The sequence below is a fragment of the Cupressus sempervirens genome, chromosome 10 (genome assembly GCF_028749045.1).
Source record: "Cupressus sempervirens isolate cs-2001-9-10 chromosome 10, ASM2874904v1, whole genome shotgun sequence".
Taxonomy (NCBI): domain Eukaryota; kingdom Viridiplantae; phylum Streptophyta; class Pinopsida; order Cupressales; family Cupressaceae; genus Cupressus; species Cupressus sempervirens.
Genome location: NC_143127.1, coordinates 806,341,518 through 806,413,606, shown reverse-complemented (window position 1 = coordinate 806,413,606; position 72,089 = coordinate 806,341,518). Strand labels below are relative to the sequence as shown.

At 36.6% G+C, this 72,089-nt stretch overlaps 1 protein-coding gene and 1 pseudogene across 1 annotated transcript; one reads left to right on the top strand and one right to left on the bottom strand.

Moving 5' to 3' along the window:
- The first annotated feature begins 17,777 nt into the window (after positions 1-17,777).
- On the top strand, positions 17,778-44,342 carry LOC149536376 (large ribosomal subunit protein eL30z-like). The gene is made up of 5 exons (XM_089805490.1): positions 17,778-17,984; positions 18,092-18,197; positions 43,177-43,278; positions 43,797-43,865; positions 44,009-44,342. The coding sequence occupies exons 1-5, from the start codon at positions 17,964-17,966 to the stop codon at positions 44,047-44,049; spliced, it is 339 nt and encodes a 112-aa protein (XP_089661616.1). The 5' UTR covers positions 17,778-17,963; the 3' UTR covers positions 44,050-44,342.
- A 13,942-nt stretch (positions 44,343-58,284) lies between these two features.
- Positions 58,285-59,082, bottom strand: LOC149536375 (malate dehydrogenase, chloroplastic pseudogene; annotated as a pseudogene).
- Between the last annotated feature and the right edge of the window lie 13,007 nt (positions 59,083-72,089).

Here is a 72,089-nt window from a genome sequence, read left to right as displayed (position 1 = left end):
TACCAGAAGCCTCATGAAAGGACTGTGGATTTGAGGCAGTAGCAATGAAGATATGTAGAGCATCCTGGAATTGTGAACGAGTCTGCTTGGTGTCTGATGGATCCCCAACCCAATCACCTGCAAACTGCAAGGTCTGTCTAGCCCAAAGTGGACCAGAAGATGGAGAATCTAGAGGAGAATCATCAACCTGTGAATGATGACTAGGAGAGGAAGGAGGTGAGTCCTCTGAATCACTCTCTGCATCAAAAGTGGAGGTAGAAGACTGCTCAAGTGAATCTGACCCATTAGAAGATCTATCATGTATTCCAAGTGACTCCAATGTCAAAGTAGAAGGCAACCCTGTGACCATGCTCTGCTGGTTAAGCTGATGCAAGTAGTGGAAGTTAAGATGGCCAAACTGCTCATGCCATAATCTACTCACATCATTAGAGTGAGTGAGAAAAACAGTCAAAGGAGGATCAGGAACAAGGTGAGAAAACATATAGAGTCTTGACTGATGATCTGCTCTCCCAACTGCAATTGTAGAATCATTGTGCAACTCACGTATCTCCACTGAATCAGGAGTGAACTCAACCCGCTTGCCTAAACCTGTGTGAGTGATCTGGTGTACCGATAGGAGATTAGTTGACAATGAGGGTACATAAGGAACATCATGGAATGTGCCATCCCCCACATCAACAGACCCTCTCCCACACACCTCAATAGGAGTGTTGTCACCCATCAACATAGAAGGCATAGTACATTGCTCCAAGGATGCAATTTCTTCCTTAGATGAAGCCATGTGGTGTGAAGCACCCGAATCAAGAACCCAAGTGGATGGTGAGGAAGCAACTGCAAAAAGGGCCTTGCCCTTTCCTTTCCCCTTGGTGTTTTCTTTTTCTTTGTTAGACCCTTCATTAGAACTTTGTTTGATAGACTCAGGAACACTGATATTATTCTTCTCAAGAATGTATGTCAAGTGATCAAGTTGTTTCTGCAAACATTTATGTTCATCATGACCAGGTCTTTTACAATAAGCACATTTGACCTTTTCTTTCTTAGGCTTATCGCCCTTGGAAGATGGTGTATCAATAGTTGAAGAAACTGGCGTCTGATCCTTCTTCTCCTCGCTATTCTTTTGTTTCTTGTCCTTACTATTGTTGTTACTACTTTGTCCTTGTTGTTCTTTTGTGCCTTGGTTAGCAGCCAAGGCATGTGACTTAAAGGACTTAAGAATGCCCATCTGGATTAGCTTGTCCTGTTCTCGAGTGAGATTGACAGCAAAATCATCTAAAGATGGCATGGTGAATTGAATACCAAGTGCACCCTTAGTAGCATAGAAGGTAGAAACAAACACAGAATATTCTGAACTTAGCTTAGAGAGAATACTAAGAATCAGTTGTTCATCTTTCTTTTCAATTCCACATTGTTTTAACTGCAGCCTTAGTGATTTCAATTTGGTGAAGAAATCTTGGATTGTGTTGAAATTGCCTGGACTCAAATTAATTAATTCATTTTCCAACATATGACCCCTCATTGAATCTTGTGTGCCAAATAGTGTCTCTAGCTTTGTCCATACTTCATTTGGTGTATCCAAAGACTCAATGTGAAATAGCAAGTCAGGAGAAACAGACAAACACAATGTTCCATATGCCTCATCACATTTGTTAAACCACTTAGGCTTGTCTTCATCTTTAGTGGGTTCAGTTTCAAGTCCCATAGTTATCCTATTTAATCCAGCTTTCTTTAAGTGAATTGTCATGCGTGATTTCCACTCAAAGTAATTGTATGGAGTTAGGATGGGCATATTTGTTTGATCCATGATGAAGAAATGCAGAGAAGAAATGCTAAAAAGAAGAGAACCTAGCCACGACAATGCCCCCCCCTCTTTACTCAATCAAAGAACCCCCCCTCAAAGAAATATGATTTGGCACTTTATTTTAGTGCACTTACAACTACCACTAGAAAGAATTACTTAGTGGTCTTGATTTCAATGCATTACAAACCCTCATGAAGAGCATATGCTAGAAGTGAAACTTGGGCACAATAATCAAGGAAAAAAATAGCACCAATGTGATCTACTAAAAAAATCATGCACTTTCAAAAAAAGAATCACCTCGATACGAGGTCGTATGAGAAAGTTATGATCCTCCGAAGTTTCCAAAACGAGAACCGTGCACAGTCACGACTGAGAATCTGCAATTTCTGAAGAATTCATGCATGAAAATCAAAACACAACTCCACTAGTGGATAGAGCACAAAAAAATAGCCAAGTTCATAACAAGAATCATCAAAATCAGAGTCCGTATGAGCAAGAACGAGACATTTGAAAACTGCATTCAAATCTGCGACTGCCAACGGAGAAGGGTATGGCTGTAGCTTTGCACGCTCGATTTTGAAAAATATACAGCTTGCATGCAAAATCTAAAAGATACCCAGATGGTTTTTCGAGGCTGCGAACAAAACCCAGAAAGCGTTTTTCTTGCTGATGTACAGAAGATGTTGCCGTAGTGTAAATCAGACGCCTTTAACAGTAAAAAACGGCTCCAAAAATTAAAAAACGACCCCAGCAACCAAAATATGACATGCAAATGCTGGATCAACTTCTTAAGTCCATCAATGGCATGCTGGAACCTGCAAAACTGATTGAAAACTCCAAATATGCAAGTTGGTTGTCAGATTTCAGATTGAAACCCCAGAGAAAAACTATTTTTGTCAAAACTTTTCTGATTCTCAGGATCATCCAAAGATGCAAGAGAAGAGCATACTTCGTTTTTCAAAAAACTACAATAAAATTTATTTGCCCCCCCCAAATCTCTCAAATAAGGAAACTAAAATCTACTCTTGCACATAGAAAAACTCTGATACCATGTTAGAATATGAAAAGATTAATAACCCAGAAAACTAGTGCAAAGAGTAAATATCTAAACTATGAATGCAAATGATACAAAATCAAAATAGCATCATAGAGTTAGTCTCCAAGAGAGTAATGCAAATGCTGGAAGCAAAATAGCATTAAGAGGGTGCAAAAACAAGAGATGCAAATACAAGCCAGGTAGCATGCTTATATAGGCTAGGAAGAGGGAGGAGGTGGCAACACCAACCAATGAGGAGCAACCATCTATCAGACTAAAGATAGCAAAGTATCTTCCCAAGATAGCTAATGGATGCTCACATGTAGGAAGATGACACCTCACAACCATTCACCTAATAAGACATGCTTTATTAACCTAAGCGAGATTATTAAAAGTGTAGGAAAAACCTAGCAAAATAGGAAAAATAAAAAACTACACTAACAGAACAAAGCTAGCATCAAGGAGGCAACTTTCAGTCTCTGGTATTCATGTGTATAGTAGAACATGTCAAAGGAAGGTTAGGCATTCAACAAGTCCATCAGTAAGGGCTGAGTCATTTGAAACATCTGCTGATTCAACTGTAACTTTAGCAAGTACTGGTTTTATGCCAGCAAGTACAACAAATACAAACTTTCAACAAAGTGTTCCTCTACAACAACTTGTACAATAGCAAGTACAATAGTCTGTACAACAACATCCTCCAATGGCAAGTGCATATGCTTTTGTGCCATTTAATCAAGGGAGTCCCTTGAATTTTGCTCAACATCATGATATACCACTTGCTGCATTGAAGAGTTTACCAGATTTCACTGGAGAAAATTAGACTACAACATATGAGCATATAAGGGATGTTGCTACTTTATGTAATATTCATCATGTTATAGAGGAAGATGTTGCTACTAAACTACTTGCAACATCTTTAAAGGGGAAAGCACTTTAGTGGTTCAGAAGTTTAATTGTTGGTTCCATAGATTCATGGGATGCTTTAGGTGATGCTTCGACAAGACATTTTGAAGATAAGTCAGACTTCTTATCACTTGTAGAGCAGCTCACAACCATAAAGCGTGCACCACAAGAACAAATGATGGATTTCAACAACTGATTTCAAAGAACTTGGACCAGAATACCCATTATGGTAAGACCTTCAGCAGACCATGCTTTTCTTTATTATTTGAAAAGCTTAAATAGTGATATTTCTGTGATGATTCAGTCCATGGGAGGTGTTTGACTACCTCAAGCTTATGATATCGCTATTAGAGCTAAAAATAGTCTTATTTAGGTTGGTAAATAGCCCCTAGGCCTCCAATGCCCATTTTTCCATACATTCAGCCAAACATGCCACTAACAATTCCACCATTTAACCCATTACCTGTTGTTCCTAGCCAAGAAATTACCATAGTAGGCCCTTCAAGTACTGCATGTCCTTCACAAGAGCTGCGGGAAATTAAGAATAGTCAGCTCAAGATTGAAAATATGATGCAAACTTTCAGTAATGAGATGGTTAATCTTTAAAAATAGCAATTTTAGCCTAGGCCACCTTACCAATAGCAAAATCCAATTGTAAATCTGCCTTACCAGCAACAAAATCAAGGCCAACCTCAAGGAAATAGGCAACCATTTCAGGGTAATGCAATGGGTTACATGCAGAATATCAACCAAAAACCTTTCCGGTCTTATAACCCAACTCCTCTTAACTTTGCTAATCCAGTAAGAGACATTGTGCCCATGCAAAACAACCTTGCAACATATTTTGAGTGGTGTTATCCCTACAATGAACCACACAACTAGGCCACGTGCACAAATGGAGTCATTAATTAGGCATTAATGGTACAAAATACAATGGCAGGACAACAAAATGTCACAAATCATGCACCTGAACAGCAACATGATGCACATACTCCTGAAACCACTTTCCTCAACTGGCAGAGAGATGAGTTTTGTGCAGTCAATAATGACTCACCAATATATAACTGAGAAAAATCATTATGACGTGTGCAATAAAGTAGGAGAATAATTATAAGATAGATAACAGAGAAAAAATCTAGGTAACTTTGGTATGTTAACAACATACATGTAACTTCTTAAGAATTGACAAGCCAAAACTACTTGTGAGTTTTTCGATAAGAATCCCCAAATATATCACACAAACTCATCATTGGTTTGAACTCTCATTACATAAATATTAAGTATCATTCACAAAAAAATTCCCTTCAATTTATTTTAAAAATTTGATAAATACAATTAAAAATATATGTTATTTTTTATTTATATTATGATGATCAAAATCACTCTTGACCTAGAGAAAGAGTTTTATGATTTAGAAGCTTGAACCAAAGAGCTTGTCTAGTATCTACACCTAGAATGATCCAGTATAAAATTGCTTTAATAGAAAATGAACTCTATTTTTTATTCATTCTTAATAATATTGTTAAATATATCTAGCTTGCTTGATGTCTATTATGAAGGTGGGACAGCCATAGGTTTTTTTTAAAGAAATGCAAAACTCCTCCACTCTTTCTGGTTTTCCTTCTAGCTATTGTCACCTTTTTCTAAAAAATCACCTACACAGGATGAATTTGTATGAGAGTGAGGGTATGGTGGATTGTACAGGACATCAACCATGATCAATTATGTAATAAAAGATAAAATAGGAAGACAATTCATTACATTCCTTATCTTATTGAGATCTTCATCCTTCATTTTGTGCCACTCCAAGTTGAATCCTAATAGCCCGAGCCATGAATCTAATGAGTCTGTGAAGGATTTGGAAAGGGTTTTAATAAAGAATAAAATGCAATGGCAAATCCCAACAACTTGAGCCATGAATCATACTAGTCTGTGAAGGATCTAGAAAGGGTTTTTGAAAAAATCAAATGCAATGGTGATGGAAGGATTCACTGGGATATCTGGGCTATAAGGACATCAAAGGAGCATATTGTGATAACGATGGAGTCATTGACTTACAGGAATTTATTAAGGCGAATACCAGACATTCTGATTCTACCCACAGTTTCAAAGACTTAAAGGATGCCTTCCAGATGGGTTTCATAAGACGAGTGGCAGTGAGAACCAATGCAATGAAGCATAGTTAAGGAACAAGGAGAGGCAAATGGTTATCTATCATTTGCAACACAAATTTAGGGTTAGGGAAAAATGTGTTCGATGCTTTGATTTTTATGATTACTCAATATATATTTTAATATCGATGATATAACACCATTTGTCTAATAAAAACATACTTAGCAATGCAATATGCATACTTAGCAATTCAATATAGACAGATCTCAATTAAATATAACTCTTATATTGTGTAACTAATAAGTACTATGTTCATATAAATCACATACATTAAAATTTAACATTATACAATGTTCAACTATTGGGATGTGATAAACTAAAGATAGGGGGTGATAATTGACTATAATAGGTAGGACATTAGAAATATGATAATTTGAACACTTTTTACTAAGGTGCATAGAATTGATATTAATTTTGATGGTGATGAGTCCAAACCTTAGTTATAAATTGTTAACTAGATGAAGAAATGTCACAAAAAATTAGCAATTTTTATCATCGACATGATAGCTTTTGAGAGGTCAGAAATTAGGGTGCACAACTACTGGGTCTATCTTCCTTATATGACAAATGGTACTACTTTATTTCCTCAGTAAATTTTGAGAGTATTATATGCCAAATGGCACATGGCCTAAGTATACTTGTTTGAATAGAAATAAATGTGAGTATTTTGTTTAGTTAATCCAAGTATTGTATAGACTCAATGGTAGACTTATAAGTGTTCATTTTTTTAATGATAAAAATTAGTAGAAAATTAGTTTAACATATTTTAAATTTATTCACTTAAATTGAGTTTCATTTTAAGGATATTTTAAGTTTTAAATTAATGTTTCTAATTTTATTTTTAGTTTTAGTTTTTATATTGCCTGTATAATTTAATAAATAGAGTAATGGAAAAAATGTTCTACAATATTTTCATATTTATTTGAAAAAAAACTCATTTCTATATAGAAAAGTTATTAAATTATTATTTATATGAAAGGACTAATTTTATATTTTAAAACTATTTTCACTTATTTGTCAAATATAAAGTATAATAATCTTATAAATATTAAAAAATTAATTAAGGAAATAATTATAATATTTAATCTTATAAAGAAAATTGATATTTATTGAATTTATTTGACAATATGATGTATAATATTAATTTTTTCAAACTATTGTTGTATACAATTATAGTTTCAAAATAATATTAATCATTTTATGTTACTCAGTAATGTCATGGTCAGATTAGATTTATAGATGCACTTTCAATTTTTGGATTTGATTGTGTATAGTTTTTGATACACAATCAAATCCAAAAATTGAAAGTGCTAATTGTGAAAATCTAATAGATCTCATTTATAGATTCAATTATGATCTTGTTTTGGAAATTAGTTTTTAATATTTGACTTATCTATGGTTAGAACTAGAGTTGGGGTTAGGGTTGTCAATCAGATATAAGAATTACAATTAAAGAGTTAATCATAGTTAGTATTATGATTAAGGTTACAATTTTGATTAGGGTTAATATCAAAATAAGAATTGAAGTTACATTTTAAGGAACATGGTTAGTTTTATGGTTAATGTTAATAATTTTAGTATAGTTAAGATTATGATAATATATTAGAGTTAGGGTTATTTATAATTTAAATTATATTGTTATATTAAAAAATACACCTACCTTATTTTTAAAAAAACATGTACCTATTGCTCGACAAAGATGCCATTACTATTATTGTATTTGTCGTAGGCTAAAACACTATTGTAATCATTCAAGTTTAACTTGTGATTAATCTTTTCAATTTCTACCAATTAAATACAAGTGTTTTTATTTTATATTTAAAGTTCTAAATTTTGTAATGTTTATATGTGAGAATTATAATTTCTAAAATTGCTAAAATTAATTTTCTTTCACTTGATTGGTCCATATAATTTGAGCCTTATAGGAATGGATTTCAAGGAAGCACTACCCGATATATAAGGATCATAAGAAATTGAAATAATAATAAACATCTAATGATTTTTCAAACTTAAATACTTATTATCACTTTTCAAAACATTTTGAAAACATATGTGTTAAAAATTATTTTCATTTGACTTTATTCATTTTCTTAGACAATCTAGAACCCTATCCCTATAAGCTAAGCAAGAATTGGATGAAGTATTAAAATTATATATAAATGTATTCATACAACATACAATTTGTTAATATTTTTCGAATGTTGATATTATATTTATTTAGTAGTATATAAATTTGTTTATTAGGAATCAATTATTCGAGGAAATTTCATCATTTTAGTTAAAATTACCTAATTGTTAGTATAGCCTCTCTTTTATAAAGCTCACTACCCACTTGCATGAAGTTTTCTAAAAGTGTCATCAATATCAATATTTAAATATTAAAAATAAAAGTAAATTAAATAATATTTTAGAGTTCAATACAAATTAAAATTTGTAAATAAAATTTTATGTATTGAAAAATAGTGAAAAATATCATTATTATTTGTGATTTTTTACATTTTTACTAATGTAATGTGTCACTTTAACATAATCTATACATAATCTCTTCCTCAATAATGATGATGAAGTTAGAAAGTTTAAAGAATAAAAAATTCATAGTTTTAAATAACACACCTAACATAAAATCTAAATAGATTCAAAGTCTATGATTTGTAAATACATCATTATTTTATTTTAACCTAACATCTTCACAAGAAAACTTAATTTATATTTGCTAATGTAAAAAAAATTCATTATGTTATCTAACACAACTTATCAAGATAGTTCATATGAACAATTACTACTTCTTTCTTTGACATTAAAATTTTAGAAAATTAATATTATAAGCAATTTAGAATAGTAACATTACATTCATGCAAAAAATTAAAAATTAGTTTAAGTTGTAAAAATTTGTATTAAAAAATATTACTTTAAAACTAAAATTATATTAAATATTATTATTACATTTAATTTATATATTTTATTATAATATTAATTTTTAATATATTTTTTGATCGGTAAATGGCCATGGCCATGATTAATTTTTATTAAATTAAATTAAAAGTACAAGTTGTCCACTGTATTGACGGGCACTGGTAGGAAAGAACGGGGAAAGAAAACCTCCAGTCTTGCCCAGGACCGAAGTCCTATGTTATACATAAGTAAAAGAGGCATACCCCAATTTATTACATCATTTAAAAGTCAAAAGATAATATTTGTATCTTTCATGAAAGGCTCGAAGGTACAAGGAAGAATGGTAACCAAATCTTTGTAAACATGTCACCACAATCAACAAAGAGTTAAGGGTTAGTAGATAAAGAAATCCATCAAAACCTTAACACGAGACTAGGAGGGCCCATTCCATAAAGATATTTTAATGAATTAAATAATTAAAAAATTGATGAATTTAATTGTAATGAGAATTCAATTTTTAAAAATAAATTGTTATCTAAAAGATAGTGAAAAAATATGATTAATTAAAATATTAAATAATTAGGTTTAAGAATCGTTACTACTTACCATGATTAATGCATAATGTTTTTATTAAAATGAAGAGTGTCAAAAGTGAAGAACTATGCGGATTAAAATTGATTACAGGGGGAGCAAACCAAGACAGAACCTATGATAAAGGAAAACAAAACAAACGGAAAAATGTAGGAAAGATAAAATTGCCATGGCGGAAGGAGGACCAATCTGTATATGCGTTTCTTGTTCACTATTTTAAGTGAGTGCGCAAAAATTGAAACCTAAATTATGCAAAATTGGGAGAAATAATTAATTGGAATTAGCCCTAATTGAAATGTTTTCAGCTTAACAAGTAAAGTCGAATGATAACAAAATCCAGAGACTACAATCGAAACCAAAAGTTGAGGCTAAATTATAACTATAGAACATTTATCTTTATTATATGGATCAATATATACAGTATCAAAATGCCACTGATAATGTAGAAAGGGACATCATATTAAAGTATGTCCTACCTGCTACTATTTAACTGAAAATGTAGGCGATAAAGCTATCTACAATAGGAACCCATGCTTATAATAAAGCGCAAGAACCAAAATTTTGGGTTGAAGTATCATACAAAATGACCCAAATTACATATATTTATCATGTTCTCTTAAAAACCATAATAATTTCCCTAGCTTCATGTAGAGTGGAGGCCTTTGAGCCTAGGGGGAACTCGTATGTCGATCTTCCCCTACTAGTTTTGTCATAGTTAGGCAAACAAAATTCCACATCCTCTAGGTTGGAAAAGTCTACATCCGGATGAATGTAGGCATCATATACCCTCAGATAGTTGGTGAGCTAGTCCTTGCCTGGGTCTTCAACAAGTCCCCTCCACCTTAATAGGAAGTTGATGCTCGACTCCATTCTCGGCCATTCACTGAAGAACTTGACATTATCCCTAATTACCAAGCATGGACACCTCAGGCTCCTACCAATTTCTAGACTACTTACTTCAAACTCCATGTAAACCTCAAGGAGAGGGATTTGGAGCCTAGCATCTATGTTGGCGACTGCAATTCTAGCCCAACTAGCCAACAGGGATTGAAAATATTATGGGTTAGCCTGATAATATCCCATTTTTCCACTCCAGCCCTAGCTAAGAAACCTACCCAAAGCCCTACAATATCATTGTTAGTCCTCCATTAGTATTCATAACTAAATGTCCCCTCTCCTAATACTTGACTAACTGCAACTCGACTCATATCATCTATTGGCCGAAGGAGCCAATTCCATCTCTCTTGTTTTATCAGCCCACAGAAAGCCATAGTGCGATTTTTGAAGGCATGAAAAAGACTGATATTGGAATCCATAAAACCTAAACCATACCTCTACCTATTGCTCAAATAAACCAATCGTTGGCTGAGTTAAAATGAAAATGCGTCCCGAATTTCACTAATAAATAGGAAAGGGAGAAAGATCTAGATGCAAAATAATGATGATGATGTTCAAATGATTATTAAGGTTCCGCTCAAATTCATCATGGAAAGTTAAATCACTTAAAAGTTAGATTTCTTCAATATTGGGTACTCTACCCAATTCGTATGAAATCAATTCACATGCAGGAATATAAATTAATTATGATTGTTTCAAACAGAATAAAGGATCAAAGATATGATTAAATGATAAGGTGTTATAACCATCAATTTCCAAATTGGCTAATTTATCGGCCTCCTTATTGCCTTCTCTATAAATATGTGAGAATCTAACTTCTTCGAATGCAAAAGGTGATTTGATGATATCTTCTAACTTGGAGTTTAAAACCCAGTTTGGGGTTACTCCCTTCCTGAGACCATTAATAATAATTTGTGAGTCCCCTTCAATCATAAGTTTTTTAATTTTGAGTTTAATGCAAAGATTAATTCCTTCTTCAACTGCCTCAAGTTTTGCAATATTATTCGACACCATGTCTAGAGGTTTGGATCTTTCTGCTAACCAATTACCTAATTCATCCCTTATGATACATCCAATTCCAACTTTACCTAGATTCCCTCTTGATGCCCCATCAAAATTTAGCTTCTTGCATCCCGGCGGTGGGGGTTCCCATTTACAGGTTTGTCCGGTTAGATTATTCTTCTTCTTATAATAGAGGGGAGGGTTGATTAACAGTGGCCATCATTTTTTGATTTTTGCATCCCATTTAGAGAAGGATCCTTCTTCTCTTGGTCTCTTCCTGAGATCACTATTCATCACTTCCGAAATCGCGACTTCTATTTTTGCATAAAGAGCTTGCTTAGCTAGACTTTGGTTTTGAAAAATTTGGCGATTTCATTCTTTCCAAATTTTCCATAAAGAAATGGTTGGTGAGATATTCCAAATTTTACCATAGATTCTCTTAGAGGCATCTTTAGGCCAGCCTAATAAGTGATTTATCCAATTGCTAGCTAACGGGGAGGTCCGGTTCAATTTACTTTGAAGCCACCTCCAATAGTCTTGAGAAAATTTACATGCATATAAGAGGTGTTTTGCATTTTCTTATACTTCTTTGCATAAAATACATCTTGAGGGCCCTTCAAATCCCATTTTCCTAATTCTATCTGTTGTTAATATTCTTTTTTGCATGGTTGCCTAGAGGAACATTCCTACTTTTGGAAGACCTGCTAGATCCCAACATAAATTCATGGGGAGGGTGTTAGCTTCCCATTTTTGTGAATTTGTAATCATTCTATATCCTTCCTTAATTTTATAAATCCCATCTTTTGATGCTACCCAAATTAGCTTGTCCTTCCTATCTTTAATTGTAATAATTCGGTTCTTTAGAATGTTTTCTAGTTTCTCCTTATCTGACTGGTTAATTCCACATTCAGGTAACAATTTCCATTTCCATTTTTTCCCCATGTCTAAATCAGATTCCTCTATGTAATCTTTCACCTTTGTCCCTTGTAAGGTTTTAAGGAGAGAAATTGCTTCTAATGATAAGTCTGAACTAATCAGAGGGGGATATCCGTTCCATGAATCTTCCCAGAACAAAGCTTCATCTCCTTTCCTTATGTCCCATGTAAGGTACCTTGAGATCAAATCTCTACTATTAAAAAGGAAATTCCAACTTGCAGAACCTTTGGGGGGGGGGGGGGGGGGGGGGGGGGGTTTAATTCTGAATAATGAAGTTTTGTCTAAAGGGTTAAGATATTTATTGAATAGGATTTTAGCCCATTTCCTTTCTCTTTCTTGATATAATCTCCATACTTGTTTAGCCCTTAGGGCTTCGTTCTATCATTCTAGATTTTTGATTCCTAATCCACCAAATTCTTTTGGTTTGCAGATTTTACTCCAACTAATTAAGGTTGCTTTTTTCTTATCCTCCAGTCCATTCCAAAATAAATTGCAAAGTTTGTTTTCTAGTTTAGAGTTAATATTTTTGGGGAGATGGGAGAAGGAAAGTTGATAAATAGGGATGGCCGATAAGACAACTTTAATCTTAGTCGTTCTTCCCTCCTTTGTTAACCATCTTCATTTCCATGATTCTATTTGGTTGTCGATTTTCCTGAGAATATGTTCCCAACTTGGATTGGTGTGATTACTTTTGTCAAGATATATCCCTAGGTATTTGAATGGTAACTTGCTTTTTTTGAATCCCAGTTTATTACTAATTTGATCTTCAACTTCCTCGGCAGTATTTAGAAAGAAGATTTTTTATTTTTTGGCATTAATCATTTGCCCTGATGCTTTTGTGTATGTATCTAGGATATGTTGCATGTGATCTACCTCTTTAAGAGTACTGATTCCAACAAGAATAGTGTCATCACCAAATTGTTGGTGGGTGGTGTTTTCTACTCCATTCATAACTCTCACCCCTTTAATTTTACCCTCAACTTGTGCTTCTTAATTGCCCTACCAAATGCCTCTACCATTATGATGAACAGAAACGGGGAAATTGGGTCTCCTTGTCTGATACCCCTAGATATGTTAAAGAAACCTTCTGGGGTGCTATTGATGAGGATCAAAATTTTGGGAGTAGAGATACATTGAAAAATAATGTTGACCCATTGCTTAGAGAAGCCAAAGGTCTCTAAGGTTTTATAGAGAAATCTCCAATCTACCTTGTTGTATGCTTTTTGAATGTCTAGTTTAAGTAACATACAGGCTTCCTTATTTTTAATTGCCGAGTGAATAGTTTCTTGTATGATGGAGATGCCATCTAAAATAGATCTGCTAGGGACAAAGCCGATTTGTTCTTCCAAGATGAGTTTTGGGAGGAATCTTTTGAGATGATTAGCTAACATTTTTGAGAAAACCTTATAAATAGTATTACATAATGCAATCAACCTATAGTCCCCTGGCACTATACTTTCACTTTTTTTGGGGATAAGAGTTAGAAAAGTGTGATTGATTTTCGTTAATATAGAACCTCCATTACGTGTGGCTTCTAAGGCTTTCCACAACTCTTCTCCTAGAATATCCCAACATTGTTGGAAGAAGAAAGCTTGAAAGCCGTCTGAACCCAGAGATTTATCCGAGTTCATACTAAAGAGTGCTGTTTTAACCTCTTGAAGAGTAAAGGGTTGAGTAAGGAATTTATTATCATCTTTTGAAATCAGCTTTGGGATGTGTTTTAACATCTCTTCTTGGGCTATTCTATTGGATGAGTCATAATTATTAAGCGTATTGCTGAACTATTTGGTGAAAATATCAGCTATTTCTACTGGGTTTTCAGTTTGCTCCCCCTTTGAATTCTTAATTTTTGAAATGTTAATATAATTTCTATTATAAAGAGTACTATTATGAAGAAAATTGGTATTGCGGTCCCCTTCTAGGAGCCATTTTTCTCTGGATTTTTGTCTCCAGAATATTTCTTCTTTAGCTAGAATTCCTTCATGTTTTAGTAGGTATTCTTTTTCTAAATGAAAGGATTCATTATTCATTCCTTTTGTGATGATTTCTTTATTTAATTTACTTATTTTTTCTTCAATTTCTAGTTTTTTTTATTTTTAAAAATTTTAAAGTGTAGATTATTCCATTTTAAGATCTTTTCTTTAACACTTTTCAATTTTGAGACAAGGCAAAACATTTTAGAACCTTCGAACTGTTCCTCCTGCCACCATTTTCTGACATTATCCATAAATGTTTAATCCTAAAACCACATTTTCTTGCATTTGAAGGGATTCCTACTTGGTTTGATCTACTCTTTGATTTCTAGTCTTACTGGGAAGTGGTCAAATCCAGCCATAGGGAGAATTTCCGCATTAACCAACTTGTCCAAACTGAGTTCTCCGTTTAGGAGAAATCTGTCCAATCGCTCTGCTATATAAAAGAATCTTTCATTCTGTTATTCCAAGTATAGATATCGTTCTTTTTTTGATATCCATAAGAGAGTCTTTCTGAATCCATTTTTAAAAATCTTCCATAGTTTTGCATGCTTGATTACTCCCTCCCTATTTTTCTTCCTTACTTAAAACCGCATTAAAATCTCCTCCTATAATGATTGTTTCTTGGGGCATTGAATTGATGAATGCACTAATTTCTTCCTAGATTGCTAGCTTATCTGCTGGTGGTGAAGGCCCATAAACATTTACAATGACTATTTGGAGGTTTGATTTTGTGCTGATGATTCTTACTCCCATCCAATTTGTTTGGGAGGAGAGTAATTCTGTACTAATTTGCCGAGGGTTCCATATGATTCCCTGTCCTCCTGATGCTCCTTATGAATGCTGGAGTTCGAATTTCCATTTTCCCAATTTCTGACTCAACTTTATTCCTTCTTTATTAAGTTTAGTTTGTTGTAATAATGTAAGATCATAATCAAATAAGGTGAGGTTACGCTTTAGCAAGCATTTTTTGCTAGGGGCATTAAGACCCCTAGCATTCCAAGTTGTTATTTTCATTGCTCCTTGGGAAGGAACTTCCCCTTCCCATTGTGTAGTATATCAAGAATCTTAGTTTGATCCTTGATCTGTCTAGCGGCCTCTCTGTGTTCTTTTAGTGATTTCCTTCCCCTTTTCTACTTTGATTTTCCACATATTGGAGTCTTCATTCCTTCCTAATTCACTGCTATACCTATTCTTTCAAGATTTTTCTCTTTTATTGCCTTTTCTGCAATAGCCGAATCCTCACCTTCCTGGTTTTCTTCTAAGATGATTTCTTTGATCAATAATTTGTGGATCTGTTGATCCTTGTCATTAATGGTCTGGATAGGCCTTGAATCTTCGACCTCTTTGTTTCTATTTTCTTTGATAGGACTGCTCATTGTCATATCCCACCATATTTCATCTATATTAGAGGAGTAAGGTGGCTCTCTTAGAGCATAATCAATATTTTTTGAATCTAATGCAAACATATCCTGTCCATTACTAGGGGTTTGCCAAAATTTGTAGCTTTTCTTTTTCCCTTTTTTCCTGATTGTTATGTTGCTCCACTGAGCGGAGTCTGTTGATGGGATGATCACTTTTTGCTCTAGGTTTTCCTTTTGAGAGACTTCTTCTTGTAAGACTTATGTGCTTTGCTCATCTATCATTTCTGTTCTTTGATCCTCTTGCCTGATGAGATCCGTTTCTTTCTCATGCCTCTGATCCTCTATTTGAATATTGCAATTTCCTGAAGTCTCCCCTGTTTCTGTGATTTTAATTCTCTTCCCTTTATGTTCCCTATGTATTTCTTCCACTAATAGACTTTGATCTACTAGGTCATTTTGAATCAGGAGGGCTTCATGTAGAAGCTTATTTAATTTAATAATGTTCAAGTCCATTTCCTCAATGGCCTCCTTTTCCAACTGACAGTCCATACAATTTTTGAATTTATTTAATGAGTGTTGATAGCTGATGTTATCCTTCCAATCAGATTCCGTCGTTCTCTCTGTAACCTTCCCGATGTCCATTGATTCTTCCTTGCTTTCTAGTATACTTTTCTCAGTTATATTTGCTACTTTTTCTTTAATTGGGCTTTCTTTGGAGCTTTTTGTCTTTATGATTGCCTCTTCCTTACTATTTTTTTGCTTGTCCTCTTTTTTAAGATTATGTGATCTTTGATGTTATTTTTTATATATGATTTTGATAGGTTTGGATCTATAATTTTGTTAATGTCTCCTACGTATTCTTTGACAGTTAGATTATAAATAGATCTAATTGTAATGATCTTTCTGCTGACAGGATGGTTTTGATTTGTTTGAACCAAAACCCTAATTTTATTAGTTCTGCTTAGATTATCTTCAAAACCTATTATTGTTCCTAAAGAATTACCACTTTTTTTAATGGTCATTTTTTCCATTAGTTCTGATGGAATCTCTATGCTCTCCATCCATTTTATAGTTTCTATATTTTTAATATGATTTTTATTGAAGTTTGGTTGCTAAGCTAGAAATTTAAAATGATGGCCCTTGTAGAAAACATAATCTGATTTCAGAATTTCCTCTTTATCCTGTGCATTTCGGCATTTAATAAACCAAAATTTTTCAGCAAACGAGTTGAGGCTACTTACCTTGTCGCCCCATATCTTTGAGATAATGTGCATCGGCCTGGATCTCTTCCTTGACGGATCATTCCAATACATATAGATACCCTTATCTTCATAGTCCTTCCATTTCCCTTCACTATGAGGGTTGCTGATGATAATTTCTTCACCTTTTTTGTTTTTCTCAATGAAACTTGGCTTTGAATGTCTTTCCACTTTTTGCTTATTGGTAGTTTGATCGATCTTTCGATGTAGCGGGACGTAGACTGCTTTCTCGTTGAATGGGGTTCTAATCTGCGGGTTGTACTCGTAATTCTGCTTCAGAGGAGCCAAAGGGCTTTTGGGTTTATATATGTTTTCCTGAGCCCTCCCTAAAGGGATAGAATTGGCCTCGAAAATTATTTGTGGCTTTTAGGGCATCTTCATATGAGAAATTTCTTTCAATTTGGGGTTAGGGTTAAGCTTAGGTTCCGACACATATTTAGTTTTGCTGTAAAAGGCTTTTTGTTTTTGAATTTTTTCTTCCATTCCATTTTGACTATGCCAGAATTGTGATTGCTTTCTCCTTTTGCACACAGTTTGCCATCCATCTTCTTTTTTGTGGATCTGGTTGTCATGAAGTTCCTTGTTTCGTTTGATGTGTTGCCGGACAAAAGTTTCAAATTTGTTTTTGCCTGCATCCCAGACATCGCCTTGTTCATGACTTCGCTGTGAAAATGCATCGAATTTGTTATAGGTCGTTAGAGGAGGCTGCGAACTTGTCTTCTGCTAGAAAGCAATGAATCTCGATTTGGAGCGTTTGTCTTTCAATTGATTTTTCGTTGTTTTCGCCATATTCGTAGAGCAGAGCTTTTTCTTATTTTTTAAATTTTAATGTTTATGGAAAATTATTTAGAGGAGCAATATTAAATTTTAATATTTACTATTGTTAATTTATTTTAAATATAAATAAGATCCCATTACTACTTATTAATTTTCACTTGCTATAAATAAATTAAAGCAAAGCTACAATGCAAGTAAAGTAGCGTTTTGCACCATTTTTTAGGTTTCAAAGAGTAAATTAGGGTTTGTGTTTGTGTTCGAATAGACCTAACTTTGACAGTTCAAAAAATATTGCAATCCCAAGTCCTTACATCCTTAGAGCATCCCATTCATATATTTCTTGCTCTCCATAAACCGACCATGGCGATTTCCAAGAAGACTGTAAGTCACTAAACACACAAAGTACTCTGTGGATACTCATTTAGTTCTTTATCACGGCTGCAGGCGAGTAATTTATATTTCATATGTGAATGTATCTGTTGACGCAGAAGAAGACTCATGAGAACATCAACAGCAGGCTTGCCCTGGTGATGAAGAGTGGCAAGTACACTCTGGGCTACAAGTCTGTCCTGCATTCACTCAGGTCTTCAAAAGGTATGCTTTCATAAATCTTCATACATTGAGTTTCGAATCAGTGACCTCTCGCATGCTACCTATAGGTAGACAATGCTATTTTAGGACCTCCGAATCATTCAAATTGAGCTAATAATGGGTATGATTGTAGCAATGTGGGTGTAATGAAAATGAAATCCCGATTACAATTGTAATTATATTTCATAATTCAGATTGCTACGATACATATACGTGTTATCCATCCCGAATGCCATCTTGGTAATAGTATTTTCAAGTTAGTGTGGCGTATGCTATGCTATATGCTATTACTGTTATCACAAATATAGCCCTTAGTTTTGGGGTCTGCTCTACAATTTTAACTTCATCTCAATTGCCTTCAAAGCATTAACAATCCGGTATGGAAAGCTCTCTTGCCAGGAGCGCAGGGGTGAGACTATTGAAACCTCAGAATCTGTAGAGCGAGACTGATTTCTTTTGCAATCAGATGAAATCCGTGGGTCACAGGATTGATGGTGATCTTCACATATTGCTTATTGCAGCAGTCGAGCTTGATCTCAGGCTGCCTATAAACTATAATGTCTGTATGTGTCTGAAGCCTGTCTTGCCATTCTCAAAGTAAGTACTGAAGGTCAGATGTTTTCTTAGGTTTTCTTACCTTTCATTAAGTTTATTGACAATAGGGGCTGCTATTCCCCAGTTCATTATTGTTTGTCTTATTTTCCATCCTATGCTGATGATAGTACAAATTTGACTGAAAATAAGCTTAAAGTTACCATGTTCTGCTATAATAATTTGAGGTTTTCACAAGGAAACACAGTGTAAATAATAGTAAGACCTTTTCTTCAGGTTGTAACTTCAGAGCCCATGGTTGGAGGTGTGGGGAAAATTTCTTTATTGGGATTTTTCAGTGTGGTTACAGTTATCCCTCAACCAAAGCCCTTGGAATTTATATTGCTTTGAATTTTTTTGAATGTACAAGTCCTGAAACACATTAAAGAGATACAGTTAAATATCACAATTTTTCATTTCTTACCTTCGATGCAGTTTTTCTCTGAGAAATTTCTTATTGTTTAGAAAAAAGAGTTGAAAGAGACCTTGCCAGCTAAAATTGGTTTTTTAATGCAAATATTTTAAGTTTTTGGTAAAAAATTTAGGGTTTCTGGGTTTTCTCGTCTCCTGTATTTTTTCTGATTTGCCCCAATCCTAACCCAAATATTCCCAATTGTTTGTGATTTGCTCCTGATATAATCAAACATCTTTTGGTTTGACAAGTTATTCCTAAGTAAACTTATCAATTTCAGAATTGTCTATAGATGACCTTTGTAGGAGACTTGGATTGTTATTTTTTAATTCTAAATCCCTTACAAATTATGTACTGCCCCCAAACCTGTGATTTTTTCTAATTTGCCCCAACCCTAACCCAAATTTTCCCAATTGTTTGTGATTTGCTCCTGATATAATCAAACATCTTTTGGTTTGACAAGTTATTCCTAAGTAAACCTATCGATTTCAGAATTGTCTATAGATGACCTTTGTAGGACACTTGGATTGTTATTTTTTAATTCTAAATCCCTTACAAATTATGTACTGCCCCCAAATTTTGCCCCAGGTTAAAACTTTTGTAAAAAACAAGTAAGGTTTAGAGATACCTTTCACTTTGATTGAGACCTTGCAAGCAAGTTGGAAATCATTTATAATCATAATTTGTAAATAGAAATAAGCTTAAATTGGAAATGTAGATTAAATCATTAGACTGCTTAACTAAATTTGAAGACAACTCAACCATCGAAGAGATAAGACACTTGATTTCAAAGGGTGTTCTAGACACCCTGCAATGTCCCAAAATAAGTGGGCTGACCTATCTTGGGGAGGTGGCCAATTTATTAAACATTTAATTTAAATCTCAATTTTTTTTGGTAGCCAACCCCCTTGGGCCTATTTTCTTTGGCGGGTATTTATTTTGGTTGCATGTTTTGTTTGTCATGGACATCTTTGGAAATAAAGTGTATTTTTCTACTTTGAGGGTGTAGCTGCTCGGAGTAATATTAGGTGCATAGTGCCAAGTTCCGTACCTTTCAATGGTATCAGAGCCACAAAACTGCCAAATTGAAGGTCTCTTATGCAATTAATGGCATAGAGCAATTGCGGGGGCAAGGAAGAATGTAACTGTTGAGACTTTTGGAATAGAAAAGAAGCTAAACAAAGATGAACAATTTGAGATCTTCTTGAAGTAGATGACTTAGATGCAGAAATTGATGGTCAAATAGTACGAGCAAATAATTCAAATAATGCAGTTAATGATGCTTTCCATGTAGCACAAAAACAATAGTGACCGACCAAACAATGGTCCTGAGGGTTATCATTCGGGATCTGAGATATAAAATAACAAAGTTTGACATTGCACATGGTCCACTTTTTTACCTAAGCATAAAACAAACAATGGGGATGAAGAACCAAGACTAGCAGAAGGAGACATCAATGCAAGTATGGATGCTTATATGCAGACTAATCCTGAGATAAGGAACCAACTTCTGTTGATACAGTTTCACAACTTAAGAAACCGATCAAAAGGATGCCAGGCACATTACTTCCCAAATAAAGAGCTACAACATAAAGTGAGCAAGATGCAGTTTCCAACCTATGATGGCTTTGGAGAGGTTACTACACAAGCATGGACATATAAGCTGGATACTTATTATTCTCTCAGTTCCATGATCAAACAAGAGGCCATCAAATTTGCTATTTTACACTTGGAGAGGTTAGCCCATGAGTGGTGGCACCATGGCCTTGTAACCAAAGGATTTAGTTAGGTAGCAGCATATGCTAATTGCACACAAACTCAGGGAAAAGATTTGACAAAAGATTACGAGGCTTACTTCTAGTAATTGACTCGACTCAAACAAACAAGCACCATAACTTATTATGTTTTAGAATTACAAAGACTTGTAGTAATGGGGACATACGTTTCATATGAAAGGCCTATGTTCTTGTTTGTAGATGGCTTGTCAGAGTCTTTCTACAATTTGCTAACAACTTTGGAACCAAAAACACTGGAGGAAGCAATTTGAAATGCCTTTAAGTCTTGAAGACCACGTAGAAAGGATAAATTATCATCAAGGTTATAATGTCAAGGCAGCCACAAAGGTCTTCTATTAAAACAAATCCACCTGCAAGGGGTCCTTACCACATGCCGTGTCGAGGAATGAGTTACAAAGGTAGAATTTGTGTTTCACATGTAGGGAGCCGAGGCAACGAGGGCATTGATATATGGGAAAAGGAAACATCCACTACAGTGACGTTGTTGTTGATGAGGATCCTGAGCTAGACAGAGAGATGTAAGAGAAAGGGAATTATGCATCTTTTGAGGGAGAATCGACAACAAAGACACTTGTAGCCCTCATGATGGAAACTGGATTGCTACAAGCCCTTTCCTTCACTAAGGACTCACCTAGGCTTCTCTTCTAGCTTACTAGCATTCCCCTTTGTCACCCTAACCTCAAGAGAATAGCTATCTTATCCCCCACACTTCACTATCCAGCTACACCAATGTTTTTACAACTTGCATTCATCATGGAGACATCCCAACTTGTTCTCCAAACTCACAATTTCACTAAGAATGGTCATTCTGCCTACAATTTCACTAAGAATGGTCATTTTGCCTTCAACTTGGAGTGAGGGATTCAACTTGAGGGATTTTGGACTTTCCCTATCCTCCTACTCTCAAAATCCATAGGTTTCACTATCGATTCCTTCAAATTTGGCAAAATTGCCCTAATTAGGCCTAGTTGAATTAGGCCTCCAAACTTGGTTTTTGGACTATAAGTCTAAATTTCCCTTAACAAGGTGGAAAACTAATCACCAATAAGAATACCCTTTTGGAAGTACTTCAAGGTTTTGTGGGTCTCAGGTTCTCAACTTGTCCGTACACCCCTTTGCTACTTTCATGCCTAAAAAAAGGGTTTCAAGCATTTTATATCAATGCTTACTAGGGTCTAATGAAATGCATAGCAAATCTTGTCTTGGGAACTTCTCTTTTCACACATAGTTTCCTCATACATCCCTCCTTCTGCAACTCTTAGATTGAACTATCTAGCACATTCAATTCATCAAAAACAACTTTAAAGGCCTATGATCGCCTAGCCATGCATCAAAAGCTTGCCTAGGGCATCACTTGAAAAATGGAAAACAAGCTTGTCCAGGCTTCCCCTTTGCTATGTACACTATACAAGGACTCCACTTCCACCTCCCTCAAGGCCATGATGATTCCACAGTGAGGGTTCATGGGGAGCCATTTTTTCACAAAACTGTCAAATTAGGAACAATAAATTGTCTATTTACAAAAGATTTTCTAACTAGAAACAAGTGAACTCCTATCTACTTGCAATCTAAACAAACATGTATTGTAAGAACATGAACTACAAGGATCCAACACGAATAGGAATCTTTCAATCCATTAAAGCATTTGTGCAATCCAAAAATTGTCAATTCTATAACAATATTTTTGTGGCTTTCAGTTTCAAAATTCACTCACTACAACATCCAACCCTTGGAATGGGTCTCCTTCGTGGTTTTATAGGTTTTCTCAGAGGTTTCAGATAGTTATCCTAACTATCAACTCCATCCTCACGACATGCAACTTGCTTGTCACAATGTTGTCATGCAACTTTGCTAAGTTGTTGACAACATTTTGCATCTCGTAGCAACTTTGACATTGGACACTTGGAACCTTCCAAATAGGTCTACTATGACCTTTCGATGATGTCTAAGCATGATTTAGCCTTCAATGCATCAAGTCACATGATTTGGACCACTTTGACCTAATTTACAACTTTTGCAACAATTGACATCTTTCCCAACTTTGTACCTAATGACAACATATGACCCATAAGACCCATAACCCTAATCTTGCTTCCTAAAAACCTAAACACAAAGTAAGCAAAAACATCTATAATGGATTGAGCCTAGTCAAATCCATCTAGAAGAAAACTCACATGGCCTTCTAAGGTCCAAGCACACCCAACTGATCTTGGCTAAGGTCAGTACAAGTCAAAAACCAAAGTGTGGAAGTAGGACTAGGAGTTAGCCCAGGGGCTCCTGCACCACCTCACTAGAAGACCATGTTATATTGCTTTCTATATTTGGGGAGTGTTGAAGTGGCAATGAATTACTACCCTCATCGATAGTAGTGTTACTGGCAACTTTATTAGTGAGAAAACAGTCAAATAGTTGAAATTGAACATTATACCAATCAACAGATTCAATGTCAAAATAACAAAAGGCTTAGTTCTGTTGTGTACCTACAATGCTTCAAAAATGGAACTAACATTAGGGGAATATCATGTGAAAGACGATTTCTAAATAATTAATATAAAAATGAATGTTGTTTTGGGAATCCAGTAGTTATATGCAATCGGTAAAGATGAGGCTAGCCAATGGACCATGGAGTTCTTGTTTTACCAAAATGGGGGAAAAATAACCCTCCGAGGAGTCGCAAATAAAGGACCATTATCTATCTCAACAAACATGATGTATAAGTTTTTTCGTAAAAGTCAAGTTGATGGGTATTTGAATTTTCCGTCATTGATACAAAACCCAACAAACTAAGAGAAGTTGCAAGCATCGAGATCTAGAAGATTTTGGATAAACACAACAAGGTCTTTGAAGATATTCCACCGAGTTTTTTTTTGAATAAGGATTTTGAACACATTATTGATGTTGTAAAGGGAGCCAATCCAACAATGAGCATAACGTATCACCAACCCATAGCTTACAATGTTGAAGTTGAAACAACAATCGAGAAAATATTGTGGAGGGGACACATCAAGCCTTCCTCCAGTTCGTGTACATCAGCTGTAGTGTTGGTAAAAAAGAAGGATGGAATGCTAAGGATGTGCATAGATTACTCGATTTTGAACAAACAAACAACCAAAAATCGCTACCCCATTCTTAGAATCACTTATTTGTTGGAAGACCTAAATGGGGCGAAATATTTTTCGACGGTAGTTTTGCATTCTTGTTTTCATTAAGTCAATGTTAGAGAAGAGGATGTACATAAATTGTAAAACACCTTTTAGGTGTCACTATGGCCATTACAAATTCTTGGTCATGCGCTTTGGTCTGATAATTGCCCCAACCACTTTCCAATCATGTAGGAATCAAGTATTTATTGCTCAATTAAGGAAGTTTGTTCTAAGCTTTTTGATGATACCTTGGTCTTTAGGAGAACTTGGGAAGAGCACTTAAAACACTTGGATATAGTATTGAGCATTCTTGACCGTTAAAATGTCCAAGTGCAAATTTGGATCATAAAAAATCTTGTATCTAGGGTTCAAGATCAGTACTCAGGGTGTTAGTGTTGACAAAGAAAAGACTAAAGCTATATAGAATTGGGGTAGATTCAAGAATTTGACAGAGTTGAGAGGGTTTGTAGGCCTTTGCAGCCATTACAAAAGATTCGTTAAGGACTTCTCTCAACTTGCAACGCCATTGACAAATCTGATAAGAAAGCTACTTTCACATGGAACCCCATAACACATAATCTCAGAGACATAATGAGCTTAGGTCTTGTTTTATCCATGCCTGACTTCACGATGCCATTTGTCCTAGTGTGATGCCTCAAGGGAAGTTATTGGAGCCGTGCTGATGCAAAATAAGTACCCTCTTCCATATGAGAGTAGAAAGTTCACCAATCTAGAGAAGAGTCTTTCAATCTACGACAAGGAGATGTCTGCTATCATCCATGTACTTGTTAAGTTCATATAGTACTTGGTTTTTGGGAAATTTGTAGTAAAGTTGGATCATAACAGCCTCAAATACTTCCTCAATCAGCGAGATTTGCATGCAAGGCGACTGAAATGGGTGACCAAGTGCCAAGCCTATGACTATGATATCAAGTACATTATGGGAAAGAAGAATCTGCTTGGTGAAGCTCCATCACAAAAACTTGATCTCTGTGCTATGGCTGATCTATTTGCTGATTGGAAGGTGAGCATTACAACTGAATATGTTAAGGGCTCATTTTCTAACAATGTTTTGGAAGGGAGGACAGTTTATGACAAGTACAGGGTGATTGAAGAGCTCATTCTCTACAACTAGTGGATCTACCCTGTGCCACACTCCAAGATAAAAAATAGAATCATTAGAGTATGTTATAATACTCCCATTGCTGGCTACCTGGGTTTCTACAAGATATAGAATCAAGAGAAAGTTTTGCATGGAAGGGACTTAAAAATGATGTGTTACAACATCTAAAAGAATGTTTTGTGTGTTAACAAAATAAAACAGAGAAGTTATTACCAATAGGATTGTTTCCAACCTCTGCCCATCCCAAGTCAAAAATGAAAGAGCATTTCAATGGATTTCATCACAGGTCTTCCAAAGGTGCAGGGTAAAGACTATATTCATGGTGGTAGATAAGCTCACTAAGCATGCTCATTTTTATGCCATTACTTGAGAATTTAAGGTCCCTGAAGTTGCAGATATTTTCTCTAAGGAAGTTTTTAGACTCCATGGTTTACCAAAAAACTTTGTGTGACAAAGACAGAAGGTTCATCAACAATTTTTATCAAGAACTTTTTTGTTCGGCCCACAGGGAGTTAATTTTCTGTTCCAGTTGTTAACCCCATATGGACGGGCAAACAAAGATTGCAAACAAATGGATTGAAGGATACTTAAGAAACTATGTGACAGGGCAACAATCAAGTTGTGTAAAATTGCTACGGGCCCTATCCTAGCAACTACAGGAGAATATTTTCTACAACACCACACACTACATGTCCATCAAGTGTCTCCATTCAAAGCTCTCTATTGGTACAAAGCTATCTCATTGAATCTGATTTTTGGGGATAGTCGAGGTCTACGTAGTAGGGATATGGTACAACAGAATATTGACATCATGATCTGCTTGAGGAAAATCTGCAGTGTGCCCAAAATCAGCAAAAATTGTATGCAAATCAGCATAGGAGTGAGAGAACCTTTGAGACTAATGATCTGGTATACTTAAAGCTGCAGTCATTCAGACAATCATTCCTTAAGGGGAATGGAGCTGAGAGGTTGAAGCCAAGATTCTATGGCTCATTCAGGATCACAAGGAAGGTCGGTAAAGTTGCCTACAAATTCGAGCTGCCTCCAAGGAGCATAATTCACAATGTTTTCCATGTCTCATGCCTAAAAAGGCTTTGAGACAATAGATCACCCCATCAATAGAGCTGCCACCCCTTGATGACAAAAGCAAACTTACTCTTGAACTTGATTGTGGATGCAAGGGAGAAGTGGTTGGGGGACAAGGTCACTCCAGAATAACTAGTTGAGTTGAAATGGAAGAATTGGCCTGAGGAGAGGACACTATATGTGGAGTGTAGATCTTCAAAAATCAAAACCTGAAGTTGCTCGAGGACAAGCAACCATCTAGAGACGGGGATTGTAATGTCCCCAAATAAGTAGTGTGACATACCTTGGGCAGGTGGCCAATTTATTAACATTTAATTTAAATTTCTGTTTCTCCTACCGACCCCGTTGGGCTTGGCTTTCTGGCAGGTATTTAGTTTGGTTGCAAGTTTTGTGTTTGTATTTGTCTTCTCTGAGGACCCCCTTGGGCTTGGCTTTCTGGCAGTTATTTTTAGTTTGGTTGCGAGTTTTGTGTTTGTACTTGTCTGCTCTGAGGGTGTAGGTGCCCAGGCAGTAATATTTCCACCTGGTGCATAGTAGCTCCAGTTCAGACAAATCTGTTCTAATTCTATAATTTTTTAAAAATTTGATATTATATCCAGTTTTTTTGGCATTCCAGGTTCAGAACCTTGCAGATCCTCTACCCAAGGTGCAAAAGCAGATATACCATCTCTCTCTACGTCATGTGGCTTACACCATCCGTATGTGGGTGGGGGGGGGGGACTTAGTGTCCTATTACTATTCTCAATCTTGCCATTTCTATCTTACTTCCAATGATTGAACATCCTTCCATGGTTAAGGTTGTGAGGAGTATTTTATAACAAGTTGCCCAAAATGTCCATCCTTAATAAACCTAAAGGCAGTCCCCTTTGAATCCCTTTGGCCCATGAGGTGGTGTGCTTAGAAGGTGACCCCATCACTGTTTTGCTGCCTGTTATCCCTCAATTTCCCTACCATGGCTGGTTAAAACAGTCAAAGATAACATTTCAAGCATATTTCCTATTAAACATTCTTGAATCAACATTATATCTATATGATACTGTGACAAATAATCATGAAATGCATATTAAATGAGAGCAATGTAGATGTACACAGAATTATTTATTGTGTATGGAAACCCATACCACAACATGTAATTAACACACTATGTTCACAATATTAATAGTTAGTGCTGCAATTGGGACTACCTTTCTTACGACTTTATTCTCTTCTCACAGTTGATGCTTTCCATTACATTCCACCTTATATAGCTTTTGGGAAAGATGATAATCAGTTATGTCCCAATGGTTTTGGCTGTGGAGGGGCCAAAATGCACCTCCATAACCAATTTGATTATATTTTTTAATAAATTAACAGTCATTTGTAAATTTAAAATTAATTAATAAAAGTGCATTTTGTACCCTGCATAGACAATGCCATGCCCCAATAGGGGAGTCTTTCCTTCCTAACTAGTGATTGCTTCCTCAACTAAGTACATGGCTTTTCAAGTATCATAGTTATGGCATAATGACTTGTTGAGGACTTTGAGAATGCTAATAGCCAATGAATATTGTGGAGATGAGTAATTTAATTGACTTCATGATCAATAAGATAATGTCCAGAAAATATACATCTAATAAACAATGGCAGCTTCATTTTGTATTTGTTCCTTCAGTCAATTTCAGATTGGTGTCGTGGGTGTGAAGGCATGTTTGATTATGACACAAATTGTGAGGTCATATGTTCGCTCGATTGAATGAATGAGTTCCTTTGATTTGATGATTTGAGGTATTGGTGAGTGATGATTAGGTACTTGTTGATTTAATAGATTGATGCTTGATTGCTGGACTGTTTGCTTCCTTGATGATTGTATGATATCATGAGAGATTAATGATTGCTGCTTAAATAAAAAGGATTTGTGAGTGATGATTGATAGGTGATCTCTTGATCCTTGGAATGAGTTCGTTATACTTTCTTGGTCAAAGGTTCACTGCCTTTCATAAGATTTGAGTTATGACTTTGCATGCTAATTTGCTTCAATGGCTTTAATATTCTAACTTAAACCTTTCCATTGTTCCTATTTCAAAGTTCCATGTTATGATATTTCTTGGAAATGATTATATTATATTGAAAAAAATTGTTGTCTACTAGTGTTGTCGGTAAAATTATAAAACAGCCAACGGGTAGATTAGCATGTAGTCGGTAATTGTTATGTAGCCGACGGGCCCCTTTGGGAAGGTATATGTACACCATCCGAGATGGTTGTAATCATCATTGAAGCACTATGTAATCTCTTCGGCATATATGCAAATAATAAAAGGAGTATTGCTGTGTTACATGTTCTTGTCTATTGTTTGTATGCATTAAACTATTTACCCCATACGGTAAACATTTGGCGCCGTTGCCCAATGGACTTGGAACAAAGGCAGAGGAATGAAGACTAATGCTGAATCAGCTTAACAAGGATGGGAATAAGATAAAGGAAAAAAATGAAATACGCACCGCACCAGAAATTTTAATTTTGGCACAACAGGCCGAGCGCAAATGGAGGTTTTAGCAGATTGGTGACGGACACCGAAGCACCGAGGAATTGTTGGAAGAGACTCGACAGTGGTTGAATTTGGTGGAAGAAACAAGGGAGAAATTTTTTAACCTGTATACGCCGAGGGAAGAGAATCCAGATGGAAGGGAATTAACTCGCATGGCTCGGAGTGCCGAGGGAGCATGAGTGTGGAGTGAACTCTTCGTCTGTGATACACTTTTGGAAGGGACAACTTCGCTTGAGGAAAACCCTTTTTCACCAAGTAACGCGACTGTTGGAAATAAGACGACTGTCCAAAATAGTGTGGGTGTTTAGAACAACGTGGGTGTGCAGAATAGCGCGGGTGTACAAAATGGCGCGGGTGTGCAAAACAGTGCAGGTACACAAGTACCTCCAACTCGAATAGTAATGGCTGGACCAAAGGAAAAATTGCCAAAGTTTGATGGTGATGGAACGACCGATCCGATCCGACACTATAAGACATGCGAAACAATTTGGACGACGAATGGCATAATCGACACAGATGAATGGGTCCAACAATTTCCAGCAACCCTAAGGGGTGTAGCAGTTGATTGGTTTGCCGACGCCGATTCCCAAAAATTAACTACATGGGTGGGAGTTAAAAAAGAGTTTATCACCGAATTTCAATTGCTCCGAGACGACAATGAGATCATAGCAGAAATCTACACCACAAAGCAAGGGAAAAATGAAACAGTCTGTGTATATGCCAGAAAACTAAAAGAATTAATAAATAAAATGGAAAGTTGGCTGATGGGTTGAAAAAGCGATGCTTCATTGAAGGATTACGCTCGGAGTTAAGGAAGAAAATGAAGATTGTGCCGCCATCATCATACACCAAAGCATACAATCGAGCGATGGACTTAGAGAGTGAACAGAAAATGAAAATGAAGATAAGTAGCTCATCTGACTCAGATGACTCATCTTCGGAAGGAGATAGCAGTGGCGATGAAAAGGACAGTAAGAAGGTTTGAGCCCTCCAGAAGGATATGATCAGAATGATGAAGGAATTTAAGAATATGTAGAAAGAGATGAAGGGAAACGAACTATGGTGCAAGGAATGTAAGACAGAAGGTCACACAAAAGGATACTGTTTGAAAAACCAGTTCTGCGATATCTGTCAAATTATGGGACATTCCACAAAAGAATGCCCCTTCAATATGAAAACAAGAGAGCATCAACAAGTGCTCTTGACACAGGAGGTTTTCGCGTCAGGAGGGAGCAGAAACACCAACAATGATGGTGCCACTTCGGGTGGGTACAGAAATAATAGAAGAGGGCAAAACAACAATACTAACAACAATACCAACAATAATAATGGGGGCCGCAGCCGAATTCAGTACGATGCAAATGGCCGCCAGATGGTTCAATGCCGAGCATGCAATTTGTGGGGTCACTTTGCACGAAACTGTACATTAGCGAATACACCAAAGTTGTTATGCCGATGGTGCGGTCTTGGAGATCATGAAGATGCCAAGTGCCCGAAATCGCAAGTGAATTTGATCAGCATTGGCGCAGAGGAAGAAGTCTTAGCAATCACTCGTAAACAAGCAAAACTGTACCCCGACCTGACGAAGAAAATAAGAGATTAGAAGAAGCGCGGGTAGAAATTGAGAAAGCAACGTACGCAGAGAAATCACAATTGAAGGACACTACCGATACCTTGAGGAACTGCGTAGAACAAAACATCAGACTACAGATATTACAGACTGAAATACCAGTCAAGTTAAATGATCTGATCCTCACAATGCTTCAACTACGAACAACACTCACAAACATAGCCTCGACTACTAAACTATCAGGAGAACATGGAAGTGAAAAGGAAAGCGGAGCAAGTGCAGCGGACCCAATGCTGTTAGCCCTCACATCCGGATAGCATCCGGTGGTCGTAGAAATGGGTATATTAGGAATGGTCCTTGCAGACACAATTGTGGACGGAGGTTCAGGGGTAAACGTCTTACTAGAAGACACCTGGAAGAAGTTGGGATAGCCGACATTGTGGCCACCTACATTCCAGTTGCTCACGGTAGACCAGCACGGGATCAAACTGTTGGGAATCCTAATGGCACAACCAGTGACTATTGGAACACAGCCGTTCCTACTCGACTTTGTTGTCATCCTGCAGAAGAGGAGAGGATATGACGCCATTCTGGGCCGAGGATGGCTCATACAAGCAAAGGTTAAGCATGACTGGAAGAAGAATACACTATCAATGGAAAGCAAAGGACGGAAATTCATTATTGATTTACACACAAATGGTGGGCGAAGAAGCTCTTTTATCTGATTTCGAAGAAGAGGATGAAGGAAAGCAACGAATGGAACCAGATCAGGAAGGAGTCCTACGGTTGGAAGGTGGATTGACGGATGATGACTTGGATTCGGTGAATGGATTATTTCACTGGCAGATGGAGGATTATGAACCATTCCAGAGCTGCAACATACTAACGATAGAAGAAGAGCACAACGGAGACAAATTTCCAAAAGAATTCAAGGAAATAAAAGAAGGGGATGCACCGTTGGATGAAACGCTGCACATGTATTCGGTGCGGGAAAGCCGATAAAATATGATGAAGCTACAGTACAAACCATGAATTTAGGAGATGAGGCCAAACCAAAGAACATACAAGTGGGGGATAACTAGAATCCAATACTAAAAGTAGTAGTATTTAAAATATTTCTATAATACAAAGATGTATTTGCTTGGACATACAAGGATCTGAAAGGAGTACCACTAGAGCTGTGTTCACCGCATTTCACTGGTTGAAGGTGCAGTGCTTGTACGGAAGCGACCTTATAGGATGAATAAAAATTATGCAGCACGAGTTACCGAAGAAATTAATCGAATGCTGGAGGCTGTATAATTTTCAAGGTTCAAACAAGCAAATGGGTGTCACCCATAGTCATATCCTTGAAGAAGGATACCACCCAAATTAGGATATGTGTCGACTTCAGATGTCTCAATGCAGTAACAATCAAGGACCCCTTCTCGATACCCTTCCCAGACAGTATATTGGAGGAAGTAGCTGGACATGAGATTTATTCATTTATGAATGGATTCTCGAGATATAATCAAATTTGCATAGCAGAAGAGAACAAACTTAAAATGACATTTGTGGTACAAGGCAGGGTATACGCATACAAACTAATGCCATTCGGCTTGTGCAATGCGCCGGCTACGTTCCAAAGAATGATACTGCACATATTCGACAAAATGTCTGTTGGAAATTTCAAAGCATTCTTGGATGACTAGTCCATATTTAGCACCGAAGACAGACATTTGGCAGTGTTGGGTGAATGCATGGAAAGATGTCAAAGGGTGTGACTAGCCTTAAATCCAAAGAAATGCAGATTCATGGTTCTGCAGGGAAAATTACTAGGACATATAGTTTGTAAGGAGGGATTGGAAATAGATCCAGATAAAGTTAGTGTAATAATGGAAATGCAACCATCTACAAATCTAACGGAGGTAAAGTCATTCCTGGGACACATAGGATATTATAGAAGATTCATCAAAAACTTCGCCAAAGTATCATTCCTGCTGGACAAATTGACATGTAAAGGGGAACTGTTCAAATGGGAGAAAGAACAAGATGAGTCATTTGAATGGTTGAAGGTACGATTGGCTACAACACCTATATTGGCATACCCAGATTGGAATAAGGAATTTTCATGTTCATGTAGACGCATCCAATTATGCAATAGGAGCAACTTTGGCGCAGATAGGTAACCATGGGTTAGATCACCCGGTATATTTTGCCAGCCAACTACTTGCAAAAGCAGAACAGAATTACAGTATAACAGAATAGGAAGCCTTAGGAATGGTCTACACAGTGCAGAAGTTTTGACATTACTTGCTGGCGATACTGTTCGTGTTTTATGTAGACCATCAGGCTCTGTTGTACTTGGTGAATAAATCTATCATCCAAGGCAGAATCAGTCAGTGGTTACTTTTGTTTCAGGAATTCACCTTCAAGATCATTGTACGGCCTCAGAAGAATCATGTCAGTGCAGACCATTTGTCGCGAATTAAAATAGGTGAATCGGCGGATGGAGTGAATGATGATTTTCTTGATGCACAGTTATTTCAAATTGCAGTATTGCCAAAATGGTACACGAGTATTAGGGAGTACCTTTCCACGGGACAGCCACTGAAGGAGATGCCACAAAATGAAAGGCTGAAATTAGTAATTAGAAGCCGTACATTCCAATTGATTAATGGATTACTATACAAAATGGGGCTTGATCACATCTTGCAATGGTGTGTTAGAGGAGGAAATACCAAAAGTGTTGAAAGAAGCACAGGAGGCTCTAACAGGAGGACATATGGGACTTGATACCACAATGCGAAAAATATTGCTGGTAGGATTGTGGTGGCCAAGAGTGTACAACGATGCACGCGAATGGGTCGTCGGGTGTGACACTTGCCAAAGGGCTGGAAAGCCGCTAAAGAGAGACTTTATGCCGCTTAACCCCTCACATGCACAAGAATTATTCGAACGATGGGGATTGGATTTCGTGGGACCCCTAAGAGTAAGTCGAAGGCATTGATGCCGATACATAGTCATAGCCACGGAGTACTTAACGAAGTGGGTAGAAGCATGGGCTCTACCAGATAATTCAGCGGTCAGTACAACAAAATTCATATATGAACAAATAATCACTCGGTACGGAATTCCACTTCAGATAACGAGTGATTGCAGAGGGCATTTTGTCAATCACGTCATTAAGTTGACGACGGAATTTAAGCTCGTACTACCCAAGAGCAAACGGACAGGCCGAGGTTACGAACAAGATCTTGGTAGTAATCATCTACAAGTCATGTGCGGTCGAAGGTGAAGACTGGGAGGAGAAATTGCCCTTTGCCCTCTGGGCATACCGCATGGCATACAAGGACACAATGGGACACACACCGTTCCAATTGATGTTTGGACAAGAGGCTGTGGTACTAATAGAATTTATGATACCGAGTCTGAGGAATGCACTGGAGAATAAGTTAGGCAACATGGAAAGCCTGAGGGAAAGGTTGCATAATTTGAACAAACTCGAGGAGAAGCAGCTATTGGCACAATGGGCCACGGAGGTGACACAGAAAAGCGCAAAGTGTGGCATGATAAACACATGAAACTAAACAAGTTCCAACCAGGACAGCTGGTGTTGAAGTATGACGGATGAAACGAAATCAAACCGGGCAAGTTTAAAGTCAAATGGGTCAGGCCATACCAAATCTGGTGAGTAGGTGATAATGGAGCAATAAAGCTATGGACATTGGACGGGTAGGAAATTCTAGAAACGTTGAACAGTTCCAAGTTAAAAATATATAATGTGCGAACTGTTCCATCGTCAACGAATATCGAGGAGCAGTAAAATTTTGAAAAAAAAGAAAAAAAAGAGAAAAAAAGAAAGATATTAAAGCTCACTTTACAACCACCGTATGGTAAATTGATGACCACCGTACGATGTTTTAAGTGCTCTCGTACAATGTTTTAAGTGCTTCGGTTGTACGACAAACAGGGTTGAAGAGTACGACAATCACTGTATGGCCAACAAACGTCACACAGGGGATGTAATCGTCATACGACCATTTTATACTATATGTTGGGCACCGTACGGTACGGCATAATGAGTGTCTAAGGTTGAGTTGTGGTGTGCTTGTACGGTGTTTTTCATATGGCCCCTTCTCCAGCGTCACCCTCTCAATGCAGTGCGGCAAAAGAACACACACCAAGCAATCAAACATGGTGGTTTGGTAATTCAAGGCTTCATCCAGTTGCCCAATGTTGTGATTCGATTCTTGCTCGACCATCACCCTCAATTTGGGCTCCTCTGGCCACTGTGTACGCGAAACTTTGCCTTGGGTTTAACATTTCGTCATGCTTCCAGTACGATGATTGCACTTCTATTTTTTCCGTACAGCCAGTGAGGCAAAAGTGACAAGGACTGTACGGTGATATAGAAGGGCCAAAGCAGAAATACAGAAGAAAGCTAAGGGTAGAGCAAGACCATACGACGTACGGCTCCATAAAGCAAAGCATTAAGACCGGCGTGTGGTGTACAACCAGTAAAGCAAATAGACTGGCATGCGATTAGTCCAGAGGAGCAAATAGGGCCGTATGGACACAGGGAAAGAAAAAAATTTGTGGGTACAGAGAAATAACTAACCTAACCCAACAAAAGAATAAATGGAGTCTACAGGCAAGAGAAAGTGGAAAAGAGAATTGGAAGAATCTACAGCTGGGAAGGGCATGAAAATGTTGACCGTAGGTAACCAGAGTGAAGGCACCAGTAGCAACAACAAGCAGAAGCGTAAGGCACAGACACCTGCAACTGCTGAAATTACACTACATGATATAGCATTCGAAGGACTGAGTGGTATGGATTGTAGGAAGTGGTGGTAGGAAAATCCTGACAGTCATCCAATAAAAGCCAGCATTAGAAGGGCACAAGTGGAATGGGCGATTCAAATGCTTGTTTTTTGCATCCAGGACTACGAGGGCGCCCTGCGCACCATGATCGAGATGTATGGTAGGGCCTCTCAGAAAAGCACATTTCCATACTTGGTAAAAGACCTAGTAGTTTCATTTAAAGCAGCAGATTTCACGTGTGTGTTTGGCATACCCAAGGCCACAAGGACAAAAGGTACAACCCAAGAAGATTACCAAGGAGGTAAAAATGTTTTTGATCAGGCTGGTATGCGGAGACATGGCTGAAGCAGAACAGGAAGTATTGGCTGAAACATCAAATGGTAGGGGACTGAAGAAAATAAACATCCAGGAGGGACCGTGGCGATGCCTGATGGATTTAGTCAAGAGCAGACTTACTAGATCAAGTAGGGCATCTGATATCTCCTTTCCACAGGTATCCATGATGAACAACATAATGAATGGGAAGGTGTATGATTGGGCATCTGTGTTGGCTGAACGCATGCATGAATTTATGACACTCCAGCATAAGACATTTTATATGCCGCATTATGCCATAGGCCTCTTTCTCGATGCTACAGCGCGGATGATTCCAGAAGACAAGTTGGAGGTGAGACTTGGACCATTAGCCCTCGGAGAACCTCCTATCATGCAGTGGAAACACTTAGACTCAGCCAGAGGGGGCAAAAGGGCTCTGCAGGGCAGAAGAGACCCCAGCTAGATACAGGAGGTGATACGGATAGCGGTCAGTAGGAGACATCTTCCGAGGAGAATAGCACAGAAGAGGAGAAAGGGGAAGACGATGATGAAGAGGTTGAGATTGTCATAGCCACCCCCTTGTTATTTCCATGCCCTACACTGTCCGCTACTTCCTGCCTAGTCCTAGTAGGTGTGCACATGGCACATATACCAGGGTTTGGACAGACACGACAGCCAATGGTGATGATTGTAGCACCACAGCAGGCGGTTATAGTAGTTGCACCCTGGCAGCACGGGATAAGACCTCCCCCAGTCTGACCAATCAAACCAGCAGTTGGGTTTGCCGTGGGGTTTGCACGGGTGGCAGAACCCATCAGCCGAGAGAGTATGCCAGCTCTTGCCAAAGCACTATCGGTAGCAAAAACCGTGGCACCTACCGAAGCACAACCAATAGCAGAAACTATGGCACCTACAACAAAGAGTGTATTGGCAGAGAGAGAGGAGACTACCATGGCGAGAACCAAACTACCAGTACCAGAGATAGCAGAGAGCCAGAATATGCCTGGTGTGCACTTGGATGTAGTGGGTTCGGATGCAGTAGTTACGGTGGATTCAACACTCTTAGCATCCCCTGAGCAGGGTAGGGAGAGTAGAACTCAGAGGTTGACTACCTACTTAAGTACGCAGTTCCACCGTACTCTAGTACCTCGGATGGCCTACATGTAGACACCTATGTGGGACGAAATTTCGGAGAACACTCGGCAGGTACAGGTGGCGGAGTCAGTACAAGATGTGGGACCATCACATAGCGCTATTGAGCATATGGCGGAAGTAGTAGAAAACGCTGTGAGGGTACAACAGGAACACCCAATGGCATCAGAAGCTGTGGAAACATTCTTTTCTGATATAGCCGCTCTAGCGACTCGGGCTCGATAGTTGGTGGCATTTGTGGAGGCACAGGCTTTAAACTTAGTGGTGAAGGAACTAGAGGGAGTGGTATCTTTTATGAGATCAGGATGCCGGGCTGCCTTTATAGTTTGCTTTGAGGATAGAGGTTGGCCAAACGTGGGAACTATAGAAATGTGTCAAGATTGGGCCACCACGGGGTGTCCGGGCTTGGGGAGCCGGATAGAGACATTCACTCAAGAGATTGAGAAGATATACATGGAGGCATATTACACCCTTCGGAGGAGCCAGGTAGGTCAGGCAGCCTTGCTAGAAAAATAGAGTCGGTTACAACAATTGGCAGTAGAGAAAGAGAAGCTAGCAGATGAGAAAGAAAAGGAATTAGGAGAGATCGCTGGGATGATGCAGTCAGCTCTGGATCTTCAGATGGAAGCAGAAGCCGAATTGAAAGTTCTAAAGGAGCAGGTCTACAAGCTATGGGCTGAGCTGAGTGAACTGAAGGCACGGACACCTACCATGTCAGGGACCCATCCCCCTGCATAGTATCCGTGTATTGATCTAATTAGTTGTGCAATTTTCATTTTTTGAGTTTTGTAATTGTCGTCCGGAGATGACTTTTCTTTTTGGGGGGGATGATGTTGTCGGTAAAATTATAAAACAGCCGATGGGTAGATTAGCATGTAGTCGGTAATTGTTATGTAGCCGACGGGCCCCTTCGGGAAGGTTCTTCGAGAAGGTATATGTACACCATCCGAGATGGTTGTAATCATCATTGAAGCACTATGTAATCTCTTCGGCATATATGTGAATAATAAAAGGAGTATTGCTATGTTACATGTTCTTGTCTATTGTCTGTATGCATTAAACTATTTACCCCATACGATTAAAAACTAGTACCACCCTCTCCTACTTTTGACAAATAGTCTTTCCAGTACCAGTACCAATCTCCAAAATCTCCAAGTCTCCTCATCTCCAGGTGACTATAAAATAAACATATAAAGCTTAAAAGTTGCAGCTAACATGATTTTGTAGTCTTTTACAAATTGATGTTACTAGGGAAAACAGAATGATGACCGTTAGATTATATAGTTAATGGTCATTTAGGCTTTATTTCGAGTTTTTTTAGTTTAGACTATTTTTAGATGTCGTCTTTATTTAGATAACTTTTCTTTTTTACTTAGGGCTTTAATAGCATTTGTAAACTCTATTTAAGAGTGTGTATTGTTAATACATTCAATTCTGTTTTTACAAGTTTTAGTTACATGATATGCACTCCTAGAATATTGGGGTAATGAAGATGTGCATATTAACTAATGCCCGCATTGATGATTTGCTCCTGGGTGGTGTTTTCTGGCTGGTTATGTGAGTGTTTTAACAGCATGATAGGGTATCGATTAAAAGGAGTTGTTTTGGTTTGTTTCAGGTGTGTGTATGATAATCTTGGGTCATTTTGTTTAGTCATGGTGTGTGTTTTAAGGGAAAAAGGAATTGTGTTTGAAAACTCAACGTTGTAGTTTTTGCATAATGGAGAACAGTATTACTTTTTTGTATATGCATGAAGGAACATGCTGTAAATTCTAAATTTGCTGTTCCACTAACTTCAGTACTTTTTTGGCCATAAGTCTTAAGCTATACAGTGAACAATTCTTGGTTGAAAAATGGAGGTGATACAATTTAGAATGGAGCTTTTTTTGTGTGAAGAACATTCTTTGAGGTGAGCATTTAAGCTGTGATGGTTATTGAAGTGATAGAGTCAGAGCTGGAGTTTTCTATTTTGTAATTACCGGGATGACAGTGCGAGTGGGTTGAGTGGTGTTTTGATTGAGGCTCTGAGCATGATAGAGCCTATGAGTAGTTTATTTGTTGTGTAGCAATATCTCTTGAAAAAGGACAGAGCAACGTGTTTTGTGTTTGAGACTGAGTTGTCTATGTTGTTGACTGAAAGATATTGTCTGGTCCATTTCATTTTCTACTAGACCTTGTGATGAAGGATACTGCAGCACAAAAGAAGCCATGTAGAGGTAATGTAAAATATAAGGAGTGGTTTTGTTCCTCTTGATTTTTCCCTCTTTTTTTCTTCTTTTTCTTTCTTTAAGGTTTAGTCTCCTTAAAAAGACTCAAGGGTGGTTGTTAGCAGCAACTTTAATGCTTTATTTGTTTTATTTTAGTTTTTTTGTTGAAAGTGGCAACATTGTGTTTTATTGACAATTTATTCTTGAATAAACTTTAGTTACTTTATTGCCAATTATAACCTACCTATGACAAATTTTAGCATTGACACAGACTATCGAGCAATTCTCTTTTATTTTCTCGGTAATAAAGATTTCATTTTATTAATAGTTAAGCAGATATAACTTCTCTTGAAACAAGAGTGGTTACATTAGGAGTACCACCTCTTTAGAAGAGTTTACAAAGAGCCACAAGTATATCATAAACAAAGACCACTATAACAACTCAAAAGTTTAAAATTTGTTGTTAGGCCCCCTTTAGATTGGGAACGAAGAACCATCTCAAAGTTTTTCCATTTCCTATATTTTTCCCCTTTCACCGTTTGCCACACATTCTCAAGTTTAGCCACATCCTTCTGCCATTCTGAGGATGTAATGTTTTGGATACACCCATCCACCTCCGTAGAGGCTACTGTAACCTGGGCCATAATACCCACCAGCTCTGAACCTGCTAGTCCCTGAATCACTGCCGATCTGCATTTCTCTCTTCCCTCTGGAGAGCGAGGGAAGACCCTAGCATCGTTGTGCTTCATTAGAGAAGCAACCTGAGAGGATTCCCCTTAAGACTCTCGCACAATGGAGACAACCACAACATGAGAGAAACTCCTTTGCTTCTCAACTTTCTTCTCGACCGTGTTGTGGTGTTGAGATGCATTTTTTAACCATTACGCCCCCTTAGCTATTCTATCTGTGCCACATTGTGCAACCAATGTGCCTTGTTTGAAAGCATCTTCTACATTTCAAGGGCACACTTTCATATTCCAATGATTGTGCCCAGAAACCTTTGGAGGTTTTAATAGAAATTTCAGTAGGAAATCCAAACAAATTCATTTTGACCAAAATGAGAGCAAAGGTAGAGTGCAAGAAATTTGATGAATCCTTATTTATCATCTAACTGCTTCTAAAAGAGAGTTGAACCAAAGATGAAGTGGTAGATTAGGTAGCTTTACCCAGAATGGAAACTTGTCAAAAGTTTCAGTAGTTGGACAAAAATCGGGATGCCAAGGCTTCAGCAGCAATGAGTACTTCTCCTCCTAGCTCCAAGAATGCTCACACAATACCTTGTTATTGTCCTGAGAATGTGTGATATCCCATCAAAATAAGATCCATATAATTAAAATATAGATAAATAATTAAAAAAAAAAGAGAGACTAAAATATGATATTAATAATGGAGTTAGAATTTATTAGTCATATTATAATATTGTATAATATATAAATATTAAAATATGAGAATTATAACATAATAATAATATTAAACATAATAATAATATTATTAATAATAATAATATTAACATTAACATATAATATAACGAAAAGACACATCTTTTCTCATAGCAAGGTAGATAAAGAAATATCAATCACCCAAAAGCAGAAAAATCAGATATATTGAATTGGTCTGCAAAAGTTCAATCCAGAAGTCTAAGCAAAAAATACGTAGGATCCCGACAAGGGACATTACAGAATTTTAAAAAACAGCAATAAAAGATCCTTTTGCCATGGGGTAGATTTGTACATACCCATCAATAATAGGTTCCCGACCGTCTGAGATCCAAGAAAGATGTTCATTTAAGCTTTCCCGAGGGCCTTCCTAAAACACCCAATCACACCTAATGCAGAAAAAAGAGAGAAGACATTATACACTATTTCCTCCACCTCTGCATCTAATTCCACCACTATAGTCTTGGATGCAGGGATTAAAGAACCCCCCAAACTATCCCGCTGGTTCTGAAATGTTGGGTCTTGTAAACCCTGTACCTGAGCGGCATTTGCGCCCAAATTTACTGTTTTCTTATCTTCTCTAGGCTGGGTGCCAGTTTTGCAGCGATCAGCTTCATATTTCCATCCACTATCAACGACAACCTGCCCCTTTTATGCCAAAGTCACTGTCTCTACCTTCTGCAGCTGTTTGGCAATGTTACTGTTCAACTGTCTGCCTGCTTTGGTGGACAATTATCCCTCTACAAAGCCCTCAAATTCCCTTCCTTTCGGACAGATTGTAAGTGCTTAGCCTTGGCCATGTGTGACACTGAAACCTTGTCACCATGTCTGTGAATAGCCGAGGCAGAGCTGGAGCAGTCATTGCAAGGAAGGGATGCAAACAACACCATGGAGCCACCAGGGACTGGAAACCCTACCTCCAATAACAACAAATTTCAAACCACTCTGAAGTGCCATTTGTTTCCTAAATTCCCTTCCTTTCAGACAGATTGTAAGTGCTCAGCCCTGTCCATGTGTGACACTGAAACCTTGTCACCATGTCTGTGAATAGCTGAGGCAGAGCTGGAGCAGTCATTGCAAGGAAGGGATGCAAACAACACCATGGAGCCACCCGGGACTGGAAACCCTACCTCCAATAACAACAAATTTCAAACCACTCTGAAGTGCGATTTGTTTCCTTCAAAAATTTAAGCTAGGGATGTATTTCCTAGGTGGAATGCAAATGCCCCTCTCCACATCCTATAGGTAAATCAAGATACACAACCTTGGGGGCCTCTCAATTGTTGACGCTTCAGAGAGTAAGTCCAGGAGGTTTGAACCTAGCTAGGAATTTACTCCCTGGGTGGCATGCAAATGCCCCTCTCCACATCCTATGGTAAATCAAGATACAAGATCTTGGGGGCCTCTCAATTGTTGACATAGTAGAGAGTAAGCTTGCAAGGTTTAAACCTTGGTTGTAGGCACTATAGGCAAGAAGCCCCGCCATTTCCCTGAAGGGTCAAAATTTAAGCTAGGGATGTACTCCCTAGGTGGAATGCCAGTGCTCCACTCCACATCCCACAGGTGTATCGAGATACAAGATCTTGGGGGCTTCTCAATTGTTGATGCAATAGAGAATAAGCCTGTGAGGTTTGAACCCTGGTTGTAGGCACTACAGGCAAGAAGGCCCACTGTTTCACCTAAGGGTCACCCCCAAAGTACTGAGCAATTTGCAGAGACATCGTATATCTTGAGTTTTCTTCCAAATTTTTTTCAGGATAGGGGAGACTATTCATACGAATTTGGTTTTGTTTCTTCCTAAGGGGAGGAATGTTGTTAGACCATTGTGGAGCATTGTTTACATCTAGTTTCAAGCATCTATCATTGAGTACACCTTGTGAAGGGATGCATTGATTCTTTCATTTCACTTTCTAGAAGACCTTCGTGAGGTGAAGGATACTGCAGCAAAAAAGCTGCCATGTAGAGTTAGTGTAAATTTTGAGAGGTGGTTTTGTTCCCCTCGAGTTTTCCCTGTTTTTCCCTTTTCTTTCCTTAGGCTTTAGTCTCCCTAGTTAGGCTCAAGGGGGGTTGTTTGTGGCAACTTTTGTGGTTTATTTGTTTTATTTTAGGTTTTTTTAATTGGAAGTGGCAACTTTGTGTTTTATTGCCAATTTATTCTTGAAAAGACTATAGTTGCTGATTTTAATTCCATAGCTTGTAAAAATTTGTGGTTGCCAGTTTTATTGTAAGGTAACCAAGGAACTCTTTCTGTTTTTAGAGATTTGTTCCATCGTTTCCCCTGCTTTTTTCTTTGAGAAAGGTTTTATGTTTGTAATTTCATTCATTTTTAAATCAATGAAACAGTCTATTCTTGTTCTAAATTTTTCCTCTTTCATTTGCAAATTTATTTATTTATTTTCTAGCTAGATCCAGATTGTGACGTGCAAATTTAGTTAAATTTTTACATGGTATCAGAGCTTATTATATAAGTCAGTTTGTTTTAAAGTTTCACCGTTTCAAGTAAGAAAATTGTGATGTTTTCAAAAATACTGTTTATAATGTGCATGTGTAGTCAAGAGACACATTTTCTCTTAGCTGATTTTTTAGTAGGTGCTGGATTACTTTGAAGCGCCTTGAATCTTAGGAAATTTTCTGATGATTTAACTCAGGACTTCTAATACAAACTTTGGAAATGGTTGCCATTTCAAGTTATGATACTCAGAGATTGTAATTTATAATTCATGAAATTTAGAGGTTCTTTTGTTTGCATCTTCAGTTTGTAGCTACTTTCTTTCAAGCATGTAGCTGCAATTCACCTGTATCTTCTTCTTGGGGTTGCTGCAGGAAAACTTATCATCATTTCTAACAATTGCCCTCCTTTACAAAAGTCAGAAGTCGAGTATTACGCCATGCTTGCAAAAATTGGGGTGCATCATTTCAATGGAAGTAAGTTTTAAACTTTATAACACAGAAATTAATTTTATATTTAATGTGAGAAAATAAACAACATTCGGTAGAGTAAATATATGAAAACTATATTTCCCCCAATATGCATGCCGATACATATCCTTTGTTTGTTTGTTACACCTATTATCTTTAATCAGGGCAACTTTGTTAACCAAAATCTTGGTGTATGAGGATCTAAGTAATTCCGTGTCTTGATTTTACCAATGATCTATATTGTGTAAGGATGAACCAGCATATGCTAATATACTTAATTTATAATCTTTCTCCTAACCTTGACATTCTAATAAAATTCAAGCGTTTTGCATTTGACTTGGAACTTTACAGGTTGCAGTAAAAGACTGTAAAACAACTGATTTCAAAGAAGGCTAAAATTGTTAATAGCAAATAATAAATTGACATTCTGTTGACTTCTTAATGGTTTTGTTTTGCTTTCTAATCCTCTTAAAATGCCATTTAGAGTAAGATAAATTATTAATGGTTTCCATGGTGTCTTATAGACAATGTTGATTTGGGAACTGCATGTGGCAAATATTTTAGCGTGAGCTGTCTTAGCATAACAGATCCAGGTAATTATGATTAACATTTGAGGCACTTATGCCATTAGAAGTGTGTTCTTTAAAAATGTTATGAAAGAGTTGTTGTTTTTGTTATTCTTAAGCAGATCTTTAATATCATGGTTGGTGTCTGTTTTGCTATATTTGTAATACAGGTGACTCTGACATTATTAAGGCAGTACCTTCTGGTCCGTGAGAATCTCATTAATGTTGAAAAGAATGAGTGGCCATGGTCTTCTGTTTTTGGTAATATCATTTCAAAATTAAAATACAAGGACTGTTGCAAAAGTCACCAGTCAATATTTCCTGATCAGAAGCAATTCCAGTTCGTTTACAATTTTGGAATAATTTTTTGTGAGGGTGTGTTAAGGAGAGGATTAGACTTCAAAATTGCACGGCTCATTTCTTAATACATACATTTATACCTGGCAGAGTCATTCATTTACACCTTGCGATTTTAAATTCAAGATTTTACTTTTTATGATTTTATTGAAGCTTTGTATACCGTAATTTCCACCTTTTGTTTTAAGCAAGCTTAAAATTCTGATCTTGTTTTTCCCATGCCTGTTAGTTTTAGGCAATTGTTTATAGTAGTGAATTTATTTCTTCCACTGGCAATGTTTTTGTGAGCATGATTCTAGAATCTCTTGATTTATCATGTTGGCTCTGGTACTAATTTCTGTTGTGGCAACTTACAGATGCAGTCTATTTATTTCTATTGTCAGGTACACTTAGTCAATCTGTTATTTTGCATGTAGGTAAATTACATTGCTCCTCAGTTTACTTTTAAAATTTTAATCTATTACTTATTTTCCATACTTCTCAAAGCTTTTACCTTTTTCATACTTCTTTCCTATCATAATAATTTCCATGCATAAATATTTCTATATCATCATATTGATGGCCACTAAAATGGTACAGGATGAGTTTATAGTAAATAAGTTACAGGCTTTGGACTCTGTGTTGGACGATGCTTTTTTCAATCCATTGAATGGGTTTTTCATCATTTTATAAGGTAATGTTGGTAAACAGATTTGTCACTGTGATAGTTACTTCTGAAATAGACACTGTTTGCCCTATGAATAGTGACAACTGTGCCAACAGTTGGAGAGATTGAAACTGATCATTACTAGATTATAATCTTCCTCTGTGTTTGAGAGGGGCAGCTCCCTCGTATGATGAGTGTATTTGATTTTTCAGCATAAATGAATTAAAACTTAAAGGTTAAAGGGAAAACTACTGATGACGAATGCACCAAATGACTTCATAGCTTTTTTGAATAAATTAAACCGCTAATAAGAACGATCAAGAACTACGTTTGAAGGCTAGCATTAGCTCGGTGATGGATTGTTCACTAACATCTACACCATACTGTGAAAACATTAATTACATCAAGAATCAACACTCAAATAATTCAGACTTTGAAGAAAAGAGAATACTAAATGTACATTCCTTTATTTTTTTGCACCAAGAACATAAGAAACTGATTACAAAGACAACCTCTGTACATACTTTTCAAAAATTGTCTTATCACATAACTGTTACCTTATTCTAGCATAACCAACTTTCCGTGTTCGTAACTACCTCAAAAGTTAAGAGTTTAGATATTTTGAAATGCATATTACAACCAACTCTAACCTTTTTATGAATCCAAGTTTAATATTTTAACTTATGAGTTACAACAAGTGACATGTCCAGAACTTTAAAATATGTAATTTTAAAGATACTCACGTGATTGGTTTGTAGAGGTAGCTTTTTTATCTTCACATGCCTTTCTTGTGCTTGTATAGTCATCTCAACATCAACTCTCCATCCATTCCTGTCCTTTGTGGAATTTATAGTCACCATTTGGAGTCTAAATACATCATTATAACAGTCTGGAAGTCTCTTCTCATTGGGGCATTTTATAGAATGGTCAGCATGCACATTTCTTTATCAACCTGTTCACTACTCCAACAAGGATGCTCCTTCAGGGCTAGGAAAGGCCATTATTTACATAGTGGCTTGAGTACTAAAATTTGGTCACAACAATATCTTGGGCTTCATCAATTTTGCAATGTAAATGTTGTGAACTAGGAGTTGGAGCATTCTATCAAACACTTATTGTGCATAACCATCTTTGTTATATCAACTCTTATTGGACAAATTCCAAGCTCCTTCCCTAAGGGCCCGTTTGTTTGTCGGCATAGGAATAGAAAATTAGAAAGGAAAATTAGAATAGGAATGGAAATGCGGAATGGGAAATGGAAAAAGAGCATTCCCATTCTTGTTTGGGTCGCCTGGTATTTGATTGGAATATGTTACTCCCTTGTTTAGTTGCACAAAATTGGAATTGGAATACAATTAAGTTTGTATTTTAATATATATTATTTATTTTAATATAGTATTATATTTGGTTAATTATTTCAATTTATTATAAAGAAACTAATTTATTTTTTTTCATTCTATTTGAAATTAATTTATGTCAACATTTTTTAATGAATAGATATAAACATAAATATATTATACACAATAATATAATTGTGAAATTTGTTACATTTGCTCGTCTTGATTTGAATTTGATGAATTGAGTTGTATGTCAATTTGATTTTTAAATTCATTTAATATATTTTATTTGTTTCACTATATTATTATATTTGGTTAATTATTTCAATTTATTGTAAAGAAAATAATTTTTTTTTCATTCTATTTGAAATTAATTTATGTCAACCTTTTTTAATGAATAGATACAAAGATAAAAATATTATATACGATAATATAATCGTGAAATTAGTTAAATTTCCTCATCTTGATATGAATTTGATCAATTGAGTTGTATGTCAATTTGATTTTAAAATTCATTTATTATATTTTATTTGTTTCACTATATTATTATATTTGGTTAATTATTTCAATTTATTGTAAAGAAAATATTTTTTTTTCATTCTATTTGAAATTAATTTATGTCAAACATATTTTAATGAATAGATATAAACATAAAAATATTATAATTGTGAAATTAGTAAATTTTTCTCATCCTGATCCGAATTGATGAATTGATTTGTACATCAATTTGATTTTTAAATTCATCTAATATATTTTATTTGTTTCACTATATTATTATATTTGGTTGATAATAATAATAATAATAATAATTTTTTGAAAAAGAGGGTAAAAATTTATTCAACCAAAATCAAAGTACAAAGCAATGGCCCATGGCCCACAACAACATTACATCTTCATGTCATCCAATAACAACTGCTCAACAATCCCACTACACTCAACAGGTAACTCATCTCTTCTCCTAATATTCCATCCATCCACATTCTTTGAGACCCACTTCGCCAAACAATCAACCACTCTGTTCCATTCTCTAGGGATATGACAGAAGGAGAAAGAGTCCAAGGACTTACAAAGACTTAGAGTCTGTTTAGCCAAAGCAGCTAATTGCCAGCTAACATTCTCCAAGCTTTGACTATTCAGCATGTCCACAATAATCTGGGAATCAGACTCACAAATGATCCTCTTCCAGCCTAAGGAAACACCTCTCTCAACTGTAGTCTTAATAGCAAGAGCCTCCATTAGATTATTAGAGCAATGACCCTTGTAGATAGAGAAAATAAAAACCATACCCCCATCATTGTCCCTACCAATGCTCCCAATACCAGCATGACCAGGGTTCCCACGAGAAGAACCATCTGTATTAATCTTCAAAGTCCCAGCTTGGGGAGGAGTCCACTTCCCATCTTGACAAACCCGTTGCTTGCCACAGCAGAGTCTTCTTCCAAGATTGACACCCCATCTGCGATCTCTAAGATTCAAATTTTGCACAATATCATAATCACCAGGATCAACACTTTTCGACATATCACACTTAGCGAAAATGGTCTCCTAGAGCCTATTTAGAATAATCCTCCAAAGATTCAAACTTTCTAACTTGGAGCCACAGAAAATTCTACGATTCCGCTCCAGCCAAAGGTTCCAGAGAATGAGAGACGCCAGACTAACCAGGCAACCCGCAAGAAAGAAGTCTTCACTGGAGGTCTACCCAAACTCTCCCAAAAGAAAATTAAAGAGGACGTATGAATACAACCATGCCTCCAAGCCTCCCACCATCTATGCCATATTTCTCTCGAATAAGGGCAAAGAAAAAACAATTGAGAAGTACATTCCTCATTGTTTGAACAAAGGAAGCAGATAGAAGGTCCCTAAAAGTCGCGTTTGCGAAGATTGTTCCAAGCGAGACACTTGTTCTGAGTCAACAACCATAAGAAGAAATTACATTTCGGCCATGAAAGGTTAAACCAAACCCTCTTCCACCAACTCACCTCATTTGGACCATGAAGGTTCCTGTCAAGCATAACATAGCCTTGAGCAACAATAAACTTGCCTTTTGGGCTAGGACTCTAGGCCAAGACATCTTGCTCCCGAAGAGAGCTGCACAACCTATTTTCCAAAGCTTTAGTAAGAATGGCACGATCATCATCAAAACCACCCATGGGCCACTCCTGGGGGTCCTTCCAACAAGTCACCACCACCTGACCCAGACGCTTGACTGTCTTAAAGTGCTCCACTTTAAACCATCCAGCATTAGTAAAAATGTGACAAAGACACTGAAGCTGGGGGAAGCTAGAAAGAATGAGAGGATGGCTGTCCCAAGAATCTTGCCAAAACAAGGCATCAGATCCCCTATTACAAATCCAGAAGAGGCCCTCCTTAATCAGCTGAGCCCCCTTCTTAAGTGTGTCCCAAATACATGAACCTTTACCTACCAGAATAAGCCTTGGTACATCAGGGCTATCGGCCCCTGGAAAATACTTGTGAGCCAGAATTTTGGCCTAATCATGATCCTGACATTTACACCATCTCCAATACAGCTTGGCAGCCAAAGCAGTGACAACAAGAGCCATCGACCTAAAACCAAGGCCCTTGACATGCTTCGGCCTACACACAGGGTCCCGCTTGGGCCTACACAGAGTCCCACTTAACGAGGCTCCATTTCGAGGAAAGAAGGTTGCCAGACCAAAGGAATTGCCTAGATAAAGCATCAAAATCCCTCAAAAAGTTGGAAGGGGGAACCTGACCACAACATCTGTAAATAGGGAGAGACTGCACCATGGATTTAAGAAGAACCACTCGTCCAGCTGAACATAACCATCTGAAAGTACAGTGACTAACCTTACTTCAGAACTTATCCAAAATCCCCTGCCAGTAGTCTCTTCGCTGAGAACCCAAGACCAAAGGAACCCTAAGGTACATCAAAGGAAGAACTCCGATTTGAAATCTAAGAATCCTTGCAATCTTGTTCTGAATAAGTCGAGGAGTGTTAAAGAAAGAAATAGAAGACTTATCATCATTAATGCACTGCCCTGAGGCTATCAAATAGGTATCCAAAGCTCGCTTGAAGTTCTTTGCCTCACTGATTCTAGCCATACCCATTAGCCTAGTGTCATCCACAAACTGAAGATGGGAGTAGGAGGGGAGATTATTATTCTAGCTCCAACCTTGGATAAGACCCTGCCTCACTTTTGATTTTAAAAATCTGCCAAGACCCTCTGCCATGATGATGATAAATAGGGAGATAAAGGATCTCCTTGCCGAAGACCCCGAGAGGCCCCAAATAGCTCAGACGATTCCCCATTAATGAGAATTGAGAGAGAGGAGGAGGTCACACAACTTAGAACCCATAACACCCACTCCTCCTCAAACCAAAGGCCAATAGAATTTTCTGTAAGAACTCCCAACTCATCTGATCGTAAGCTTTCGCCATATAGAGTTTAATAAACATAGCTTTCTCCTTGGATGTCGCCATAGAGTGTATCGCCTCCATTGCTATCACAACCCCATCGAGTATCTGTCTACCTTCAACAAAACCACCCTGTTTAGTAGAAATCAAAGAACCTAGGATTGGTTTGAGCCTCTCAGCGATCAACGTGGTAATAATCTTATAGACAACATTACATAATGCTATAGGCTTGAATTGGTCCAACCTATTAGCCTCTTCCTTCTTAGGTATAAGAGCCAAGGAAGTAGAATTCAAAGACTTCAACATCTATTTATTTTTGTGAGATTCTTGTACCACTTCAAGGAGATCAAACTTTATTATTTCCCAGAATTCTTGGAAAAATTCAATCCGAAAGCCATTTGGACCAGGGGCCTTTCTTTTTTTCATATTAAAAACAACTTTCTCCAATTCTGATAATTGGATAGGACTTAAGAGGGCCTCATTCATCTCTGCAGTGACCAAGAGGGGGATACAATCCAAAATGGCACGCTCCTCAGTCTCAATAGGAGGGACTCCCCTAGTAAAAAGAATAGAAAAATAATTGACAACTTCCCTAGCAATTTCTCCACAGGATGAGATTCGGTCCCCATCAAAAGAGACAAGAGAGGAGATAGAGTTACCCTATCTCCAAGCCTTCATCGAGTTGTGAAAGAAAGCAGTGTTTCTATCCCCTTCCTGAAGCCAATCAACACAAGATTTTTGCTTCCAGAAAATCTCCTCCCTAAGCTTCCATTCCTCCAATCCCTTTAGAGTCGATGAGTCCGCTTTACTCAAATCAGAAGTCAACCCCTGATCTCTAATCTGACAGGTAATATTATCCAGCTTGTTCTGAGCCGCAACCTTTTGAGCATGGAGGTTCTCAAAATGATGTTTATTCCATCTCTTAAGCTTATACTTCAAATGTTGGAGCCTTTTACTGAAAGTATACATAGCCGTTCCATGAGCAGGCTTCCCTTCATACCACCAGTCCACCATAAGGTCAGGTAAAGACAGGTCTCTGAACCACATCAATTGAAATTTGAAAGAGGGACGTTTGGTGACACTGTACAAGGTGATGGATAGCTTGATGGGCCAGTGGTCAAAGCCCCTCCAGTTAAGAATTTTCGAATTGGTGGTCCATTTGTTGTTCATCTAGTAGCAGGAAACTAGAAATCTGTCACGCCTTTTTGAAATAGCCTCACCCCCACATCTCCGATTATTCCATGTAAAGACACCATTGGTAGACTTCACATCAATGAGATTCAAGGAGCCAATCATATCCCTGAGTAAATTTGAAGATGGATCCAACCTCGCTAGCCCACCACGTTTTTCCTCCAGACTAGTTACAGCATTAAAATCCCCAGCCATAATCCATGGGAGAAAAGGGTCTAGGGATTGGATGAATCTAATATGAGCCCATAAATAAAATTTACCTGAAAAATCAGTAGGAGCATATATATTGGATAAAATACACCTCTCTCTAGTCTCAAAACTAGAAGCCACCATAGAGATGGAGGACCGACTGGAAATACACCATAAGGGCGAAACTTTTCTGGGGTCCCAGAAACAAGCCACCCCCCTGAACTATTCAAAGCACCAACTCCTTGCCAAGAGCCCTTGGGCTAGATATGCGAAGCACAGTTCGCCAATCCCTCCAATGTAAGCTTAGTTTCCTGTATAAAAATCACATCCGGAGACTGAGACTCAATCAATCCGCGAACAACCTTTTGCCTGGGGATGTTGTTCAACCCCCTTACATTCCATGACAACTCAATCATTTATGGGGGTGAGAGAAATGTGAATCAATGGGTTTCATCGACCCAGACTCAACCAAATTTTCACCCATTATCTTCACCTTCTCCCGATCAATCTTCCTGCCACTCTTTGAAGGTTTGTCAATAGGCCCTTTTTTGAAAGACTTTTGTTGTATGCCTAAGGCAAGAGGAGTCTTAATACCCTTTGTAGAATCTGGGGTCCCCTTGGACGTATTGGGGATAGGAGCTACCAAGATCGGACCCATCACACTCTGTGACTCACCATTATCTCCAACATCCTGACCAAGAGGAGGCAAGTCAATATCCAACTGTCCAGCCTGTTGTTCCCCTGCAATTAGAATCTGATCCTCTATCTATATATCCCCAACATGAATCTTCTGCAACCCTTTGGCTTCAGACAGAAGCTCAACTGACGTACCTTCCTCTTGGACCAAGTCTCCAAGAGCTTCAAACCTGTTAAAGGTGTCATCAGTCCGCCTCTCCATCCAGGTTCTCTTCTTACCTTTGCCTTTGTTATGAGACTTGACCTGAGTAAATCCCTCACTATCAATAGGTCCAACAAATGAAGCAACTTTCCCCTTGTCTTTCCCAGGGGGTCCGGGAGCAGCTGAGAAGGGAGACCTGTTCTTGGGACATTTACGCTGTAAATGCCCATATTCATGGCAAATTTTGCATCTGAATGGTAGGGTCTCGTAGTCCAGCTGTTGGATCCAAGAAGATGATCCCATGCAAATTTCCATAGACTCTAGCAACGGATTATTTAAATCAACTTCAACACAAATACGGGCAAAATAAATTACCTTACGATCTTGCGTCTGTGTAGCTGAACCCATAGGTTTTTCAAGAAGTAGTGAGATTGAGTGAAGAATATCTTCTCTCCAGAATTCCAAAGGCAGCCTCAGTAAGCGGACCCACACTGAAACTCAAGAAGGGATTACCTTAGCAGAATTGAAGCCCATATGCCAGGGCTTGATAAAGAGCCCCACTTGATTAAAGAAATAAGGGCCTTCTTCAAATGCCTTATTCTTGTCTGTCATGCTTGAAAAGATAACCATAAAGTAGTTATTAGTTGCTATTATAATCTCCATATCTCCTTCTAGATTCCACATCTGACGAGCCCAGGATTCCAGTACTGGCAATGAAAGGCAAAGACCCAAAAACTTGCATATAAGGGCATGATTGCTCCAATATTCCACATCTTCTAAGACTTGTTTAGGTTGGATAATCAAAATTAGCCGATCCTCGGCTCTCTGCAGACATCCATTAATTTTGTTTACTCTAAGCCCCCCATTTGAAGGGGAATCGCCTTCCCCCCATTGAGATTTGTCATTCAAACCCTTATTTTTAGCATGCAATACAGAAGATGGCTCCCCCATCTCCACATCACCACCAGGAGGTTGGGAGGAAGGAATAGCCCGATCCCCCATTTACCCCCGAGCCAAGCAACATAGCAATGAAGAAGCAGTCGGGGCAAAAGCCCCACAGCCTCTCAATACCATAGTTCCCACCAAAGACGCAGTGCGTCGCAACGCGGGCAACAAAAGAGTCACCCACAGGCCGGGCCGAAACACTGCCGCCCAAACCCCCACGCCAAGCCAGCTAGGAGACAATACTGTTAATTTAAACTAGCGAGCACCCTCCAGCGAAACACAGCTTGCAACTCCAAATGGGCTAGGGTGCGAAAGCCCTAGCAAAGCCCTGGTTTGCGCTCGCCATCTTTCAACATCTTTGGTTAATTATTTCAATTTATTGTAAAGATTTTTTTTTTTTTCATTCTATTTTATTAAATGAAATTAATAAGAAATTAATTTATCTCACCATTTTTTAAATGAATAGATATAAACATAAAAATGTTAGACACAATAATATATATTTGAAATTACTAAAATTTGCTCATCATTTAATACAAAATCATATAAAAGGTTTAGTCTCCATGATTCTTTACAACAAAATGGTCATTTCATTACTAAAATTAGAATCACCATCACCAATAGTGTGTTTATAAAAAAATAAAATATAATTAAGTCTACGTTGAAACACAATTTCGCCTTTTGCCATAGAACCAATCTCTCTAGCAGCTGTCTCTCGCACAATGCACAACTTGCAACCATTCCTATCTTCTTCTGTAGATTTTGATGTGCTTGATGCAGATGAGCCATCTTTGACCCACTCAAAGAAATTGTAGCCATTGTGCCCGTGCATTCCAAAAATACATTAGGGCTTGCCACAATAATAAAATAAAAATAAAAAATAAAAGAGATTAGTAACAACCTTTCTTTTATCTGGACAACACAAAAACCTATGTCTAGGATTATCCTCTATATGTGACGTCTTCATTATGACAGGTCCAACATCACATCAACACATCAGAAAAGTTGTCAAATCCATTGACCCTATATAAATAATGAACAAATATAATGAGAAATTATTACAAAACTGTAAAATATATTCTGATATCTATATTCAATGGACTATGTTGTCATTCCTCAGTCCAATCCTGCTAGTGATGCAAATACCTCGACTTAAATTTTTTGACACATGACACGTGACTTTCAACTGTATATTGTCACAAATGCCTAAACACTCTATAATATATATAGCATGCGAATGCATGCATTTTATATATCATAAAGCAAAGATAGGATGTGGAGAGATTGAGAAGCACAATTTACTGGGATGGTGTTTTTGTAGCAGGGGTGTTGACATTACTGACTTAATCCCAACTGTATCAGTTATACAACTGCTATTGACGACTATTGTAGTGTGAACAAATTTCCAGAGGCATTGAGATTGTCGGAGAAAAGGATAACATTCAGCACTAACAATGACGAAAGGTCAAAAGGTATGATACTTAAAACACCCACCTAGGCTGGAAGCATTGCCTTTGAACATGGAGCAGCCATCAAGCATGTTATAATTTGCAAATCATTAAAACATACGGCTGAAGATATAAACCAAACTTCGTTTTTGTTGTCAAATGGCTCTTGCATAGCAATTGAGTTAGCCAACTTTCACACAAATATATCTCTCTCAAGAGACTGTTATCATACCTATTTGCAAATCATCTTAAAACCAGAAGAGGGGATAGAAAGAAGTCTCTTGTATTTGAAATAACAATAACAGTGCCCTGCATCCTAAATATTATATGTTCATCGGGCTAAGAATTGAAGATTCAAGGAATACACCTACAACAACCCTTACTGCCATGATTAAGTTGCTACTATTGTTATAGAGGTGTGAATTAATAGGAAATAGAGAAAACATAAACGTTTGGATTTCTCAATGTTTCTTGGGTCCATGGTTGCAAAATCGAGCTATGCTCTATTGTGTCGTTTCAAACAAGGCATCATATTGTTGCATGGTCTCTTTGTGACTCTCCATACATTTGTGAAATTGTTGAGGGAGGTGGAATTCATTGTTTCAAGGTTTAGTGTTACTTTTTCGAACAACGCTTCATCTCTCCTAGCTGTCATGCTAAGAATGGACTAATGAATTACAAATGAATCACCGTGATTCAGTTACATGGTCAACTGTCCGTGTTAAAACTAATATAGTTTGAACCATAGATGTTAACATTCATATTAGCAGTGAATGAGAGTGTCATTTGAAGTAATAGAGATGTTATGCTATCATAAGATGATAAGGGGGGCTTTCTGCACCAACAGACTTGGATGAGAGTGCCATTTGAAGTAATAGATGAGAATTACATCTCTATATATTATTGGCGTGAACCTCAACTCAGAAATCTATAAGATCTATCCTCAAGATTTTGAATCAAGACAAAAAATTCAACAAAGGGCAGTAATACCAAGAGGTACTTCAAACAAGAAGTACTTGGATCACTTGGGAAAAAAAAGCTTGAGGTTGCTAGGAATGCATCTTGGATCTTTATTTGCTCCTATGGTATTAGATAAGTAAGATATCCTTTATAAAATAATTAATATTACCAAAATTAGACAAATGCAAATTTCTATCCATGGCCATGGAATTTGATTAATTGTGTGCACTTAGCTTTACCATTTGATACCAAGATCTCTGTTTCAAATGCATTTTCCTTTCTGATAAAAACATGAAATTCTAAACAAGCATATAAATACCGCACCTTAAAAATATTATTAACATTTCAATCATAGAAATAGAAATCTCCAAAACAATCCCAATGATACCCCATTTTTTCGTGAATTTATCCCATGAACTATCCCCCGAAATTTTTTTATAGCCTAACGCAATTGAAAACAATTTTTTTGCATTTAAATCACATTTGAAACCTTAATCAATCTCCCACTAGCTTGTGAAACCCTTGAAACCTACGAAATATTTTATGAGTGGCACAATTGTGCAATATTTTTAGGGCACAACTGTCAACTACAAACAGAAGTTTCTGTTTGGGACATGCATATAGGGCACAAATAGTAGCAGCATATGAAAATTTGATCATGCAAACAAGTTATAATATCAAAAAATCTGATCATGCAAAAGTGTGATAAAGTCAAAATGGAAACACAAATTAAACATGAAATGTCATGTTGCAAATTTATATCAGACATACTCTTCTTTCTCCTCTGGACTCATCTCTAAGAACCCCTGAGCTTTTGTAGGTTCTAAAGTAAAAGTGTCATAAGCCACAATCATAGTTTCTCGACTAAGTCCAGGTATGGCCTTGAGGGCTGTGAATGTAGCTGATATATCTTGCTTCGTTTCTCCTTTATCAATTTTTACTATTTGAGACTCCCTCATGCCTTCCTGTATATCTTGTATGCTTTCACATATCACATCTAAAGAAGAAGCCATGCTTGCCTTCCTCTTCTTTGTCCTCCTCGATGATGATGGTGTGGAAGCATTTTGTCTAACAGATGTCCTAGAATCATTCGTCCCTTTGAACCCTTCCTCAAATTTGGAAGTGCCATCCATAGGTGTAGTGAAGCCCCCGTCATTGTCAAGATCAGCCACCTCATCAAAAAGGTGCCCATCTTCATTCTCTTGGGCTGTTGCAACTGTACTTCCATTTGCAATGTCATTCCCAACAATGATTGCTAAGTCATTGTAATAGAGGAATGGCTGCCTCTTGTACACCCTAGCATTCTTGAAGTCCTTTAGCCACATGAAGGCAAATAAGGTATTAGATATTTATCTTTCATTAGTAATTTAACTTATAAACATTGTGTAGAGTACATTACCTTTAACAACTCTTCCCATACAACATCATCAGCGTCCACACACTAAGTAGTTTCATTGCATGCGAAGCCGCTCATATTTCTCAAGTCTTTCATCATTCGATAAACTTGCTTCCATGTTTTCAATTTATTCTTGAAGTTGTCTGTTACAAGATTCATCTTCATATCCAAATTGAAACTCCTTTCAATGCTGCTCCAAGCTTCTTTCCGAAACCCCCCTTCTCCTTTTCTTCCTAATGTGGCTTGCTCAAGGAGTATATTGAGCAATTTTCATTCCATATCTCGAGTCCAAATAACTTTCACATTTCAAGGTGTGGAAGCAACAACAGTGACATGAAGCCCCTCATCAATGCTCATCAGGAGATTGGTGAATGACATTTTCAGAAATTATTAGCTGGAAAACAATAGTTTAGATGCACAAAACAAGATGAAAATTTATGATAGAATATTGGAGTATTAGACTGTAAATTATTGCTCAAATAAATCCAGTAAATTATCATATTAAACATTATTGCTCACACATCCCTGGTAAAAAGGACATAAATGTTAATATAATACATATATGAAAACGGGGCAGCACAATGAAAGACAAAGGATTATATTCAGATTGACTATATATATGTTATAAGAATGTGATTAAGTATAGACATGATGAATAATCTTGATCTAGCAAACTGAGTATAAGAAATAACTTCACTTGAAAGGCAATGGACCTAAGCATAGTTAAATCTTTAGTTTATCTATCAAGTTTTAATCTGTACTACAATGACAATGTCTAACTAGATTGTCTTGTTATTTACTAGTTTTAATTTACAAGATTGAAAGGAGACATAAAAGTTCCCCACTCAGGACTGCTCTCAATGCACTGTAGAAGGCCCATGTGATTATTTGGCCTAACAGTTAATAAAATTGGCCAATATAGATTATTACAGTAGATGAAAAATCTGCTTTCTACATCAAGGATGAATGACTTAATACCCTTAATTGAATATTGCAATGCAAGCAATATCTTGTCAATCTCTTGCAACCTCAAATAACTATTGTTCCTTAAATCCCTGGGTGATCTGTACACAAAAGGCCTTTACAAAAGAGGAGCCATGTTTTTATCAACATGCATACTCAATCTAGCTGTCAATGACCTTGATAAATTTTAAAGGAAAACTATAGGCAAACTTTCTCCTAAACATCACATCTCGTGGAAATAAACACCATGCACACTACTGTATAATCTTAGCTGTGTACTTACTAGCCAGTCAATCCTTGAACATTGTTCGTCCCTCTTAAAACTTCCACTCATACAAAGAGTAGCTATGATTGCAACCACTATAGTCTCTCATCCAAATTGATGTCGATACCATAATGTTGAAACGAAAATAAAAACAACTATACAGAGGTTCATTTTTATATTGGAATTGAAAATATTACGGATCAATTTTAATTGATTGTCATTGAAATAATACAATTTTAGGGAACTAGTGATTTGATATAATGACTAATTGTGAGATGGTATATTAGTATCTAATGTAAGATTTAAAATTCCAGGTTTCGGTACCTTAAAAATAGCCACAAGCAATGGGACACTTATAGAGAATACAATGACTAATTGTGAGATGTTATGTTAGTATCTGAGTCATTTGTTGTTGAGATTGTTGAGAGGTTAGATTTTATGTGAACCATTTCATTACTTTGCCACGGTTTGGACTCCCTATTTGATATGTTGTTAACTGAGAAACGACATTTCAATTAACTAAGAAATGACATTTCAAATTCTTTTTCCGTGCTACAAAAGTGTTAGCCCTAACCACATCCAAGGTGGTTACCCCAAACAATTTCTTGGGGTTGTAAACTCCTTTTTGTTTGAGTACCTCTGTTGCAATGGGCACAGTAGAATTTACGGGGTTGTTGATAATGTGGAAAAAAGCATTTGGATAGTTATCTACAATATACTCTATTAAACTTTTGACAATACAAGCATTAATGTTAAAAAGATCATCACGGGTCATGCCTAGTTTCCTTGGAACAGTTGCTGGGATTACAACTACATCGACACCCTTCAGAGATTCTCCCAGTTCAACAGTTCCAATGAAAGCCAACACCTGAGCAGGTGTATTGCAGTGACTAAGGTCTGCAACAACTCCCTTAACATTTGCAATAGCATAAAGATTCAATTCAAAAACCAAAGGTGACATTTTAATCAGCAAGGAGAGAGGTTGACCAATCCCTCCTGCTACTCCAAGAATAGCAACCTTGAATAGTGATGCCCGAACTTGCACTGACCTCCCTGTAGCGTGTCTCTTCTTTCCCATCCCCAAATTACCAAAGGACACTTGAAATGCCCCATTTATCTTTTGGCCAAAGAAAGTTATTTGCAAATTACTAGCTCTAAAACCACTAAAACCTTTGATGGTATTTCTAACAGAGAGGTTCTGTGCAAGTAGATATGAATATAATCCTGTGACTGAAAAGTGAGATCACCTTGCATTTGACTGAGGTTGAGTTGTAGACACAACATTCATAGAAAATATAGCAGTAGCCATTGCAATTCACTACAAACAACTGAGCACTAAACAAAATTACTAACTTTCTTGAGCATGAAGTCTGCAAGGATCCAGAATGATCATTTTAACCCATATATATGTAATTAATAAAGACACTTAACTGGACCAGGATGACTAGCCATTGAAACATCAGTCAAAAGAACACAAACAGTAAGGTCCACGAAACTAACTACATTAGTATAGGATTATTTTTATCATCTGAAGTAATCTTACAGCCTATCTTTTATTGTAGAAATACAATAAAGTGTCTCTAAATGAATAGAAGGTTACCATATGATAACAAAAAGGGTAGATATAATTGCATGGAACACATATACAACTATGTTTTCCCTCATGAACAATCTGATTAAAGAAACTGAAATATGATGCATTGTACTATCACAATGGTATTACCATTATGCCATAATATTGTTATAATATTGTCAAAAGCAAGTAGAAAGTTTCAACACCAAAAATTTGAGAAATGACATCCCCTTCAAACATACATCAAATTTCCATATATAGATAACAAACTACTCATATCAAATCTTCATATAAATATATCTTAAACACAACAAATGTCAAGGCAATTTAAGTAGATCCATACTGTATGTCATGGTAAATTTGCCTTCCTCTATTTAAGTGCAAATAAATGTTCATGTTTTGTGGTACAATTAAGTGTGAGAGTTGTAGTCTTCCCACATTCTTCGAGCTATTTCATCTTGAAATTTTGTCCAATCATCTCTATCTCATTGACTCATCCCATAAGTCTCAAGAATTGACACATTTATCAGAGCACGGCCATCATCGTCTTCTAATTCCACTTCGGATGGAACACCGTCCTCCAACATAATGAAATTGTGTAGTATGGCGCATGCTAATACAATCCTTGTTTGGGTCGTGATATTATAGGATGTCGCATGCTTTAGGATAGGAAACCGTTGCTTCAAAATACTAAATGTATGCTCTATTACATTCCTAAGAGAGGAGTATCGGTGGTTAAATAACTTTTCAGGATTGCTGATTGGGTTCGCTCTACAAAACTCTTTTAGGTGGTAATGACTACAGCGATATGGAGCAAGAAACCTAGGTACATTTGGGTATCCGACATCAACTAAATAAAATTTCCCTAGACAAATAGAAAAAAACGTTATAGTCAAAATATATCATAGAAGTTTAGATATCATAGTCATATAAAATATGAATTAATATACCAGGAGGAACCACAAGTGGATCCGCTCTAGAGAGAGCTGAAGCAAGCACCTGACTATTTGCAGCAGACCCTTCCCAACCAGCAAGAACGTATTGAAACTTATACTCAAATGAACAAACACCTAAAACATTATGTGAAAAGTTGCCTTTTCTATCATGATATTTTGCTTGGTTTTCCACTTCAACAGTAACTGGCTCATGGGTTCCATCAAGTGCACCAATACAATCCTGTAAAAATAAATAGTATTATCAAATACATATTAATATTATTGATTCTATAGAAAAGAAATACATGTCATTACGATGTTTACCTTGAAGAAAGGATCAAAATGATTCTTCCTAGTGATTGCCAGAGGAGTGGTTGGAGCAGGGGGTAAAAAATACTCTTTATGTAATGCTAAGATAGCCTTCAAGACCTTGTGGAAGTATCGACTCACTGTCTCTCTTGAGTGACCAAAGTTATGGTGAATCTTACGATTCCTTAAATTGTGGCCAAGTGTATGCAAGAACATCACAAGTTGTTCTTCTAATGTTATGCTTACTGTATCTTGAATGCTCCCTTTTTCTCTTAGAATTTCAGCTAAGCAAAGGAAGGCTACTCTAGACATGCATATTTGGTCATGGCAATTTGTGTGATTAGAATGGATAATACGCTTATAAAAAGGACATGCGGCTCTTCTTCGCTTACGTCCTTGTCTTCTACCTTCTTCGTAAGATGCCACTATGTACATAGCAAGGGTTGCAAGCAAAACAACAAGCAAGTGCATGACCTTCAACCTCCTAACAATGGCTCCTTGAACTTGAACATCATCTTCAACATCATCATTAGGATCCATAAAATACCTAGAACCACAATATGGACTACATATTTTAGAAATATACAACACAGAAAGAGAAAGATTATGACAATAAGGAAACATAACTTCTCCCAACATCCAACATCCACTATAACTTATTCTAAGATGGAAGATAAAACTATGCATTTATGAAGCTACATGACAAACAAAGCTATTGCTTGGAATGATCTTAGGCAAGTCCTCATAAAATTTGTTGAACATTGAACTCTTTTATGTAGTGTTGAAGTATAATCCCATCAATGGACCTTTCCAATAAATGACGTCTTTCCACCGTTGTCAGTACCATATCTCTTTTCCCCTTCGTACAACTATCTTAGCTAAAAAGAATACGCAATTTTGCATCAATGATCTTATTGATAGATTTTAAAGTTCTTGCTTAATGACATATAAACTGACACGAGCTTAAAGTTTTCCAATAAATAGAGATGGATGAGTTAATTTTGTAAATTTTAAAGGGCTCCAATAGAGTTCCCCCTCCCATGGATGGACAGTTAAATGTGGATGTTCTGTCAAAAGAATTAAGATATTGGAAGCAAATTGTAGCATTAAAGATTGAATATAATTGGGCTGACATACAAGAAGCTAACTGAAGGAACTAATAATGAAACTATAACATAAGCCCCATTTCTTAGTATGCAAATGTGCAAAGTTTTTAGATGTAGCAAATTTGAAATTTGAGAGAAATTCAATGATTGCTATTAGTGGAAAATGGGAAGAAAAAATTGTATTACAAGTTCTAAAGCAGGGCCATGGCCAAATTTGAATATTAAAATGTCAATTGTGATGGATGAGCTAATGATCAAGACATAATATAATTGATTGAGCATTAATGGGGGATAACAATTATTGATGATGTAGGGTTGATGGATGATATTGTAGGATTTGCTATTGCCAAACAATATAGAGTATTTGTTGACAAATAAAGCTATTGCTAGAGCAATTGGTCTTTTTTTTTTGGCAAAAAAAAAAAAAAAATTGTTTTAGATAATTTACATGCCCTTCCAAACCAAGAAAAGCTCTTTAAAACTCAATTTGCAGATGACACTAATTTGTTTGTGGATTAACCTGAACAAAATTTTGATTATGTGGTCAAGAGATCAGATTCAGGGCTAGATTAGCTCCTCATCAAATCATTGTTTCGATGTTCTTGGTTAGCATGATTCTTCTCCTCAATGGATGAACGATACAAGATGACAATGGACAGGTCCTACCATTATTAGATATCGCAGCATACCTTTCGCTATGTCCCCTATTCCAAGGAAATTGTAGCTTTTGAGTGTTTGCTAAGTTCAAGAAAGATGCATCCCAAGTGACATACTTACCTTTATTCAGCTTGGTTAATTTCTAGTTATCAAAATGAGAAGCTTAATAAAATTATGAGACTTTTTATGGTCTACCAGTAGAATGCAAAAGAAAAGGCACTCTTCTTTAGATGGGCCACTCTGTCATGTTGGAACGATTTTGTATGACAAAAGAATTGGGTGGTATGGAATTGAAAAAACCCAAAATCCATAGCATTGCTCTAGCCTATAAAAGGATATCCAATGCCTTCCAAGGTGGCCCTCCTTATTTGTCAGTTACTGATAGATCTCTACATTGGGATTTCAACTTAACAATAAGCCAATGGCTCTTACACAAAGCTGTTCAGAAAGGTATCTCAATCATCAAGTATATAGGTAAAGGGTGTGGGAAGAATTTCAAAAAAGAAATGACATACCATCTTCACAGAAAAATTAACCTACACATTGATTCTCAAGGCTATGGGTATGTATCCCCCAAGTAAACTGTAGAGCAGTGACAGATAACTTAGGCAACTTAAACAGAAGAATGGCACAAGATCAATGGTTACATATACTAAAAATACGCATAACATGCTTAAAGATCACAAACTAAATCTTCCTTAAAAAAATGGCAATGGTTTCATGGGTATATCTTAAAAACCCCCTAACTCATGAAAATCCATAATCTTTATTTATTTCTACATGTTTAGCATCGAATCTCTAGCATGTCATGGTATTACATACAATTACCACAATGAAAAATTGAAACTCGTAGCCCTAATAACCCTTTTCTCAAGATGATTAGTATTGAATCTCTAGCATATGATGGGATTAATTATAATTAACACCAAGAAAAATTGGAACCTATTTTTTTAATAACCTTTGTATGCTCATGACAATGAGTATCGATCGCTAGCATGAGGTAAAATCAAATACGATTAGTAACACGAAAAATTGAACTCTACAAACACAAGGTGTCTTGTATTGTATCTACAATAAGTAAATTGAGAAGAAAACCAAATACATAAAAAGAAAGTTACAGAGCAATCACAATTCATTGCACTGACAGTATCAAATTTTGCTTACTTGGGTGAATGTCATGTTGATTTGGCTCTTCCTCCATGAGTAAGGGCTAATGGTGGACACAAACTATATGTATGTATATGACCAGAATCCTTTTAAAGACGATCACACATTATGATATTGTTGAAGTAAGGTGGTCATGTTTATCCCATGGCTATGCAACAAACTAACAAGGAGAGTTTGAGAAAAAGAAAAAACCCACTATCTCCTTTGTTAAGCTCTGCATTTTAGTTTTTTGTTTACACATTTCTATCATGTTTCTATGTCGATCTTGTGGTAAATGGTTAAGGTGTAAGAAAATATTGTCCACATTTAATATATGTGCAGGAACGGAAAGAGTACCAACAATGTGAATTGCATTTGTGGAGTTAGACTTGTAACAAAGTTTGCAATGAGAAAATCCTATTCAATTCCTCCAATCGCAAACCCAAACAAATATCTGTAGCCTTTCTTTGCAATCATAGGACCCTTATGAATGTTCTTAGCTCCAAAAACTCAAGACACCAACTCAGGTAATGAATTATTGGTGCAAACTCCAGGTTCTAGGGTAGTAATAAATGATGCAGACTTATATTTTGCAGAAGCAGGGTTTCCTGTACGAATGCAAACCCTAGGAATGTCATGGCTCCTTAACCAAACAATGAAAATATGATTTCCAAGGTGTAGATATAAAGCACTGGTTTCAAACTCTTTTCATAGATGATAGTTTATTCCAACTTGTAATTCAAGCTCAAATACATAGGATATATAATTTTTTTACCAAACCTAGGCACTAATAACCAACAAAAAGAAAACTGATTCATATTATGCTCTGCTCAAAATATACGAAAGATGATACCCAAAATGAAACACATACACTAACAAAAATATATGTACAGATACCCTAGTGCAAAAATGAAGCACATAAATTTTGTAGTAGAAAATAGAATGAAAGCACAAACACAACTAAAAACAAAATTTTGTAGTAGAAAATAGAACGAAGCACAAACCATCCTCCACAACGTGACCAGAGCAAAAACCCTCCTCCACAAACTCGGTGGGAATTGTGAAAACAATGGTGTCGATCATCCTCCACAACATGACTAGAGCAAAAACCCTCCTCCACAAACTCAGCGGGAACTGTGAAAACAATGGGTCGAGAATGAGCACTAAAATGAAAATGGCGGACTCCAAATAATTGTCAAATGTTGAAAAGTATTATGTGGAATAGGAATGGCCATAGGAATGGGCCATTCCAATAACAATTTTTTTTTGGAATGGACATATCCTTGTTTTTGGGGTAAAATTGGAATGGAATTCCGTATTCCCTATTATGATTTGGCAGACCAAACAAAGAATACAGAATCAATTCTAATTTTCCTATTCCTATTCCAGCAAACAAACGGGCCCTAAAGATTGATATCGTGAGCCTTTAGTGAACTCAAATTGGATTCCTAACATTATTGTGCAATCATGTTACACTTGAATAGACCACAAGGGCATAAATTCTGAGACTGTGCATAACAAAATTTATTTGCAATGACTTCAAGCACGCTAGGCATTCTGCCAAAAATCTTCATCTTTCAAACTTGACTCTGCCTAGTCTTCACCATATCTACAACTTAGCTTGCATAGTGAAGCGGAAAAGGAATGTGAATGAGAATGCATACAACACCAATTCATCTATGTACGAGCTAGAGAAAAATTGTTCACAGGCTTGGCCAATGTTGTCTTGACTGGTGACTTTATGGGTTCATTTGGTTGAATGACTATCCTATTATCCTTTTGATACTCAATGCCCTTTAATAGGGGTGACTTGTATGCATCACAATCAAATCATTACAAAATCTCAAAGCTGAAACATGTAACTTCATAGATGAGTGATGATCTTGGGAGTCCATACTTATGTAGTGTTCGTAGCTAGTTTGAGGGAAATGTATTGAAACTTGGGAAGCTCAAAGTCTCCTCACAAAAATAAATGTCATGCATATATCCATAATTATTGTATCTCCATGGTAACATTGTGTCAAACAAATCACACACTTCCTCCATTTCATTATTTTTGCAGCCATGTTGCACTTTCTATGACGATAACATTCTTCTTGACCCACACATTATTTGTGCATTTCCTTTGTGAGATTAGTATTTACCCCTATCTGCATTAGCTGGAGAATTTCTATCAAACCATTCATGTGCCTTGGTTCATGGTCAAGCTGAAGCTGGAAAGCTCGGATCAAACAACTCCTGTCAAGCCCATGGATTTGTGAGGAATAGCGAGCATCTGATCAATGCATTGAGTTCCAACTTCCATGTTTGGTGTGATATTGTTTACATTCCACTGAGACCATCATTATCGATAGGAATCGTCCATGTCATGGAGTCAACGTCACTCGGGTTGGGCATGTGCGACTGCAGAGGGGAGTCAAACATGTCAATGCATAATGGCATTCTTTTGTGCATTCACTAGCCGGGCATTTCAGATTCCAATTCAAACATTTCGTGAAACAGTTTAAATTTCTTGTCTGGGATGGCTAAGAAACACACTTTTGTGAGGTATTCTGTCAAATAGTTTGGCGCCTTTTGAGATCATAGTTTGCGTTCCTCTAACTCGGGCTTGGTTTCAATAACCACAATCTTTACCTTCAACCTCCTACCTTCAGATACACACATGATGTTTGGTATCTTCCTTTCCATTTGTTATTGGTTCCATTTGAACAATGCCATGACCATGTAGGGGAGCCACAATTTCATTCCATGCTGCTAATGAGGGAGAATAAAATATCTCATGCAATTTGACTAAGATATTGAGGATAAGGAAGTTTATTTATACAAGGATTTGGCTTGCACTTTACATGACTTGCAATTGTACCATGTTTCAATGAAGTGCGTCTTGAAATCTCACCTGTTAGACATATTGGAATCGCTCAAATTATTTCATCAAACAGTTAGGTCCCCTACCAATACTCTTCCGCCATAATCTCAAGTGCTAAACTCTGCAATTTCAGGACCATCCAACGGTGAACTTTCATAGTCCATAGAATGAACTGATGTTCACATGAGAAACATATGTTTTGAGCAAAGATGAAACTCGAATTGAAGAGAAGGTTTGAGTATGTAGAGAGAGGTAGTACGTAGTGAGAGGGGTTTGAGTACGGGGTACATGGAGAGAGAAGGTTTTAGTACATGGAGAGAGAAGGTTTTAGTACATGGAGAGAGAAGGTTTTAGTATGGGGAGAGAGAAAGTTTTAGTACGTAGAGAGAGGTAGTACATAGCAAGAGATGATTTTGAATATTTGGGAATTAACCTCTCTCTCTCTCTCTCTCTCTCTCTCCAGAATTAATTTAACTAACTCTTGAAGTAAAATATTTGGGTAACAAGTAATCTCCGACCTATTTGATAGAATTGAACTATGTTGAAAAATGACCTATTATGATGGAAGAGTGACATTTATTCTATTTTTTAGGGTAGAAGCATTTTGTTATTCAAATTTATATTTATTTTGACAAAACAATTTCTTTTATCATGACAAGAATGTCACTTCAGATATATCTATCTATATACTTTTATATGTTTTTATATATTAGTATACTGAAGCCTTATCTTTAAGTTACTATAATATTAGAGGTATTATATTTATTAACTAAGTTACTATATCTATCTATATACTTCTATATGTTTTTATATATGTAGTATGCCTTATCTTTTAAGTTACTATAATATTAGAGGTATTATATTTATTAATACAAATAGAAATCTAGCTTCTTAAAATAGGATACAAATTGTATAAAAAGGATATATTTATAAGATTGTTGAAAAATACAACTATTTTGCAAATCTAAATGTGCTTTGGAAGTTTTAAAAATATTACTTGCAAAATATATATTTGCTACATGCATCTAGCTGAATATATGTTTGCTATGTGCATCTTGCTGAGTGAATAAATTTGTTAACTCTTCCTCCCATTCATAACAACACATATTGCAAGTGTATATTGATGCCAACATGTTTGTTCAATTTCTTTATAAAATGAAAATTTATTTTCAAATATATTACAACTCTTTATACAAAGAACATATACATCACATTGACAAATACATATAAATACTTGATTACTCGAGGCCATGTGTATGTTCAAAATATTCACCAACATTTTTTTGTTGTGTGTATAAATGAAATAAAAGGAATAACCAAAAAGATTTTCCCCCAACACAAAGTACTACCAGCTTCCAAATATTGAAAATTAGAACTACAATTAATATAATCAAAATGACCAAATATGTAATACAAATATTATTTTGGATGTTTTTGATTAAGAATAAATTAAGTTTTTAATAGGGGACCTGAAACCCCAACAATTTTACAACAAAATTTGAATATTGAAGACCCAAAAAGAGAGAGTACACACTAGATCAAGCACACCCACAACAAAAACTAGTATCAATATAGTGATCTTAATTTTTAAATATTTTTCCTTTTTAAATTGAAATAATTGAAATAATTTTCAAATAGGCCACTAAACAATAGTTGTGTACAATAAATAAATGCAAATAATGGCTCCTGTATATTGTGTATATGTTGGTGATAAAGGAATAATTGAAACATCCAATTTAATGAGTACTAATAAAAATACAAGCCTTTGAAAGTTTAAGAGTAGGAAGTTGTTTATTAGAAATTAAATGAGATATATCATATAAATGATATCAAGTGATTGTTACAATACTATGACAATGATGTGTGACAATGGATAAATATAGAAAGTCAAAAGTGAGATCCCAAATCTTTAATTAGGATATATTAATTTCCAAGTGTGTACATTAATAATTCTAAAAAATCTTATAAGCAATAATAAGAAAACTTTAGGATATATCAATTTTTAAACTTGCACATTGCTAACTCTAAAAATCTTATAAGCAATAATAAGAAATGTTCCAAATAATGTCCTAGAGAGTACATAAGAATAAATAATATTTTAAAGTAGAACTTTAGTATTTATGAATCACTTAGAGGTCATTTAAATCAAGTTTGTTTCCAACTAGAATATTTTTTAACATGATTAGGCCATGTTATGGTAGTAGCAATATCATGGCATAATTTTGAAGATATTAAAAATGATAAGTGTTGCTTACATATACAATGAATAGTATCAGTTGCTTCAACTTTAGTTATTATGATTTTCTCTAACAAATATGACATGGCGGTGCTCAAGCCTTGTGAGTACCACATTTTCCATTAAAAACCCCCAACCACAAAAATAAGTACCACCCAATTTCTCAATTTGTTTGAGAATCTCCTATTATTTTTATATGAATCTAAATTTTGCAATGGCTTTGCTTCTCTCAAAATGATTCAATTTGAAATGAAGTTGCTCAAATTATCACTCAAAACAAATTTCTATAGCAAAGACATCCTACATAGAGACTGTCAATTAGAATTGTCAATGAGAATAATGTACATCATTTGAATGTCTCCCTCTTGGCTTTACCATGCATTGTACAAGATTATAGATTATAGAATTAGATAATGATGCACACAATGATAACTTGTATCAACTTTTGAGAGGCTCCATGAATCTACGTTTGGAGAGGACTTAACATTTGACTAAATCAATTTCACTTGACATATGGAAGTTGAGGAGTAGGATTTGAAATCAGTCGTCAAACTCACGTGAAAAACAACCCCATATTAGACATGATAAAAATGAAAAGTCACAATATATGGAATTTGAAAGAAAAGGATCAAATATTGAGAATGAACCTCATACAATCTTGGAAGTTGGCACATGAAATACTTATGAAAGAGTTTCCATACAAAAAATTGTCAAATATAAAGATGGAATTGTTACCCAATGCCTAGATCAATTAATAGAACTTGATGATTCTCAGAAGACTGTGGAAGCCATCACAAGAAATATGAAGCTTCATACTAGAGATTGTAGGTAAACCATATCTAGATTTGAGAGTTGTAGAAATTGCTTCCTCCCTAAGCCAAGATTTTCAAGTCTAGCACGACAATCTATATTAGGAATTAATATCATCAAGAAAAGTCCTAGATTGAGTGCACTAGAATTAATATTATCATACAAAGTGTTATTAGTAAACTAGAAAATAACCTTTTTAAAATAGAGTAAATACAACTCAAGATAGGTAAAGAATTAACATTAATATTAGTTTGTTCCCTCATTGAGTCTCATTTCTACCTCTATTTGAAAGTGCATTTCTTGCTCCAATTTAAACAAAAGAATTTAAACATTCTATTATTTAGAGAGGATGAGAATTAGATTTTCGACAAGGGAATGGTATGAAAAATATTTGCTAAGAGATAACTAAATGAAAACCCCTAAGTTAGTTATAAAGGGTGTGTAGTGGGTCTTAGAATTTCGCCCTTGTTTTTGGCAAATAGGGAAGTTCACACAAGTTGGTCATTGTCGCTTGGTTGTTTGTGGATTCCTCCCATTTTCCTTTAATAGCCTCTCTCTATGGACTGTCTTCAGTCTCATGCCTTGCTATGGATCAAACCAAAGTGCCAAGACTGGAGCCTAGGAATATAAATGAAGTGAACTTACTTGGTTCTACTTACTCTCCAAAGGGAGAAGATAATATTCTACCCACTGGCATTGTAATAGATAATGAGCTGTATGTAATATTTTAAATATTTATTGCCATGCTTTTATTACAATATTTATATTTCTTTTGTAATATTTCCAATGTCATGAAAAATATGTTTGACTCATATAAACACTGACAAACTATAAACTGTGAATCAACATTTACATGTATAAAGTGGAATTGATTTTAAGTGTCAAAATTTTAAGATCCAGCTTAATCATAATAATAAGCAATTGTAATATGTTGCCCCACTTTTCATTCTCTAACCAATTTGCAAAGTAGAAACTTTGTGTCTAGTAAAGTCCTAGGTATGTCCAAATCTAAGTTCAAACCCCCTTAGGTGGAAGGAATCTTCATCGGATTTTTCATCTTCCCCTTCTGCACATTTCATAGCCGGGTGGTTTTCCTTTTGTGTTGTGAGTTTTTGCAGGTAGTTTAGTACCTAATCCGATGGAGATTCCCACAACATGCAAGGATCATTCACAAGAGTTATATCTGCTTGAGGCCTATCATTTTTTCCATATAAAAAAAAGCTTGTGGAAATTTGGACTTCACCTTCTTGGCGGGTTTTCAACCCATGAAGACAATTTCCCAAGAAGAGCACCAAATGATACATATAGGCCGAAGTAAGAAGGTAGAAAGGTATCCTATGAAAAATTGAGGTTCCTCTTACAATTATCTACTTCAAGAAGCATTTAGAATCTGTCACAACTCTCATAATCACTCTAGGTGGAAAACTAGAAATTGACTTCTCCTTGGCGGGTTTTCAACCCATGAAGTCTGTTTTTTGCAAAAGGCAATTCTAAAGGAAAGGAAATGAAAGGTGGGTCCCTAATGAAGCTTCAAACTCCTTATGGACATCTTCGAACCCAAAGGAAGGAGTAATTCAAAAAGAAAAGTTAAAAGGTAAGCTTGGGCGGAAAATTGAAAATCGTCTTCTCCTCATTGGGTTTTCAACTTATGAAGACAATTTTCTGAATTTTAAAGAAAATCAATTATATAAGCGGATAGAACCAAAAAATTGTATGCAAAGCATCTTGAGATGATTATGGAAACAATCTAACCATTGCGGGAAAGATCTATTAAGCAGAATCCAATTTGGCGGATATTTCCTTACGGAGTAGTTTGTTTATAATTTTCCAAAACTTAGTGGAAAATGGGAAAGTAAATGTGAAGGATAGAAAATAATCGTTGGCCCAATGGAAAAATGAAAGGACATCAAGTTATCCATTGAAAATATGCATTTACTACTACAACGAACCTCCCCTTTAATTCATGTGTGTGGTGTGAACCCTAAAGATTAACGGATGGATTGAAACTTCTATATAGAGATATATGAACATTTGCAAAAATTACCCCTCTTAGCCAAACTATTATTATCTTAATTTTCACAACTTCTATTTGAAAAGCTAGCATATGTGCATTTACCATTTTTTGCTTTTCTAGATTTTGAAATTCACCCACAAACAGAATGGCAACTAGATTTGTGGGTTTTGATGGATTAAATGGGATCAAGTCTTCACTACAAAATTTCACCAACACTTCCCTTCGTTTCTATGATATGCAAGATTTCTAGAAGAGGGTGAGATCGGAGCCAACTCACCCCATAACTGAGAAGCTTCGAGGATGTGGGCTAGTTGAAGTAGTTGGTTTCCCAGTGGTGGTCCAAGCTCTAGAATTAATCTTCGAATACATAAATCATTACAACCAAGACATGAGGCAAATTGTATTGCTAGATGATACGGTATTGATTTAAATTGATAAAAAAACGGTGGTAAATTGTCTACTAATTCTAGAATGAGAGGATTTTTCAGATTTGACAATTGATGGAGTTTTCTCTGAGTTTTCCACAAAGAAAATGATTTGGAGAAAGGAGTTAATGCAGTCATGGTTTCAAAAGCCATGAAGATCAAAAAGTAAGTCCCTAAGACCCTTTTTGGTACTAATCTCAAACCAGAGATTGTAGACATCCTGGTTCTCCTACATAGAT

Coding starts and splice junctions, on each gene's coding strand:
- LOC149536376 (XM_089805490.1), top strand. CDS start 17,964: ATGGCGATTTCCAAGAAGACT. Junction 43,279..43,796: donor GGTGCATCATTTCAATGGAA/GTAAGTTTTAAA, acceptor GGTGTCTTATAG/ACAATGTTGATTTGGGAACT. Junction 43,866..44,008: donor TCTTAGCATAACAGATCCAG/GTAATTATGATT, acceptor TTTGTAATACAG/GTGACTCTGACATTATTAAG.